Genomic DNA, 72,089 nt, shown 5'->3' with positions numbered 1-72,089 from the left:
GACTCTCAGGAATGGAGATCCTCAGGGGACCCTAATTAATAAGACAGTATTAGAATCCGTACATTCTTCGGGTGTTCTGCTATTTGATGCGTGTAAGGCGATATCAAGTGGTAGAAAGCCGTGGAATGTATGTGGGGATCTTAGATGGGAGAGGACGTATGGGTCTAATGATAAATATATTTGTCCCAGTAGTAAAAATAAATATGTGAGTCCTAGATGCCCAAATAGAGATTATAACTTTTGCCCATATTGGTTTTGTGTGGGGTGGGCAACTTGGGGACAGACAGTAGATAAGGACATGATAGTGACTAAGTTGCCTACCAGCCCATATTGTAAGTCTATGGAATGCAGCCCAGTCCATATACTTATAAATAACCCCGACAAGTTCTTAGACAAATATGGCAATTTATTTGGGTTTCAAATATACGGGACGGGTTTAGATCCTGGGACAGTATTGTTTATAGGGATAGAGACTGATACGGTATCCTCCCAAACTCATACAGTATACCATTCCTTTTATGAAGAGATGAGCATAGATAATAAGATCCCCCATAATGCTAAAAACCTGTTCATTGATTTAGCTGAAAGTATTGCCGGTAGTCTTAATGTTACCAACTGCTATGTGTGTGGAGGTACTAACATGGGAGACCAATGGCCTTGGGAAGCAAAGGAGGTAATGTCCGGTTCTGAGGCAGTTGACCAACTAATATCTACACAAGCCGATTATCATATGAGTGTTAGAGGTAAATCTGAGTGGAGATTAAAGACCTCCATCATAGGTTATGTTTGCATAGCAAGGAAAGGAATAATGTATAATACTTCTGTAGGAGAATTAACTTGTCTAGGGCAAAAAGCTTATGATGATGATACAAAGAATACAACTTGGTGGTCGGCTTCAAATGTCTCAGAACCATCTAACCCGTTTGCTAGATACGCCAATTTAAAGGATGTGTGGTTTGATTTATCCATCACATCTACCTGGAGAGCCCCAGCAAATTTGTACTGGATCTGTGGTAAGAAAGCCTATTCGGAGTTGCCACAGGACTGGGAAGGGGCATGTGTGTTGGGTATGCTCAAACCATCCTTCTTCTTGTTACCGATTGAAACAGGTGAGACTTTAGGTGTTAAAGTGTATGATGTGAATCATAGGAAGAAAAGGGGACCCATAGAGATAGGTGCCTGGGAAGATAATGAATGGCCTCCCCAGCGTATCATAGATTATTATGGGCCAGCCACGTGGGCAGAAGAGGGTACCTTTGGTTATAGAACCCCTATTTATATGCTCAACCGTATTATAAGATTACAGGCGGTGGTTGAGATTATTACTAACGAGACATCACAAGCGCTCAATCTTCTAGCGAAGCATAATACCAGGATGAGGACAGCAGTCTACCAAAATAGATTAGCCTTGGATTACCTTTTGGCAGTAGAGGGAGGGGGTCACCTCTGACCTGACCCTGGCCCCATCCAGGGCCGCCTCCGTCTGTGTCCCGCCGACCTGGACCCCCCTGCCTGCCCATTGGCAAGGGGGACCGCTTTTACACTGCTGGCCCCTTGCATCATTCCCCCTGTCCCTCAGGTATGCCACCAGGGGCAGACTCACCAGGACGCCTCTTGCCGCTCTCCCTGCCCGGCAGCCATCATGTCATGCTGGATTCCGCTGTTCTTTGTGCTTTCCCGCCGTCCTTTGTGCTTGTGCCCTTCCTTCACCTCTGACCTGACCCTGGCCCCATCCAGGGCCGCCTCCGTCTGTGTCCCGCCGACCTGGACCCCCCTGCCTGCCCATTGGCAAGGGGGACCGCTTTTACACTGCTGGCCCCTTGCATCATTCCCCCTGTCCCTCAGGTATGCCACCAGGGGCAGACTCACCAGGACGCCTCTTGCCGCTCTCCCTGCCCGGCAGCCATCATGTCATGCTGGATTCCGCTGTCCTTTGTGCTTTCCCGCTGTCCTTTGTGCTTTGTGAAAGCAGCAGGCGGAGTCTTCACAGGCGGAGCAGAGCAGCTATGGAGGAGAAGGCCAGCAACCAGGATTAATTAATGGGGCCACAAGTGGATGAGGCGGCCGGGGAGAGGCCAGGTACTGCAAGCAGAGGGCAGAAGAGAGGACAAGGATGGGTGGAAATGGATGCAAGGGACAGAGGCAAGCGGGAGCCCCCTGGGGGGCGTTCTCAGGAGCAGGAACACAGGAGGAGTGTCAGCAGGTGTGGGTACGGGAGAGAGCAGCGCAGGGACAATGACAGGCACAGCATTTTTAAAAGGGGAAGATAGGAAGGAGGCCGTAAAATAAAAGGAAAAGAAGAGGAGGGGAAAGGCGGAAGTATCGCAAGATACTAAAGACTTTGGGAATTGGCTTAGGGCTTTTGTATCCTAGTAGGCGTAATCGGGGTAAGGTCCCCGTTTCCTAATGATGGTGCAGGAAATTCGCTCTTTCTGGGGGCTGCCGGCACGCCCCCAGGAGGTGCGGTGCTGGCCGGACAGAAGAAAGGTCAATGCAACTGGGGACCATCGTGTAGGCTTGGATACGGGTGTTCTGGAGGCGGTGGGAGTCACGGTGTAGACTGACGTGTCAAGAAAGGAAAACCAAAGGCAGGAGGGGTACTCGCCGGGCCTACAGCTCGGAGCGGCACCGGTGTCTATCAGTGCGTTGCTGCCGTGGCTAAGGCAGTAAGCCTCCCAAGAAGGCGCTAGTTTTATGGCTGGGATTGTTGTTGTTTTTTTCGCTATTCCATTCAAAGTCGAGTGGTCACGCGAGGAAGCCCAATTGGGGAGATGGCGGGTCCGTTACATCCCGCCATTAGCGGGTGTCTCCATGGGGGGTGGTCCCCTAGAAAGGGGCAGGCAAATTCCGTCTGATACAAAACTTATCACACCCGAAAGGGGCATCGGTAAATGAGGACATCGACGCGGACCTGTTCTGTATCTTTGGCATCATTCGGCCTTGCCGTCGAGTTGGTTCGGGGGAGCGGGACGCGTTCGATTATTGACGACCCTTCCATCTTTTGGGTTGCATGTTTGCAGGTGCCTATTGGTAACCTCTGCTTGCCAAGGGGCAGTTCCATTTCATGTTCCTACTTCGTGAAGTTGGTTCCGTCTGGGAGTGGGTGGTGAAAGAGGAATCAGGAAGGGGTTCCTTAGTACATTATCTGTAAGATAGCTTGCTGTGTGGGCTCGGCTGGGCCGTGCCGTTGTGGACATACCTTACGGTCGCGGGAATCCTACCACGCGTCTTAACTTAGGCTGGAAATTATTTCGGTGGTAGGAGATTGTCAATTGCCTGGGGATCAGTTGACTGCACTTCGGGAGTTCAGGGTGAAGATTCACAGGTCCAAGAAGGTCATGCTGAGAAATCACAGTTGTTCATAAGGCAGTTTCAAGTTCGCATGCCAGGTTAGTCGCGAGGAATGGGTCTGTAGCCGTTTCATGGCGAAGGCTACTTGTGGAGCCATTGCGGGTGGTATCGAGTTGTTCACGGATGCCTCTGGGAACATAGATTCCGGGGCATACCTGGAAGGCAGGTGGTGCGCGGAGCGGTGGCAGGAGGCATGAAAGGTAAGTCCTCTAATTCGAAGTTGGCATCTTTTGAATTATTTCCATCGGGAGTGGCCGTGGCTCTAAAAGGTGAAGGATTAAGGGACGAAAAGTCGTAATTCACGGACAATACGACGGGGTTCATGCGGTTTACCATCCAGCCGGGTCCTCGGTTCAGGAGGTACGCCAATGGCGGCGATTCGTATTATTGTGCAGGTCGTTTAATATCGGGTGCAGGCACGTCACGTGCCTGGTTGGCGGAAGGTAGGGGCTGGTTACTTGGCTTGCGCACAAGGGGACAAGCTGCGAATGGCGGCCCCAGGGGGCGCGGGAGGAGGGACAGGCCAGTCTGGAGGAAATGTGGCAGCTCAAGACGCCATGCTTGGAGGATTGATATGGAATCCTATGGCACCGTGCACGGGGACTGCCTATGTGAAGGTTTGGGATATGTGGGACGAGGCGGTTGGTTTCACTGGGGGGTCCCAGTCAAAGGAGGGGTGAAGGGAAACCTTGCTGTGGTTCCTAAGCAGGCCCGGACTGGCCATCGGGCACACCGGGCAAATGCCCGGTGGGCCGCGGTGGCAGTGGGCCGAGGCCGGCAGGGGAAGTCCCAGGATCTCCCCTGCCGGTCTATGCAGGGCCGGCACTACCCGAGCGCCGGCCCCGCTGTATTCCATGGAGGGCCGGTGGGGAGATCAAAGATCTCCCTCACTGGCCCACTTGAAGAGACATGCGGCTGGGGAGGGAGAGGCCACTTAAATGGGAGTGAGGAGCGGTGCTGGCCGGACAGAAGAAAGGTCAATGCAACTGGGGACCATCGTGTAGGCTTGGATACGGGTGTTCTGGAGGCGGTGGGAGTCACGGTGTAGACTGACGTGTCAAGAAAGGAAAACCAAAGGCAGGAGGGGTACTCGCCGGGGCTACAGCTCGGAGCGGCACCGGTGACTATCAGTGCGTTGCTGCCGTGGCTAAGGCAGTAAGCCTCCCATGAAGGCGCTAGTTTTATGGCTGGGATTGTTGTTTTTTTTTTCGCTATTCCATTCAAAGTCGAGTGGTCACGCGAGGAAGCCCAATTGGGCTACCCGAGCGCCGGCCCCGCTGTATTCCATGGAGGGCCGGTGGGGAGATCAAAGATCTCCCTCACTGGCCCACTTGAAGAGACATGCGGCTGGGGAGGGAGAGGAGCCGGCGGAGCTCTATCTTGCAGCTCCGCCGGATTCCTCTTGCGAGATCCGGCGCGTTGCCATGGCAACGACCGGATCTCGCGAGAGTGAACTCTAGCCCGCAGGCTAGAGTTCACTCACCCACTGGACCGCCAGGGATGGATGGCAGAGTGCCGGTCCCCCCCTCCCATTCACCAGTGTGCCGGTCCCCCCCTTCCAGGTTCAAGGTAAGAAGGGAGGGGGGGAGATTTAATGCCTGCTTAGTTTTTTTAATTTGTTTATTTATACCCCCTCAACACACAAACATTCATCCACAGCACCCTCATACCCATCACACACAGCACCCTCACACCCATCACAAACAGCACCCTCACACCCATCACACACAGCACCCTCACACCCATCACACAAAGGACTCTCACACACAGCATTCTCACACCCATCACACACAGCACCCATCACACACAGCACCCTCACACACAGCACCCTCACACCCATCACACACACAGCACCCATCACACACACAGCACCCATCACACACACAGCACCCATCACACACAGCACCCATCACACACAGCACCCATCACACACAGCACCCATCACACACATCACACACAGCACCCATCACACACAGCACTCTCACACACATCACACACAGCACCCTCACACTCAGCACCCATCACACACAGCACCCATCACACACATCACCCTTCACACACAGCACCCATCACACCCAGCACCCATCACACCCAGCACCCATCACACCCAGCACCCTCACACCCATCACACACAGCACCCTCACACACAGCACCCTCACACACAGCACCCTCACACACAGCACCCTCACACACACAGCACCCTCACACACAGCACCCTCACACACACAGCACCCCCACACACATCACACACACAGCACCCTCACACACATCACACACACAGCACCCTCACGCACACATCACACACACAGCACCCTCACACACATCACACACACAGCACCCTCACACACATCACACACAGCACCCTCACACACATCACACACACAGCACCCTCACACCCATCACACACAGCACCCATCACACACATCACACAGCACTCTCACATCCTTAACACTTAGCACCCATCACACACAGCACCCATCACACACAATCCACAATTATATCCACAATTGGACTACAGTGTACACTTTTTATGGTCCCCAGATCAAGTTATCATAGCTACCTCTGAGCCCACTTTTGCTGTATATATTGTACATATTCAATAGCCCTTTCCTATTGCACAGATTTTGAGCATTCCCTTTCATATAATTTCTGTCAGTGAATGAGCAATTGTTTACCCAGGTTTCCCTAGAAGAAGCCACGGTTGATTTGGATAGGTTAGCCCCTATTATTATTTTTTCACAGTCTAAATGCCCACAGCGTTTGACTTAGGCACCTATCCATTTGTAGCTTTAGTTCATCTACTAACAATTGCTAGATGTCAATTGCTAGAAGTTTTTAGGATCGGAATTCTAATAAAAGTAAATTTTTAATCACACTAAAGAATTGTAAATTATAACACAGATCCCATAGGGACCTTTTCCGTGACCCCTGGCAGTTGTTCTTTCCCTCCAGGGATCATTCGCTCTATAGTTTATCACACATTTATGAGGGTTACCCCCTTTTGTGTTCCCTACACACACCCACTGGTTCCCTTAGAGGCACCAGTATACTCTTCACTTTGAGAGGGGGCGTGTTTATCATTAATGATGACAAAACACACCCTCTCTGCCCTGCCCCCTTCTTAGTGGGCCACTGTAATAAAAAAATGCCCGGGCCGAATTTTTTTCCCAGTCCGGCCCTGTTCCTAAGCCACTTGTTCTTTCAGCGTTAGCTCCATCGGCAATGGACAGGAGCATGGCGGCATTGGCGTTAGGGTTCAAACTGACCGATTGGGAGGAAGTGACGGAATGTTGTCACGTCCGTCAGGCATCGCGGGTCTTACGGAGAGGTATGAAATATGTCGGTGCCGGGCGGCTGGTTTCCTTGGGTAACGCAACGCCTGGTGGTGTGTTACTCTACTTTTGCAGTGAGTTTGTTGCGGTGGCTTTCTCGGGGGCTTGGAGCAATTCGGATTGGGGAGCTGATGAGTGCCTTTAAGGCGGGTGTTGGGGGGTTCTACACTTGGTTGTCGAACCTCAGTCGGTTAACGTAATGATTCGGTAGGGTTGTACAAGAACGGATGTGTCTGGTAAAGGAGGTTTGGTAAAGCTATATTCCTTGCCGGGGTCAGGGGTACGCCCGGCGTCAAGCACATCATGTTACTTGGAGCTTCGCCCGAACATCCCGGGTGGCATACTGGTAAAAGGGGACGGATCGGCGCTGTCACGATTCAATTCCCGCAGGGGTTTGTTCGGAGGGGTTTGACAATGTTGGGGCCCATGCTTCCCGGATAATGGCGGCGACAGAGGCGTCCCGCCTGGTTTTAAGTGAGGACCTGGGGAAACGTTTAGGCAGGTGGGAGTAAGTACGGTTTAAGTCCTGTTTACGGCCGGTCTATTTGGTTTAATGGCTATGAACGTATGGGTTTGTGTTTGGGGCTATGCCTTGTCGCTAATTACTTTCGTTTCAGGTTTGGTAACATGGTTGGTGGGCCACTCTTACATCTAAGGGGCGCAGAAGGGAGCCGCGGTTCGGGTCAAGCGCAACTGGGCTTTCCTTTGGAATTGGTGGAGCTGGAGTGGCAAGTCAATAGTGGAGAAAATTTTCCGGAAGGTAACAAGGGGTACTGTCCAGGACATTCTGGTAATCCGCAAGGGCAGGAAGGATATCAGCATGGTCCCGGAAAAGGAATTGAACAGATGGAGGCAGAGGGAGGTGGACTGGCTATGGGAGCTGGCCACAGGTGTGGTGGTGGTGCGGTCCGAGATGGTTCCTCGGTTACATTGGAGACATACTAGGTACCTGGTCTCGGTGGCGAGGACGAATTAATAAAAAATTGATGGCGGTATTTATCAGATGTGGGGGCGGTGTAACAGTGAGACACAACGAACTGGGAGGCAAGCTCCCTGGGTACTCCAGGGGGGATGGGGTACGTTTTCGGATGTAAGGTGTGATCTGTTTAAATTGGGCCTTCAGGAAGGCATTCAACAGGCCTTATTCCGGTGTGGTGGGGGTCGCTCAGGAGCTTTAGGTGTCCAGTCCTGAGCTGTGGCAGGGAATGGCCTGGTTAAATCGGAGGGTAGATGGAGGAGAAAGTGGGCATCCTGAGGTTTAGTGTGGATTGGGCAGTGTTGCACGTGGTTGGTAGGTTCGAGCCCATCGGTGGCTCCGAATCTGGGGGTGTGGTGGTGTCTTGGTACACCCTACACTGGAACTGGTGGGTAGTGGTGTCTTGGTACACCCCTACAATGGATATGGTGGGTAGTGGTGTCTTGGTACACCCCTACAATCGATATGGTGGGTAGCGGTGTCTCGGTACACCCCTACAATTTAACCTGGTGGAAATGTGGTCATATTGGGTGGCCAGTTTCGTATTAACATGTTATTTAGATTGTTATCTATTGTTATTATTGTGGGGTCATTGCTAGGGGTATGTTATGTATATGGGGGGATGTTAACTTTGATAAAATTTGTTGGCAATGACCCCATAATTTAATAAAGCTGTGGACTATTATTTCCAACAGTATAACCTGTGTCTGTGTTTTAATGGGGGTTTGGGTAAGGTTAGCGCATATGCCGGCAAATCCGACTGTGCGCCTGTCAAGTAGTTATGGCGCCAGTAGTGCCAGGATCCCATCCCAGAGTAATTGTCAAACCGTTTAAGAACAGTTTGAAAACGTACCTGGGGTCTGCTGGGATATAGGACATAGGAGCAGTGGTATGTGTTAGGGATGAAGTGTGTGTGAAAGGTGCAGTGTGTGTGTGTGAGCGGTGAAGTGTGTGTGCGAGTGCGTGAGGGCGGCAGTGTATGTCAGGGTTGCAGTGTATGTGTGGGGCAGTGTGTGTGAGAGAGCTGCAGTGTGTGTGAGCGGTGCAGTGTGTATGGGCAGTGTGTGTATGGGAGGCAGTGTTTGTGGGGCAGTGTGTGTATGGATGTGCAGTGTGTGTATGGGGCAGTGTGTGTATGGGTGTGGGGTGTGTGTATGGGGGCAGTGTGTGTATGGGGGGCAATGTTTGTATGGGGGCAGTGTTTGTGGGGCAGTGTGTGTAGTGTGTGTGTGGGGACAGTGTTTGTGGGACAGTGTGTGTATGGGTGTGCAGTGTGTATGGGGGGCAGTGTGTGTATGGGGGCAGTGTGTGTAGTGTGTGTATGGGGGCAGTGTTTGTGGGGCAGTGTGTGTAGTGTGTGTATGGGGGGCAGTGTGTGTATGGAGGGCAGTGTTTGTGGAGCAGTGTGTGTAGTGTGTGTATGGGGGGCAGTGTTTGTGGGGCATTGTGTGTAGTTTGTGTATGGGGGGCAGTGTGTGTAGTGTGTGTATGGGGGCAGTGTTTGTGGGGCAGTGTGTGTAGGGCAATGTGTGTAGTGTGTATGGGGGGCAGTTTTTGTGGGACAGTGTGTGTTGTGTGTGTATGGGGGCAGTGTTTGTGGGGCAGTGTTTGTAGTGTGTGTATGGGGGCAGTGTTTGTAGGGCAGTGTATGTAGTGTTTGTGGGGCAGTGTGTGTATGGGGACAGTGTTTGTGGGGCAGTGTGTGTATGGGGAGCAGTGTTTGTGGGTCAGTGTGTGTAGTGTGTATATGGGGGCAGTGTTTGTGGGGCAGTGTGTGTATGGGGGGCAGTGTTTGTGGGGCAGTGTGTGTAGTGTGTGTATGGGGGGGCATTTTTTGTATGGGGGAAGGAGGGTAGTGAGGCTTTTTAATTTTTTTAAATTTTATAAAATTAATATATTTATGTCCCCCTCCCTTCTTACCTTTACTGGGAGGAGGGGGGGGGGCATTTCTGGATCCCTGGTGGTCCTGTGGGGAATCCCTGGTGGTCCCAGTGGGGAGAGTGAACTCTAGCCCGTAGCTCCAGGGCTAGACTTCACTCTTGCGAGATTTGGAGCGTTGCCGTGGTAACCGCGGCAACGCTCCGTGCTCGCGAGAGGAGGACCTGGAGGAGCTGCAGGTAAGAGCTCCCGGGTCCTCTCTCCTCCCTCTCCCTCCCCTGCCGGCTGTCAGCACAGTGCCTGCGGACTGGGGAGGGAGATCTCTGATCTCCCTCCCCGGTCCACAGGCACATTGCAGGGCTGGCACTTGGACAATGCCAGCCCTGCATTAGCCGGCAGGGGAGAATCTCGGGGGGGCGAATCTCCAGGGGACCCCCCCATGGATCAACCACTGGTCAAATGCTTTTTCTCACCAGGTCATTTTTTAATATAAAGGAAGTGTGATCATTCTTTCTCTTCCTTCCTTCTGTACTATTATTTACTTTGCAAAATCATATTTTTCCATTACGTTTTGAACTGAATTGTGTATTTCTAATGCATGGCAAGGATCAGGGCCGTCTTTAATATTGACCGGTCCCTGGGCAAAGCACACCTCTAGTCAAGGCGCTGCATTTCCCCATAGAATTATGATATACAAAGAAAAATAAAAATAAAAATCATCAAGGAAAAAAGATGAGTAAAAATACCTTTCCCATGCGACCGGAGGGGGGCCAGCCGCTTAAATAGTTAGCTTAACACTATAGTGTCAGGAATACATGATTGTATTCCTGACAATATAGTGTTTATTTAAATTAACACATAAAAAAAGACAGACACACACTCATTGACAGACAGATACACAGTCACAGACAGACAGACACACAGTCACTGAATTGACACACACATACTCACTGACAGACAAGCAGTCTGAGTGATTCTTTAAAATGATGTATATACACTTATGATATCATGGTCCTCTGTAACCAATCACAACCCAGCATAGGGTATATATACTTTCTGGTTGTCCCTATTTTCTTGACCTGTCGTGGTACCTGTTTCCTGAGATGGTGTTTATGCTGTGTATTGGATTTACTGTTTCCTGACCTCGGCTTGTTTGACCATTCTTGCTCTCTGTTATCCTGACCCTTGGCCTGACTATCGATTCTGTTTATCTCTGTTATCCTAGACCTGTCTTGCAGACATATCATCTATCTGTTTTAGGCACTAGCCCGGCCACTCTAAGGACCGCTATGTGTTCCTTTAGGTTTGCGTGTTAGGGTATCTCCAATCCTGACAATGTACCCTCTTCAAGTTATATCTCTTTAGCTTTCTTCTTATTATAGACAAGATTGCCTATCAGCGATTTATATTATATTTCTATAGAAATGTCATTCCACAACAGAGTCTAAGTCTGTTCAACATATTGTTCCTTATATATTATACATATTGACAAATGTTGTATGATTATGTTGCTTTATGTGCTACTGTGATGTGACCAATAAAAAGAGAATTCAAATTAAAACATAAAAACCATAAAAAGGGTCATAAGGAAAGGAAAACTAAAAGAGCAAATAAAAGTGAGATGGCCACTTAAAATAGAACAAGTATCAGCACTGGGTTTGTTCTCTCTAACTTCATATATGTGGGTGTCTGTAGTATGGAAGAGAGGTAGGTAGATGTGAGAAATCATAACATATATTGAGTAAATATAATGTTTGTAGCTCCCTCCCTCACTCTGTACATGAGGACAGAGGATCACTTGTAACCCTGGTTCAGTGGTCCTGGGGACTGCAGCTTAATTGTCATGTTTCCCTTTAAAAACCTGAATACTGGAGGATTTCAGGGATACATTACAATGAGTTGTGCATCTTATAAAACATGACTGTAATCTGTTATAGTTGTATTATTGTTAATACATATACAGTAAACCTGTAGACATTGGCAACCACTGGATACATGTACAAAATAAATCGCTGCCTGTCAATAAATAGAGAATTAAAATGTATTAAAAAAAAAACCTTCATATGAAAAAATCAAGCTAAAAATGTCACCATTTGATCAAAATTATAATGATACTACCTTAATTGTTTTTATTTTTATTTTTTGTAAATATATTTTTATTTGTTCAGCATAGATTCATATATCATGGAAAAAGGGTGAGACTCGCAGGTCTCGCACGTATCCAATGTGATAAATAACTTAACTTTAAGTTCTAAGGATGCAGATGCGTAGGTCTGGAAACATATTGGAAAAAGAGGGACACGCAGGTCCCGTAACCTACAACTTGTAACCACATCGACAGATATTATATGATACTGCATTCATATTAACTCGACACCCTTAATCTAACAGAAAAAAAAGATACTGTTGAAAAGGATTTATGGGGCACCTATGGCTTATGGTTTAACATGAAGAATGTTTTGGTTTAGGCAGTTTCCCTGTTTGTGGGGGTCTCTTATAACCCACTGAAAAATATTTGATGCTAGCAAAGGAAACTTTTCATAAAGCCATAGCACAACAGCAAAGAAAAACAAACATTGACAAATTCAGAGTTCCAATAGAAAATTTGAGACACCACCCTTGAATGGAAGGGAGACACCACCCTCTGAAGCATGATGACAAAGGAATGTGCAGTGACCATTGTCCTCCAATCTCTATCACTTCCTCTGCTGACAAAATGGAATGTAGCTATAAAGAGAGGTGGATGTGCTCAGTGATGCTGCATATTGCAAAATGACAGTATTGCCAACTTTTGTTTGGGCCTTGGATTAATATTTGGATAATCTTTTCAAATAATTTAATATTTTTGGATAAACTTTTTACACTTTTTCCCCCCAAAAAATATTAAAAGATCAAAAAATAAATTATATATAAAAAATACATCAAATATATCATATATAAAATATATATATCAATATTTTATAAAAATCAAAATGTAAAAATATCAAAAATATATTATACGCAAAGAAAATCTATAAATAAATGTAATAATTCTTAATAGTTAGATATTTTTTCATAATATTAAATCATCTTAAAAGTTTTTTGTTTTTTGTCAATCTTTTTTTTTTATTGAGGCATTGGTAGATATGGTACAGAAAAAAAGAAATGGAGTTTGATGATCAGATAGCAACAATACAAAAAAATGGATATTGATATAAACTCCAGATTGACAGCCTCTTTTTTGTTTTTTGTTAATATTTTTCGAGTAAACAGGCATAACAAGGAAAAAGACTAATTATATGTATGTCTGAACTAACAGGCTATAACATTTAAGGTCACTATACATTGTTATAAAGAATAGTCATCAGGAATCAGGCTAGGATATGTTTGTCTAGCTAGCAAATTTAATGCAACTAGGCTGACTAGATTGGGGAAGCTAATCATGAGACAAAACTTGTGTGTGGGTTGAGTGATCTGCTAGCCCTGTGCAGCTCCATTTAGTGACACATGCTTTAGCCTTTAAACAGTATGAATTACTGTCAGCTTTGGATGCTAGGTAAGAGATTTAGCTTTACAACCTGATAGTCAAGCAATGCTCTGGCTATGGTGGATGATTACAAGACGAGTGATCTGTCTGCTTAATGGCAGTATTACTTTGTCAGAGGACTACCACTGACAGCTAGTGCAGGGTTGCATTGACATGAGAAGCGGGTTGAAAGCTAGAGAAATCAGGCTGTGTAAAATGTAATGATGACAAGCACTATTGCTGATAAGCCAAAGCATTCCAGCAGGCATCTTTCTACTTATAACTACAATCATTTGTAATATGTTTGGAGTATCAGGCTTGCTTCCTGGCATCTCACAAGAACCAAAACAGGATGTCACAAAGAGAGGGTGTGACACTTCTTACAATGTCTTGTAAGTAATCAGTTTTATTGTGCAAGAAATCCACCCTATTTCTAAGATATTTTTTCCACTCTATAATAAAACAAATGATGGAACTTAACTTTTCTCCCAGAGATATCTGTAGTTCCCTGCGCTCAAAATGTGTATTTTATCCACATAGTCATGGAAAAGATAAATTATGATAGGGATAAGGCTAATCGTATGGTATTTACTAAGCTGAATGTCACAAGCACTCTGTCATCATGTAATCTAGACTTAGATCTAGTTGATAGACAATAACTTATTGTCCAGAGGATGGATGCACTTCAAGTGCCTTACAGGTAGAATGGGAGTTAGAGAGGTCATTGTGGGTCTATTGAATCCAGACTGCACTTGGAAAGGAGCAAGATTTTGCCATCCCCGAGTGGGATGTCCATGGTGTGGGTATGGGTTTAGGGGGCATGGCAGCCATTTTTCCTTGAACACAGGCAGACTAACGTCTTTGGGCCAGCTCCTCTCAGAGTCAAACCTTTCCCTGTGTGTTATACATGTGCATACATAAATTACTACATAATTTCTACAATTTGGCATATGAAATGATGACCGTGTCTAGTTAAATTATGGGGGCAAAGATACACCTGTCGTAGTTAGAATGTAACACTACTGTTGGGGTTTGTAGAATGCCAGCACTGCAAGCTACACACTCAGCAGAAGTATTTAACTGAAAAGCAACTTTTTTCTACATAGTGTGTGTATATATATATATATATATATATATGTATATAATTACAGCAGTGTTCATGCTTTTGATGTTTAGCCAGATAGTCAGCAACCACCCTTGGTGCAAAAGGAAAGGGAGTGTGCATGCAGTGGTTAAAGTTACAGTGGTTATAGTTTAGGAGAGAGCAAGAGACAGTTATGTGAGGTAGAGGTTACTCTGGGAGGCCATAAGCTTCCCTAAAGAGATGGGTTTTAAGGCACTTCTTAAATGATTGAAGACTAGGGGAGAGTTTGATTGGGGTAGGCAGGTTATTCCATAGGAAGGGAGCCGCCCGCGAGAAGTCCTGCAAGCGTGCGTTGGCCGTACGGGTGCGAGCAGCGGACAGGAGAAGGTTACGGGCAGAGTGGAGAGACCGAGAAGGGGCATACCTATGGATCTGCAAAGAGAATTACGAGGGGCTAGAATTGTTCAGTGCTTTATAGGTGTGGGCTAGCACTTTAAATTGACTCCTATAGGATACAGGAAGCCAATGTAAGGACTGACAGAGGGGTGAGATGTGAGAGGACCGACTAGAGAGGAAAATCAGTCTGGCGGCAGCATTCATTACAGACTGTAGCGGTGCAATAAGGCTTTTGGGAAGACCAATTAGGAGAGGGCTACAATAATCTATGTGGAAATTACTAGAGCATAGGCAAGCTCCTTGGTAGCATCTTGCATAAGAAAGAGGCGGATGCAGGATATGTTTTTAAGATGGAATCTACGGGATTTGGCAACATACTGGATGTGAGGCTCAAAGGTGAGGCCAGAATCAATGAATGACAAGACAGCACGCTTGCAAGGATGGACTTATGTGGATACCACTAAAATGATCTGTTTACAGATATATTGACAGCTCTATATAACACACATAAAAGCAACTCGTACACTCAAATTATGAACACACAAATAGTAAAATGGAACTTTCCAAACTGAATCACTCACATTCTATTGAGCATTTATAAGTTTGCTCTAAACTGTAAGAAATCATCTTTACATGCATACTCATTGACCAGAACAATAATACCACTACAAGGTTTACCTACCACTCCTCCTTATTGTCTTCAAAAGAACTGCAGGATGTCAACAGGGTTATTCACTAAAGTCCGACCCGAACGGGATAAAACCTTCTAGTGCATACTGGGCCAATTGGACTGCAAAATCCAATCATTGTTCACACTCATTTTTTTTTTTTTTTCAATTTGACAATTTTTATTGCTTTTGTATTAAGACATGTGTAAACTTGGGGTGCAGAAAGGAAAAAAAGGGGGAAGGGGAAAGTAAAAGCAAAACATTTCATGTTATACAGTTAATTGATTGTCTGACATGCATGTACCTCGCCACTCGGTGCCTGCTCGCCAGGGGACATTATAAAGAGGGGTGGGATTGGTGCATGTATTTTACTCTGCAACACTGGGGTTACCATTGTGTCTCAATCTCATTTATTAGTTTCTGTATTTTTCAGGCAAAGTTCTGAATTAGGTCTAGATTTCACATTGAACATTGCAGGACATCTGAAATCTGGACTCGAATGCTTTAAATCTGGGCCAGGATTTTACCAAAAAAATCTAAACTATTTGCAAATATTTAATAACACATGGCTCTTTTGGTGTCTTTATTGGGACTGAAGAAGATTTACAAGAAAGAAGAATAATGATTTAACGGTCCCCCTCACTATTATTAGGGTGAGATGGGGTAGACAGGGTTAAGTGGCTACGGGCTTGGGAATGCCTAGCCACCTGGGGGATGGGTGGTCAATACTACAAATTAAAGAAGTGAACAATGGCATGTTCACTCCCCCTTGTACAATTATTTAGAACCACCACCCAAAAATAGTCTTCCTCGGTTATATTTTACATCACTATTGGCTGCTCTCTTTTATAATGCTCTCAGGTAAGTAGTCCCTGGTTTACAATGTTTGATTTGTACCCATAACAAAATAATTAGAGAGAGCAGAAACTGTCTCTAAATATATGGATGCAGAGACCCTGGTGGTTACGCCTTACTGGAAAAATATCCAGTACTAAGCAGAAAAATGTCCAGCTGTAAAAAAAAATTGTGCTTACTGTTTGATTTGCACCCATGTCACAATGTATGTTTTGAAACATGTAGTGATGTTGCCTTATCTACAATGTCCTTCACAACGGCCTTCTCATAAAGAGACCGTTAAACTCAAAACTTTGATCCATTAGATGTAATGCTGGTGAGTTTGGATGTAAACAGTTTTTCCAATGTTATTCTAAACACGGAGGTCGTCCATGAGTCCAGTTCATTATTCTCATAAATCGCATCCACAATTTAATTTATTGATATTTAGATTTTTGTTCTGACCTCTTCTTATACATTTTTAAATACTAGCATGTTTCCTCTGTTAATATATGTGATTAGCAGCTGAAAGGTATTTTATTGGGATTATAATAGTTTTTCCTACTTCTTGCAACAATCATGTTACTATACCCAACACATAACGCTTAGAGTCAGGCTACCAACCTGGAAAGAAGATATATAAATAAGATCTATTAGCGGTCTTTAGGGTGGCCAGGAATTAACACAGTACCGATAAAGAGAAGAAGCTTCAGTGAGCTGGTGAAAATAGAGAATGAGTCGGGTCGAAAATTCCAAAAGGGCCACAAAAGTAGAATACAAGTCAAGGCCAAGGGTTACAGAGTGTGAGAGTCAAAAACAAGCCATGGCATTATCAAAGTAACCAAATAACTCTAGAATTGGTCTCTTGAGCAGTGAATACCAGGCTGTGGGACTGAGGTTGAGTGGTTTTAAGTAGGCAGAAGTGAAGCCTACAGCTTGGCATCAACTCTGCAATGCCTACATTCTTGTGCATATTGTCGTCTGGCAGATACTGAAGTACTCATATCTTTGTTATGGTACAAACCCCTGGTATTATAATAGGATGTCTATAGACTGTAGCCCATGGATCAGCGCAGCTAAGAGGAATAGGCCTTGACAGAGCCAGGAGGTAGGCATAGCAACCACAGGACGTTAATGTCACTTAGCATGCTGGGTGGGCGGAGCCATAAGGGGTGTATTTATACCGGCTATTTTATGAAGTGGCCATTGTAAAATAAATTAAGCTTACCTGTCAGTTGTGCAGGTTGGTGAATTTCTGTGTTTTCTTGCAGGTGGCGCCAGCTGAAGTGATCCAGGCAGGCTGGTGAGTTTTGGGAAGGAGCAGAGGACGGCATGGATGCAGAATCAGTTGGGGGTTCGAGCACGTCTGCTCCCCCTACCCCCCACTCCCCCAGCGGTGATAGAGTGCAGGTGAGAAGGAGGGGGCGACCGCCCCAACATATCAGCCCGGGAACGGCGGGAAAGTGGCGAGCAAGTCTGTCGTCTCGTGGCAGGCGAATGACTGCCCAGGCAGGCGGACGGGCTTTGGAGGTGGGAGCGCGGCCGGCGCCGTTCGGGGGCGCGGAGGCCCAACACAAAGAATGTGCCCGCCACATGGCCGCGGGCGGCAAGGCACAGAGAGCGGCTGCGTGCGGCTTGGCAGGACAGCGGCCGGGCAGGAAGGCGGAGCAGCAGCTGACCTGGCGTCCCGGTGGCGTCAGCTGCAGTGATCCAGGCAGGCTGGTGAGCTTTGGGAAGGAGCAGAGGACGGCATGGATGCAGAATCAGTTGTGGGTTCGAGCACGTCTGCTCCCCCCACCCCCCACTCCCCCAGTGGTGATAGAGTGCAGGTGGATAAGGAGGGCGCGACCGTCCCACCGTATCAGCCCGGGAACGGCAACGGCGGGAAAGTGGCGAGCAAGTCTGTTGTCTCGCGGCAGAGGAATGACGGCCCAGGCAGACGGACGGGCCTTGGAGGTGGGAGCGCGGCCGGCGCCAGTCGGGCGCAGAGGCCCAGCACAAAGAATGCGCCCGCCACATGGCCGCGGGCGGGAAGGCGCAGAGAGCGGCTGTGTGCGGTTTGGCAGGACGGCGGCCGGACAGGAAGGTGGAGCAGCAGCTGACCTGGTGTCCCGGTGAGTCCGCCACTGGTGGCGGTACTGAGGGGCAGGGGGGTGGAATACCGGGAAGCTGCTCGGGCAAGCGACCCCCTCCAATGGCAGGGGGGGTTCCGGACGGCAGGATGAGGAGCGGTCTGCCCCTGGAGGGGAATAGGCCCAGAGCAGAGGCATGGAGAGGACGGATGGCGCTGCAGGTGCAGGGTTTTTCCAGGCCTAGCAGAAAGGTGGGGGAAGTGATCCAAACCCCCCAGGGAGGGATGGAGTGTCTCAGGGGAAGTCTAGGCAGATAGTATGAGGATGAGGACAACGGGCAGGGAGCAGCTACCAAGGACCATGGAGGGAGAGCAGGGCATGGAGACAAAGGAGAGCGGGAGCCCCCTGGGGGGTGCTTCCAGGGTCTGCAGGTTTGGAGCAATGTCAGGTGTCAGGAAGAGAGGATTGAGCAGTGCAGTGAAAGCGACAGGTGCAGCATCCAAGGAAGTCTGTGGTGGGCTGGAGAAGCAGAGAGGAGCCGACATAGGAGCGCTGAGGAGATGAAGGGCGGGTAAGGCACCAAGTGACTACACAGGTTATCTTCTCCCGGCAGGTCACAAAGTGTTTCAGCTGCAGCCGCGAGGCGGGGCCAGGCAGACTGGAGTGGTGTCGACGGGAGTCTCCGGAGACTTACAAGGCGGACGGAAAAACAGCACTCCATGGCCTTCTGAGGCTGGGGGACCCGGCGGTGAGTCATGAATTGCATCACACACTGGGGATTCACCGGGTTGTCTAACATCAATTTTAAAGCCATGGCAGGAGAAGGGGTTTCATCACAGCGGTTCCGAAGGGTATTGTTCCCATCTGGTGGAAGGGAGATAGATAACGGGTCAGAGGGGGCGACAACACGCAGGGAAGGGGTGGTGAACCGGAGGAAGTAACACCAGTAACGGAGACGGCGGATGGGTCAAGGGGCAGTCACTAGTGGGCGGCGAGTTTAATGATGTGGCGCGGCAAAACGTGTGCGTGTCCTGCGCGGGGCCTTTGGGGGGTTTCACTTGAAGATAGGGGTAAGATATATTTGGAATGGTGCCCGATTCCTAAGGAAGTGAAGAGTGTTCCGGATATGGGAGAGTCAGGGTGTCATTGGGAGCGTCAAGAAAAGAACACCTAAGGCATGTAGAGTACTCTCTGGGGCTTCAGCCTCGCGTTTGCGGATCAGAGCAACGCCGGTGACTATCAGGACGTTGATGCTGCTGGCTACGGCAATACGCCCATTAGATAGGCACTAATTTGATGGATGGGTTTGTTGGGGGCGGGCATATTCTGTTGCTACACATCTTATCGCACCCGAAAGGGGCATGGGGAAAGCAGGCATGGACGCAGAGCGGTTCTGTACCTCAAGCATCATTCGGCCTTACTGTCGAGTTGGTTCGGAGGAGCGGGACGCGTTTTGGTATTGGCGACCCTTCCATCTTTTGGGTTGCATATGTACAGGTGCCTATTGGTGAACTCTACTTGCCAAGGGGAGGTTCCATGTCAGGTTCCTAGGTTGGAAGTGGTTTCTGTTGGACATGGGGGGGGGGTAAAAGAGGATTCCGGAGAGGGTTCATTAGTACAGTGTCCGGGAGCTGGCTTGCTGTGGGGCCCGGCTAGGCCGGGCCATGGTGGACTTACATTACGGTCACGGGAATCCTACTGCACATCCTTGCGCGGTGAGTAACTGTTTTGGTGGTAAGGGAGTGTTGATTGCCTAAGGGCGGTTGGAGGCGCTACGAGAGGCAAGGCGAAGGTTCACAGGTTCCAGGAGGTCACGCTGAGGAATTGTGGAGGCGCATAAGGCAGGCTCAAATCCACATGTGGGTTAGTCACGGGGGTGGGTTTTTTCGCCGTCGCAAGGGGACGGCCACTTGTGGAGCCTTTACGGGAGGCATTGAGTTGGTCACGGTTATCACTGGGGAACATGGGTTCTGGGGCATACCTGGACGATAGATGGTGCGAGGTGTGGTAGCGGGATGCAGGGAAGGTAAGTCATACCATTTGAAGCTGGCAATTTATGAGCTATTGAGGAAAGTGTGAAGGGTGGAAAGTCGTACTGCACAGACAATACGGGAGGTCATGCGGTGAACCATCGAGCCGAGTCCTTGGGTCTGGAGGTACGACGATTGCGGCACTTTATATCACTGTGCAGGTCGTTTTGCTATCGGTTGCGGGCACACCACGTTGCCTGGTTGGCGGAAGGTAGGGGCTGACTCCTGGGTTTGTGTACAAGTGAATAGCTGCGAACGGGGGCGTGGGAGGAAGGGCAGGCCGGTTGGGAGGCAATGTGGCAGCTTGGGAAGCCAGGCTCAGAGGGTCGGTACTGTATCCTATGGCACCGGGTACAGGGATTGCCTTGGGAAGGCTTGGTCTATGAGACGTGGTGGTTGGTTGTCACTGGTGGGTCCCAGTCAAAGGTGGGGAGAAGGGTTACCTTGCGGTGGTTCCAGGGCCGCTGGTACATTCAACGTTAGCCACGTCGGCAACGGACAGGAACAAGGCAGTTTGGCGTCAAGGTTTGAACGGAACGATTAGGAAGTAGTGTGGGACAGTTGTCACGTACGTCAGGGATAGTTGGGCATGTGAAGGGTTGTGCATGGGTCGTGCCGGGAGACTGGTTTCCGTGGGAACATAATGCTGGGTGAGCATGCGGAAGATAGTGTGTTTGTCTACTTTCGAGTTGAAGTTTGTTTTGGGGGCCTTCTCCTGGGCTTGGGGCAATTTGGGTCAGGGAGCTGGTGTGGGCCCTTTGGGTTGGTGTCGGTTAAGGTATGGATTCGGTGGGTTGTACAGGAACGGATGTACTGGCAAAGGATGTTTGGGGCAGCTATGTTCTTTGCCGGGGCACGGGTATGCCGGTATTCGTAAAAAATGATGGCGGTATTTATTGGAAGTGGGGGGCGGTGTAACGGGGAGACACATCGGATGGGGAAGCAAGCTCCCTGGGTACTCCAAGGTGGATGGGGTACGTTCCGGTTGTAAGGGGCGATCTGTTTAGAGTGGGCCTTTCGGAAGGCATTCAACAGGCCTTCTTCTGGTGGTGGGGGTCGCTCAGGAGCTTAAGGTGTCAAGTCCTGAGCTGTGGCGGGGAATGGGCATCCTGTGGTTTTAGTGTGGATTGGACAGTGTTGCACGTGGTTGGTAGGTTCGAGCTCGTCGGTGGCTCCGAACCTGGGGGTGTGGTGGTGTCTTGGTACACCCCTACAATGGATATGGTGGGTAGCGGTGTCTTGGTACACCCCTACAATTGATATGGTGGGTAGTGGTGTCTTGGTACACCCCTACAAGTGATATGGTGGGTAGCGGTGTCTTGGTACACCCCTACAATCTATATGTTGGGTAGCGGTGTCTCGGTACACCCCTACAATTTAACCGGGTGGAAACGTGGCCATATTGGGCGGCCAGTTTCTGTAGTAACATGTTATTTGGATTGTTATCTATTGTTATTATTGGGGGGTCATTGCCAGGGGAATGTTATGTACATGGGGGATGTTAACTTTAATAAGGTGTGTTGGCAATGACCCCATTTGTTATTCCTTAATTATTTTATTTATAATTTAATAAAGCTGTGGACTAATACTTCCAACAATATAACCTGTGTCCGTGTCTTTATGGGGGTTGGGTAAGGTGAGCGCAAATGCCGGGAAATCCGACTGTGCGCCTGTCAAGTGGATGGCATCAGAAATATCAACAACTCTCGATGCACCTGGACACAGATTGGATTCAGGTAACATAACAATCAAGAAACAGAATGCTTTGCAAAATATCAGAGGTCAATTGGTAGCCAACATGTTAAAATTGTCATTCCTGTGCTGGGAGACAGGGGATTCCACTCTCCCCTCCTCCCACACCAGCTGAAATAGAGAAATATTTTGGGAACAATTTTACATGGGAAGCTGCAGGGAGAGAGACAGCTGCACTGCTTCCAGTACGTGGACATTCTGGTCTGAGATGGATCTAATTCCCAACTCCCTCATCAAGATCTTTTTGATGGCTGGCGGTAAAGTGGCTGCTGATATGTGGTTTTAGAAACTAACACTCGATTATATTATTGGAACAGTAGCTAACGCACAGAAGCTTCATTGTTTTTTAAGGGCAAAACAACATTATTTCTCTATCATATGTAAATTGTCTAGGAGGCGTCTAATACGGAAAAATGAAAAGGAAAAGGATTTTTGTTAATAAAACTAATGTTTTGACACTATTGTGCTATATTCACCAGATTTCAACTGAATAATGTAACCAATGCAACTAATAAACTTTTTAAATTATCATTAAAGAGTTACTCCATGCACCATGACCACCTCAGTGATTTGAAGTGGTCATGGTGCCTGGAGTTTATATGTACAGTGTTTTGCTATGAAACGCTGCAAATACCGAGTTTAGCCCCCTTGGCTGCCAGAGGTGTAACTACATCTCCAGCAGCATCATTGGAGTGTCATCAGTCAGCCTAGAACTAGCGTTACAGAAGCTCTGCAGAAGCCGGATGGTGTAAACCCTGCTTCAGGGGCCTCTAAGCACCCAGCAGTGCAAAGTAAGAGGACAAACTGATATAAAAAATTTTCCTCTTTATTGAGGAACAATTCCAGGGTACTCTTACCATCATAGCCACTACAACAGACTGTAGTATGATTGTTAGAGTAACCCTTTAAATGTAGGGTGCATTTAAATCGAAGACAGATATTTTTGGATATCAGTGGGTATGTCCATTTCAACTCTGTAAAGTAACATATATTAAAGGGGCAGGTTAAGCAGCATAAGGCACCATAACAACTTAACCCAATTGAAGTTGTTATGGTGTTAGGAGGCGCACTTCTTGACCGGTATTACCCCAAAGTTGCCTCCAGCTCCGATCTCAACTCTTCCGCAGGCGAGGGGAATTTCAGTTTCGGAAGCGCGGAGTGCCGCCAGGTAGGGGCACCACTAATTAGCTGAGAGAGGTTAACTCCTAATTCACAAAACTTGCTTGGAAAGAAACTTACCTTGGTAAGAAACTAACCAGGGGGCCTCCTGGCACCATAATAACTTAATTTAGATTAAGTTGTTTTGGTGCCTGGAGTGCTCCTTTAACATGTTAAAATGTTCGATTATTAGAAGCTATTTGTTATTATAGTTTCCATTTAAGCCTATCCTAAATAATTATATTTATTGAACTAGTTCTCACATGTCATCTAAACATCTGCAGGGCTGCTCTGAAAACACCACAATGCAGTGTGACACGAACCACATCCTTTTACAGTGTATTCAAATGGTTACTCACCGGGATTTTATGATAGTGTCCTTCTGAGTTATGGAGCACGGTATGAGCCTGGCCATTTGATGACTCAGAGTTTATTTTATTTAACTGGAATGAAAAACTTACATTTTAAGCCCGGAATACAGAGGTCGGTAAAACTATGATGATTAATCGCAAGACATTGAAGAATAGAGGTATTGAAAAAGATGAGAGAAAAGAGCACAAATTCTATTGTATGAATACTCACACAAAAAGTAGCAGTAGTGACATAGTGGAGCAGGCTAGATTCATGATATCAGGGGAGTAGAAAGAATAATAACATAGGATTGGATTTATAAGAACACAAAAACATCAAAGCAGAAAAAAAATGAATTTGGTATAACTTCCCCAATTATGGAAATGTAATATCACTCTAGTGAATTCACAATTTATTTATTTTCTTTAAAGGATTTTTATGGCCATATGTAGCAATATTCTTACTTTAAATACATTCTTCCTAAAAGTTAGCAGTGAATGATGATGTCATGTGGATTTGGGGGTTAATTAAAGCAGGGAGCACATGTCTTATTTCATGTAAGCCCTGACACGGTTTGTTTGATGATGTGCTCTGACCGAAGCGTTTCAATCCAGGAGGATAATTTAATCATACATCCAGCTTTCAGTCAAAACGCTTTGTTTTATGTCACCTTTATACAGGCTTTCCAGATCTGATTTTTTTTTTTTTTTAAATTGACATATCTGGGAACTCCTAAAAATTAGCTCATTGATTCTGTTGTAATATGTTTCCTTTTTGCTGTTTGTTGCTATATCAACTGATAAAGTCAGACAGAAGTTACTGCTGATAGGGATCTATGCAGTGGGTTTTTATAAGATGTGTCTAGTCACCCGCTGGTTGATAGATCTACAGAAAGGTTAGATTGCAGCTTTAGCAAGGCCTTGCTGAGGTCTGCTGTTGAGGAAATGGCTGCATTAATCATTGTGTCTGCAGGCGACAATTAGTCTCTCTGTGCTAATGCTTTTTTTTTGTGTGCTTAACTCTGCAGTCATTCTGCCATTGTTCTGCTGTACGTTCCTAATTTGGAGAAAGTTTGATAATGGCTGTTTGTCTCCTTGTTTCTTGGTACTGTTGTGGCCAAGTTCCAAAATATTTAGCCGGGATCGTGACTTATTGTGCTTTGTGTCGTTGTACTGGTGATGTTATATTTCTGCTGACGAAATTCAGTTAAAAAATTCAGAACATATTGAGTCATTCTTCATGTACTGAGTATGCCCTGTTTCTATATTAATAAGAATGCCTGCAGTAATTCTGGGTAAAGTCTGGAACACAATACCTGTCTGTCTGTACAGACTACCCAGTAACCTACTTGTGATATGTAGGTAATGCACAGCAGTAATTTGTATAAAACAAAGATAAAACACCCCAGCTGTAGTATGTTGCTGAGTGTAACTGCCACACGCATAATTGTGAACATTTAAAACAACTAAACTTGCTTATATCAAATCGAGATGTACTATTCACTTATCTCGTCTAGTTATTATTATTATTATTGACATATAGCACCACTTATTCCGCATCACTTTACAATATTATGAAAAGGGGAATAGAATAAATGAGACAATTACAAAATGTTACAGGAACAATAGCTTGATGGGGACCCTGCTCAAACAAGCTTACAGTTTAGAGGAGGTGGGGTATAAAAACACAATAGGAAGGGTGGAGGGGGGGGGGGGGGGAGGGGGGTAGCATCCAAATGGCAAGGTGGGAAAATAGCAGAACTGGAAGGTGAAAATGGAGTGTGGCCCTTTTAGAGAGTGCAATAGAAGTTACTCTGAAAGGCCATAGGCTTTTCTGAAGAGATGGGTTTTGTGGGACTTCTTAAATGATTAAAGACTAGGAGAGAGTCTGACTAGGGGAGACTAGTGGAGAGTCACCTATTATGTTTTACCTACTGCTCTTTACTTCCTCCCAACCCCCTTCCCCCTCAGAAATGAAGTCAATTGAACAACATTCTCATATACAGCTTCACTTATATATAACATATCAAATCGGCCAAAATATCTGCACCAATCTACCTTCAATCCAAGGAACTGCACTTATTGCTACTTGACATACTCGAAAAACAGAGAAATGTCAATAGAGAGAGCGAGAGAGAGACAGTTATAGATAATCATTTCATCCTCCTTGTTTGTCATCTTCCCCCAAAGGCTCTTCTTATCTTAAGCCCTTTGCCCTTATCACATACCCCCATAGAGCCAGTAACATACCCTCCAGCCATTCTCCTTTGAAAATCAGTGGTGGTTTCAGTGTGCAATGCTACCAAACAAAGTGACGTTTTCTTGCATCAAAATGACCAAATGGACTGACTCTCCTCCCCATTAAATAAATATACTACGGATCACAGTGGAAAAAGCATTCAAAAACTACAGTGTGCTTATTACCTTGCTGAGTCCAACTGCAGCTGGTCTACACTTCTCAGTGCAGCCGAACTGCTTAAAAATATATTGGTATGTGCATGTCACAAACAAGCAAAGTTTGCTATTGTAGCTCTACTGGTTATTGTAAACCTTTCAATGCTACAGTAGAGAGTGATAAGGTGTAGGTAAAGCATGCTGTAGTGGTTATGGTGCCGTTAGTGTCTTGAGGACCCCTCTCGTGCAAGTAGTCAAACAGTTTTAGAAAGGGTTGGCTTCTTACCCAGCATCGACCGGGAGCCGCTCCTTGCTTCTCCGAATGGAAGGGGAGAGGCAGGGAGCAACGTTCAGCAGTCAATCCATTCTAAAATGCTTTGGCTACTAACATTAGGTACTTTTGGCACCATATCCAGCCCAGCGCACTGCAGTGGTTATGGTGCTTTGATTGTTCCATTAACCGCGGCAGCACTGAAATGTCTAATTTTCATTTACTGTGAAATAGAGGGCAACATCTTCTGTAGTCATTACATTAGCATTCTGCCATAGATGGTGGCAGTGGTGCTGATGTCTAATGATGAAGACAGAGATATCCTGGTAGTGGCCTGCATGCAGAGTGTGTCCTGATATATTTTCTGGCCTTACATGAGAATACTCTGCTCTTTCCCTCCATGCCGTGTAGCTGTGGGTCCTACAAGCGTCATTTACTCAGGTGCAAAAGAAAAAAAGGAAGTGGTCATCAGCTTATAGCTTCATAATAGTAAAATGTGTCAGGCTTAAAGGACCACTATAGGCACCCAGACCACTTCAGCTTAATGAAGTGGTCTGGGTGCCTGGTCCAGCTAGGATTAACCCTTTTTTCTATAAACATAGCAGTTTCAGAGAATGTTTATAAATGGGTTAATCCAGCCTCTAGTGGCTGTCTCATTGACAGCCGCTAGAGGGCTTCCGCGCTTCTCACTGTGAAAATCACAGTGATAAGACGCCAGCGTCCATAGGAAAGCATTAATAATGCTTTCCTATGGACTGGCTGAATGAGCGCGGTTCTTCCCGGGCATGCGCATTCAGCCGAAGAGGAGGAGAGGAGGTGGAGAGGAGGCGGAGAGGAGGAGGAGAGCTCCCCGCCTGGCGCTGGAGAAAGAGGTAAGTTTAACCCCTTCCTCTCCATCCAGCCCAGCGGGAGGGGGACCCTGAGGGAGGGGGCACCCTCAGGACACTATAGTGCCAGGAAAACGAGTATGTTTTCCTGGCACTATAGTGGTCCTTTAATATTTGACATATTTCATTAATTAATAATCTGTTTTGATGTTATGTGGTTTACTGATGTGGATTTAAAAACTCTCTCATATAAAACGTGCTTAATACATGTATTAACCAATTATATCCATTATCATCAACAGTGCTGTCCTCAATTAATGCATGTAAATTTTAACAATTCCTCAACTTGGTTCGCCCAGTCTGGACCAAACATTTCATGATGGAGTACCTGGTGTACTTTAAATCTCTTTGCACCAGAATTTAGTAAGCCTTGCTAGTGATATATAGCTAATTGTGATTAAGTAGGAAATTTAAAATGAAACCTGGGAATTTGTATTGGCATGTCATGGCTACTTTCATTCACCAACCCCTTGTTTTCTTAATGAAGAGTGTGGATGAATGGATGACAAGATGTACTCCAGGTTAATTATACACAAAGTAAGTCTTCAAAGCAGAGCTTCCAGTTCAGCAATCATCAACTAAACGCTCATTCAAAACACGGACTTGATTGTACACAGTTGCATTCCATGTTCAAGCATCCCTACTAGGCTACCTAATGAGCGTCACACACTAATGGAACACAATAGGGACAATAGAGGTATTTATAATACTCAACAATCAACCTAATCGGTACTCTACGGAATATTACCCAAGATGAAAGCAGTATAGAGTAATAATGTGTCATGTTAAACTCTAATAGAGATGTTACCTTTATAGGTTAAAACTGAAATTTGGCAAATACAGTACTATAAAAATATACATTTCTTAATAAAGGTGTGAAGGTAAATTACATTATATACAAACTACACAAAAAGGGTCACAGTACTCTCATTATTCATACAGTTTGAAATCATTTAAAGGGAACCTTTGGGTACCATAGCAACATAATTGGTGACATCTTACCTTTAGGATTTAAACCGTTAGCAGATGGTTTGACCCTGAAGTGTTAAATCCAGCGTTGCCCCTCCTCTTCTGCTTTTATTCTTTTTCTTTTTTTTTAATCCTGAAGCCTCGGACAGGGGCACCACTGATTGGCTGAAAGCGACAGCTGGTGCTGATAAAAAATAAATAAATATATTTTTCTCTATCTGTTTTGTGAATGGGTTGCTACTGATTGGCTTAGAGTATCAGCTGTCCAATGGCTCCTGGTTCAAGCCTTGGTGAAAAGTGGAAGGAGAGGAGTAAAGCTAATTGTAGTTGAATACAACACTTTGGAGTTAAACAATTAAAGGTAAGCCGTTGCCTGGAACCTCCTGGCACCATAACATCTTTATTCTGATTAAGTTGTTATGATGCCTGAGTGTTCCCTTTTAAGGCTTCTTAAAAATCCCTTTTTGGTCATACCATATAACTATATAACTCTTCCCGAGGAGGAAATACCGATGTGCAGGTGGTGAGGTGCACCAGGGCGCGCACGCTTTGGGGCCCCCATCAAGTGGCCCATGCACTTAGGGCTGCTAGCAGAGGCATAACTAGAAACCACGGGTCCCCGGTGCGAAAATTGCCCTGGGCTCCCCCATACATCTACCTCCTACACCACACGTCCCCGCCCCTCCCCCCCACATGCAGACAAACAGATACACATGCAGGCACATACACACAGACACACACATACACACAGGGACACAGACATACATACAGACACATGTAGAGACACACACACATACACTCATATACACACACTCAGCCATATACACATGTACACTCAGAGACACTTACAGACACACACACTCACAGACACACACACATACACTTACAGACAAATTCACTTACAGACACACACACTCAGACACACACACTCACAGACACACATACATTTACAGACACACATACACTCAGACACACACATTCACAGACACACATACACATTCAGACACACACATACATTTTCAGACACATACACATTCAGACACACACATACACTTAGACACATACACATTCAGAAACACACACATTCAGACACACACACATACAAAGTATTAATATTAAATGTCCACCCAGCCTCCCTACCTGGAGAGCTGGTGTTGATCTGTCCCTGAGGTCCAGTGGACCTTCAGTGCGGCGGACGGCAGAGTTCCTGTCAGATGCAGCGAGTGAGCTGTGTTCTTTCTGCTCTGCTACCTCACGGGCTGTTTACTGATGCCGAGAGCCAGAATATGACATCAGTGAGGGACCCCTGCGACCGTGGTAGGTATGCCACTGGCTGCCAGATGGGTATCTCGGAACAGGGGCAGTGGCACCCATGCCCCTGTAGTTTTGGCAGGTAGGGAGGAGAGGTTGGAGTGAGCCACTGGAGACCCTTATACTAACTCCCAATAGCCTCAGCCAGCATCACCAGGATCCAATGCAAGCCACCCACCTGGACACAAAAGGTATGTTAACAGGATTGTGGCGGCAAATATAAAAAATATAACATGTATGTGTGTATGTATGGCAGATTGCGTGTGTGCATATGTCAAGGTATATGTAACTGTGTCAGCGTGTATCTCTGTGTCAAACTGTATGCATGTGTCAGTGTGTATGTGTGTGCATTTGGGTGTCGGGGTGTGCATTTGTATGTGTGTATATGTCAGTATGTGTATCTGTCAGTGCGTGTCTATGTGTGTGTATATGTGTGTATGTGTCAGTGTGTATATGCATTTGTGTGTATGTGTCAGTGTGTATATGAATTTGTGTGTATGTGTCAGTGTGTTGATATGTGTGTATCTGTGTATGTATATCTGTGTAAGTAACTATGTATATGGCAGCGTATGTGTGTATGTGCATACATACAAGTAATCAAATACCAACATAACATGCAAATGCACTTGTGCATTCTAGCCCAAATATTAGATACCAACACACCCCTGCTTTTCAAACTCCAAAATTATATACAAATACACCCCTTCACTCAAACACCAATACTACACACAGCAGTGCATCCACATTTAAAAGCCAACACTACATACAAACACACCCATGCATTCAAACGCAAACACTACACACAAGTACACCACTCCATTCTATACACACATACACCCCTACATGCACACATATACTCTATAGAACAGTGTTTCCCAACCCAGTCCTCAAGGCACACCTACCAGTCCAGGATTTAAGGATTACCCAGTTTTGTCTAAGGTGTTTTTAGAAAAAAAAGAAAAAACACCTTAGACAAAACTGGGTAATCCTTAAATCCTGGACTGGTAGGTGTGCCTTGAGGACTGGGTTGGGAAACACTGCTATAGAAAACATGCTTGAATTCAAATGCACAAACACTGCTCACAAATACAATCCTGCAAGTATGGGAAAATGGTAGATCCCCAGCTGGCAAATCATCATTGGAATTGTACAACAGATGGAGATCTACCTTTTGGCTACTCTTGAACTAGAGGAGGGACAACAAAACTTTCTCGTACCTGGGCCCTCTCTGCAATAGTTCTGCCACTGGTTAAGCCCACAAGTATATATAAATAGTCCAAATTTGGTGGCACCTAACCTAATCTTGACATGAAATACAAGCAGACAAGTTCTGCTACTTACTGCTAAATCCAGTTTGCTCATTATTGAAAGTAAATATAAAACAGAGACATAGAGTAGCAATGTGTTTGCCATGGTAAAGTTTAATAAACATTATAAGCTAAATAAATGTAATAAGTGCAAAAGCTCTCAAGATGTTTAAAGGGACACTATAGTCACCAGAACAACTACCGCTTAATGTAATTGTCCTGGTCAGTATAGTCCATTACTGCAAGCATTTTAATGTAAACACTTCCTTTTCAGAGAAATGGCAGTGTTTACATTACAGTCTATGGATACCTCCCCTGGCCACTCCTCAGATGACTGCTAGAAGTGCTTCCTGGGACAGTGCGTTCAGTGTCTCCACCCTCTGCATGGAAATGCTGAACTTTCCCCATAGAGATGGACTGATTCAATGGAACTCTATGAGGAGATGCTGAATATCCAAGGCAGTTTGTCCTACATTCTTTTTAATCCATGTGTCTTGTAACTAAAAAATATAAAGTGATAATGAAGTTCCAATGGAGCTACTGAACATTGAGACAAACCATAATTGTGGTGTCAATTGCCCAGTGTGCATGCCCCATTTCACTTACTAAAAATAAACAAAAGAACACTATTTCCAAAATATCAGCTAGAAAATCACAAGTACATCTATGAACTCAAAATGGAGAAATAAAGTAAACAGAGTGCAGGTCAGGAGCCTGGATACAAGTCGAGGGCTTGTGAGCTGCACCACTGTAACTACCTAATAGGGAGCTCCAATAAGGGGGTAACCCTCCAAAATATACAGGAAATAGGAGAAAGTGATGTATAGAATCCGCAAGGGGAAACTAACATCAGGAGAGCTCCACTGGTATAAGAAATGAGGAAGGGGAACTCTACCTTTAATCAATCTAAGGATAAAAAGGATATGCAAACAAAAAGTATAACTTGAAAAAACAGAGATCTACTAACTGGTGCCAGGGGATCCATTATCTGGAGTACTAAATTGCATCTAAGTTCCAGTTCCCCTAGTGTTCGACTGACGGTAACCCGTGGCAACGCTCTGGCGGCCGCAGGGCACAGGAAAGTTAGACAAAGAGCAGCTGGAAAGGAGGACATAGTGTGCTGCTGGGCCCCTTCTCTTCAATGTACAGGTAGCAGGGGGCCCTCAGTGCACATATATATAGCGGAAATCGCTATATATATGCGCACATAAGGAATATGGGGCTCGGACTGCCAGAGTAGTCCGGGCCCCCCAGGACTGCCGGACCCATGACAACCGTTATGGTTGTCATGCCCTGATGGCGGCCCTGGGGTCCACAGAGAACAAGGGACCAGATAATCTGGTCTAAATGCAGATGAAAAGCCTCAAAGAAAAAAAAAAATCTCTCAATTCACCCTAAGAGTTAACTCGACCTGACCACTGTCTACCTGAACCAACTCTCCCTTCTAAAGTTATAAATAAATAAACAGGAAAGGCCCCCTTCCTCATTTCTTATACCAGTGGAGCTCTCCTGATGTTAGTTTCCCCTTGTGGGATTCTATACATCACTTTCTCCAATTTTCTACATCTATTAGATCATTTACAGAGTTGTGCCAACTGTGATATCATACAATAACTTTAGCATCTTGGCATATGTTTAGCACTGTAGTCCTCCTGTATGTGCAATTATATGGGTAACCTTGTTTTCCAAGAATGCTAAGGGACAGAAACATCAAAGTTTGGTCACACAGCAGTGAAACGTTTTAACCACATATTGCTTGACATCTGCTGAGCATAAACAAAGGATTGAGCAATAATCTCACACATGTGCATTGCCACAACAAAGGGGCTGCTCTGATGTCAGTAGCGTGTGTATCTCAACCAGGGCCGCCATCAGGGGGTGACAACCGTGACAGTTGTCACGGGCCCGGCGGCCCTGGGGGGCCCGGACTGCTCTGGCAGTCCTGGGCCCCACTTTCCTTCCCTGCACACATAGATAGCGAATATCGCTATCTATGTGTGCAGCCGCGGGCCCCCCAGCTCCCTGTTACCGCAGAGGGGGCCCAGGCAGCACACAGCTTCTTCTCTCTTGTAATAACTCTCGCGAGACCCGGTTGCCATGGCAACGCTCCGCGGGTCTCGCGAGAGTTATTGGAACAGAGGAGAGAAGAGAAGCTGTGTGCTGCCTGGGCCCCCTCTGCGGTAAAGGGGAGCCGGGGGCCCACCCACCGGACCACCAGGGATCATGGAATCTCCCCCCTCCCTGGACAAGGTAAGCAGGGAGGGGGCAGAAACCATTTAATTAAATTAAAAAATTATGTAAAAAATTTCCCCCCGTCTTCTGAGTCCCACCGGGTGGTCCATGCACTTAGGGCCACCCGGAGGGCTTGTATCAGCAGGGGCCCGGTCGGGCGCTCTTTCCCCCCACGACCGGGCCCCTTGCTTTCCGGCAGCCGGCTGGGAGGGAGTGAGGATGGGGGATCCTCACTCCCATCATCCTCAGGCACCACACTGGACCCCATAGAATCCACCCTCCAGCAAAAGGTAGGAAACTGGAGGGTGGGTTTAAAAATGTACATTTTACATGTGTGTCAGTATGTCTGTGTGTCAGTATGTCTGTTTGTCTGTGTGTCAATATATCTGTCTGTGTGTCTGTATATGTCTGTTTGTCTGTGTGTCAGTATGTCTGTTTGTCTGTGTGTCAGTATGTCTGTTTGTCTGTGTGTCAGTATGTCTGTTTGTCTGTGTGTCTGTGTGTCAGTATGTCTGTTTGTCTGTGTGTCAATATATCTGTGTGTGTCAGTAGGTCTGTCTGTGTGTCAAAATATTTGTGTGTGTGTCAGTATGTCTATGTGTGTGTGTCAGTATGTCTGTCAGTGCATGTGCATGCATGTGTCAGTCTCTGTATGTGTCTGTGTGTGTCAGTATATGTGCCTGGATGTGTGTCAGTATTTCTCAGTGTATATGGGTGTCAGTGTGTCTGTCAGTGTGTGTGTGTGTGTGTGTGTGTGTGTGTCAGTATCTCGGTCAGTGTATGTGCCTGTGTGTGGGTGTCAGTATTTCTGTCAGTGTATGTGTGTCAGTATGTTGATCAGTGTGTGTGTCAGTATGTCTGTATATAAGCCTGTGTGTCTGTCAGTACGTCTACCAGTGTATGTGTCTGTGTGTGTCAATATATGTACCTGTGTGTCAGTATGTCTGTCAGTGTATGTGCCTGCTTATCTGTATGTAGTCAGTGTATGTATCTGTGTATCTGCTTGTGTGTCAGACTATGTACCTGTGCATCTGAGCCGCAGCTTTATATACAAATACACCCCTCCATTCAAACTTCAACACTGCATACAAGCACACTCCTACATTCAAAAACAAACACTACACATAAATGCACACTTTCATTCAAACTCCAGTACCACATACAAACACATTAACACAAACATACTTCATACAAACACATGCTTACATTCAAACACACAAAACAGTGCTAAATACAACCCTGCAAGCATGGGAAATTGGTAGAGCCCCACCTGTCAAAGCATTGTTAGAGTTGCACGACAGATGGGGTTCTACCTTTAGTCCAATCTTGCAATTGGGTGTCCCAATAAAATTCATTCTATTTAATGCCGCCACTGTATTGGGATGGATGCCGTGATTGCATACCAGGGAGTGAGGGGCGACGGCGGCAGGGCCCAGGGGGCCCAAGCAAGCGGGTCCAGTCGTTATTAAAGACGGCCCTGCACACACACACTGCATACACTAACACAACACACACTGCATACACTAATACAACACACTCTGCATACACTGACACAACACACTCTGCATACACTGACACAACACACTCTGCATACACTGACACAACACACTCTGCATACACTGACACAACACACTCTGCATACACTGACACAAGACACACTCTGCAAACACTGACACAACACACACTCTGCAAACACTGACACAACACACACTGCATACACGAATACAACACACACACACTGCATACACTAACACACACTGCATACACTAACACACACACACTGCATACACTAACACACACACACTGCATACACTAATACAATACACACACTGCATTCACTAATACAACATGCACTCTGCATACACTACACACTAACACACTCACTGCATCCACTATACTGACACACACTCTGCATTCACTACACTAACACACACTCTGCATCCGCTACACACTAACACACTCTCTGCATTCACTACACATTAACACTCTGCATTCACTACACTAACACACACTCTGCATCCGCTACACATTAACACACACTCTGCATCCGCTACACATTAACACACACTATGCATTCACTACAAATTTACACACACTACATTCATTACACTGACACACTCTGCATTCACTACACCCTAACACACACTCTGCATTTATTACACCCTAACACACACTCTGCATTTATTACACCCTAACACACACTCTGCATTTATTACACCCTAACACACACTCTGCATTTATTACACACTAACACACACTCTGTACACACACTACATCCACCATAAATTTAAACACTCTGCATTCACTATACACAGACACTGCGTCTAATACACACACTACATCCACTACAGACACTGCATCCACTAAACACATTTCATATAGTACATACAAACACTACATCCACTACACAAACACACACTACATCCACTACTCAAACACACTCTATGTTCACTATACACACTGCATCCGCTACACAAACACACACTCTGCATTCACTGCACAAACAGTATCTAATACACACAAACACTACATCCATTACACACATTCTAATTTACTTCCACCATACACACCACATTCAGTCCTGCATCATTGTCAGCGAACTAGGTAGGGCGTGGGCGGGCCCGGGAGGGGGGGGGGGGGGGGCCCAGACCTTGTGCTTTGTCAGGGGCCCCAAAATTTCTGATGGCAGCCCTGATCTCAACATCACTAATGAACTTTCATGTTGGTCCAATGAGCTGCACCTTAACTTGAAAGGCACTTAGTTTCCCCAGCACTAACACTGACTGGATGGTGTGTATACAGATTCACGAGAAGAATGAAGCATTATGAATTGGGACATGTTTTAATTAAAATGACCTCCTGCTAATAATCCACAGAAATGAATTCAAATGATTTTGTAGAATGAAGTAGAATTAAGGATGGCGGCTTTCATTTCTAAGCGTTATTCAGAAATGTATTGCAAAATAATAAATAGTATACCATTTAAGGAAATGTAGATTTTTATTGGGTTTGGATTGTCCCTTTGAGCACGTTTTAATAGGTGTAACATGTTATTTAGAACAAGCAATGTTTCATATAAATGTATATAATCTAAAAATCCTCTAAAATTGCAATATTCTTTGTTTGGGTACTCTTTCCCTAAATTGAAATGTGAGCATTCACATTAGTGTGACATTCAGGAAAAGTCACTCACATAAACATATTTACAAATTAATTTTGGGTTTTCTGCTATACGAAGATGCTAGAATACATTCACTAATAATGTTAAACATGACACATGTATTATTATTATTATCGCCATTTATATAGCGCCAGCAGATTCCATAGCGCTTTCCAATATTATTAGAGGGGGGATTTAACTATAAATAGGACAATTACAAGAAACCTACAGGAACGATAGGTTGAAGAGGGCCCTGCTCAAACGCGCTTACAGTCTATATTTATATTGCCACTGTGATAAAGCAGGGCTGTAATGACATAACAAAGAAACTATTTTGAATCAGTGAAAAGGGAGTCTTGGTAAGCATAAGTTTTTGGAAATAATCAATCTTCCCAGGAAGAAACCTCACAGGGGAAATTGGATAATGTGGTGCCCTTCCCAACTAAATGCATAAAACAATATTGTATTTGCAATGATTTATATGGAGTAACCCGTTGGACAAAGGACGGGTTGGAATGAAAACTTCATTATTGTAACATGAATAAATACTAGAATCAGTGGACATGCCTGCTAATATATAATTGTGGAAGAAAACAAAACCATATTGTATGGGCACATGCACATTAAGAGGATGCACCCACAATGCATCTCACAGAGAAGCACTGAAACCTGCTTTCTGTTTATACGAACGCCACGTTGTTTGGTACATTGGGGAGCACTAGGGGCATCCATCAACGGAAGGTACCCAGTCGGGGTGCCAGGCGTCCTGTTACAGACACTATAGTCACCAAAACAACTTTAGCTTAATGACGATGTTTTGGTGTATAGATGATGCCCCTGCAGTCTCCCTGCTCAATTCACTGCCATTTAGGAATTTAATCACATTGTTTATGCAACCCTAGTCATGCCCCCATGCATGTGACTTACAGAATATGACCTCGGAATGGGTTAAAACTTCCCTTATTTTCAGCTCTCCACGGGTCCGCCGGTGCTGGCACACCTCCTTGGTGACATCATCAAAACTGCCGATTTTTGGCCAATCCAATACTTTCCCCTGGGGAAAGCATTGGATTGGCTAAAATCGCAAGTGGGCAGGGCCAAAAACAGTTCTGGCCAATCAGCACCTCCTCATAGAGATGCATTGAATCAATGCATCTCGATAAAGAAAATTCAGCGTCCCCATGCAGAGCGTGGGGACGCTGAATGGCAGGGCTGCCTACTGTGCAGCCCTGAGCTAGGAAGCCCCTCCAGTGGCCCTTTGAGGAGTGGCCACTTGGACGTGTCCCTAGGGGCAATGTAAACACTGCCTTTTCTATGAAAAGGCAGTGTTTACATGAAAATGCCTGAAGGGAGCAATTATACTCACCAGAACAACTACATTAAGCTGTAGTTGTTCTGGTGACTATAGTGTCCCTTTAAGCTAAAGTTGTTTTGATGAATATCCCTTTAGGTCAGGCTCAATCTACAAATAGTTCTTTGCAGTGTATTCTTGTTCTCAGAGCCCTCTATGCAGCTTTTGACCTCTTTGGCTGATAGAATACAATCATGATATGTACCTTACTAAATTAGCAATTTAGTGTAGGGAGTGGTAAGGCAGCCACCAGTTGCAGAATTTATCCCTTGCAGAGAAGCTTGTTCTTGAACAGGGTGTACAAACAGAGAAGGAACAAAAGGAAAGGTAAGTGGGACTTTATCTACGTTTCTGCCTACAAGAGAACCGTACTGTAAGTAACTGTAATTTAATAAGTGTATCAGACTTCACACCACTTTCATTCAATCATTATATGGGTACTCCAAGCGCCAGATCCACTATAGCTCATTGTATTAGTTATGGGTAATGAAAGGCTGTCCACCAATATAAAGCGATTTTGGGCTGCAGCTTCAAAGCACCTTATATTCTGTTAATTAAAGCATCAGGAGGAACACCTTGGTTAGTTCTGTAAGAATAACGTTGGAGCGAGTGGTAGCGAGAAGGAATCAGGCAGGTAATAATAGTAATAATAATAGACAATATATATACATATAATAGAGAATTATAACATCTTGTGATACATTTTATTAACAGATTCGGAATGACAAACTGTCTTTTCATAGATAAATAAATAAAAAAAACAACAACAAAAAAAACTTGACAATTACCAGAGTATGTTCATATATTGCTGACACAAAATACATGCAATTTATTTGCGGTAGTTTAATCCAATAATAATAACAAAATGAAAACAGTGGAGTCGGTACGGGGCTAGAGAAAAGATAAGCTTTGAGATATTTCCAAATTTTAAGAAAGGCATCTTTCTCTAGAAATTAATTTCTTGTCATAACCATAAAGAAAGAAGGGGAGGGGGTGACAGGCTAATCAGCGCATTTGGACCTTAAACTAGTCATGGTTTCTATACGTGGACACATTTTTCCAGGGCGGCTAGCTTCTAGCAACCTATGAGTCACCAGATCTTGGCCTCTAGTTGAAGAAGTGATATGGTTCCTAATTTCCAGCTACTAACAAAGCAGTGTTTTGTTTTACACAATTTTAACTTGGCAAATATATAAAGTGTTGCAATGTCTCCATAGCATTCCATAACAGACAGGCATACAGTCACAGAGTTTTACTGTTGAATCGTCTTAATGTTTAAGTTTGGATATTATTGTCCTTTGTGCTTGTTTAGCTGTAACTTCTCTGCTTCTCTTTTTTAATGATAAATAGGTATTTTTATTTCACTAGACATGTGCAATTCGTTTCGGTCCGAATATGAATTCGCACGAATTTCGGACAATTCGGACATTCGGGCACTTCCGAATGTCCGAATTGCTGAAGTGCCGAATTGCAGAGGTCCCGAAGTTCCGAAATTACAGAATTTCAGAAGTGTCGAAGTGCCGAAGTTCTGAAGTGCCGAAGTTCTGAAGTGTCAAAGTGCTAAAATGCCAAAGTTCCGAAGCACAGTATTGCCTAAGTACTAATATACTTACCCAGTGAACGAAAAAGAATGTTACATTGTATACAATTTTAAATAAAAAGTATACAAACATAGCCAGGATTCAGCTGTAAGCATTTGCAACACTTACAACAATCAAGTAACATACATTCATATAAAATGTAAGTTACTTAGCCAGTCAATGTAATGACAGGAATGAATAAGCAGATAACTCCCTAATTCCCACGATATTAGGGAGCTATCTACTAAAAGGCTGAAAGACCTAAATTGGTCTTTCAGACAAATTTACTAATACTAAGTAAAGATTACTTAGTATTAGTAAATTATGCCCCCACTCACTATACCGCGAGTAGGGGCATGTCTATTAAACACTGTTAAAAAAAAGGTCCCCCCTCCCAAGCCCCCAGCGTTTTTAACCCCTTAAGGACACATGACATGTGTGACATGTCATGATTCCCTTTTATTCCAGAAGTTTGGTCCTTAAGGTGTTAAACTAAAGGGTATTGCCCCCCCCCGGCCCCACCCCTGAGTGGCGGGTGGGGGCCATAATGTAAAATAATGGGGGGGGGGGCTATTGTCCTCCCCCGGGCCCCCACCCCTGAGCAGCGGGTGGGAGCCCTAAATCAGAATAGGGGGAGACCTAATGTCCTCCCCTCTGGCCTCCACCCCTGATTGCTGGGTGGGGGCAGAGCCGGATTAACATAGGGGCTGATGGAGCTGCAGCCCCAGGCCCAGGCCCATGGAATAGGCCCATTTAAAAAAAAATATATCTATATTTTTTTTTTACACACTACTCTTGCCACCTGACTGGTATTTTAAGGCACAGCTAATATTTGAGGCTGCCTGGCCATGTCAGTATTGCAGTAATACCAGCAATACAAATGCAAATATTTTTCTCAGTATAAACAGAGATTACTCTGCAATACCAGCACTGGCCAGTAGGGGTCATGTGTATGGAGAGAGGCAGGGATAGGAAGTTACAGCATATCCCTCCCTGCCTCTCTCTAATCACTGACCGCAGTGGAGCAGCTACACAGCACAGAGAGTCCAGACAGCAGCTCCCAGCCTGCAGCTACTACAGCTCAGGTATGTGAAGGAGGGGGGAAAGGCAGCAGGGAGACATAGGGACATTGAGACACTTGGGGACACTGAGACACTAGGAGACATGGGGACACTGGGAAACATGGGGACACTAGGGGACACTGTGAGACATGGGGACAATGAGACACAGGGGGATGCTGTGAGACATAGGTAGACACATTGGGACATGGAGACACTAGGGACACAGCGTCTCTATGTCTCCCAGTGTCCCTAGTCTCCCAGTGTCCCATAGTCTCCCAGTGTCTGTGTCCCCATGTCTCCCAGTGTCCCCAAATTGATGTGTCCCCATGTATCCCAGTGTCCGCATGTCTATGTCCACAAGTGCTCCCATGTCTCCCAGTGTTCCCAAGTGTATGTGTCCCCATGCCTCACAGACAGTGTCCATAGTGTCTCAGTGGCCCCATGTCTCCCAGTGTCCCCTAGTCTCCCAGTGTCTGTGTTCCCATATCTCTGTGTCCCTAGTGTCTGTGACCCCATTTCTCCCATTGACCCCAAATGTCTGTGTCACCATGTCTCCCAGTGTCTCCATTTCTGTATCCACAAGTGCCCCCATGTCTCCCAGTATCCCCGAGTGTTTTTTTTTTACTTAGTATTAGTAAATTTGGCTGAAAGACCAATTTAGGTATTTCAGCCTTTTGGTAGATAACTCCCTAATACCGTGGGCATTAGGGGGTTATCTACTAAGCGGCTGCAAGAGAAGTTCCGAAATGCCGAAGTTCCGAAGTGCCAAAGTTGCTGAATTTCCGAAGTGCCAAAGTTGCTGAATTTCCGAAGTGCCAAAGTTGCCGAAGTTCCGAAGTGTTGAAGTGCCGAAGTCCCGAATTGCGAAAGTCCAGAATTTCGGAATGCCGAACCTAACCGAAAATTTTCCCCATGCACATGCCTATATTTCACTGTTTGTCTATTATAGCTAATAGATAAAAACGAGCATAACGTATAAAAGTACCTGTGACCACTAACCTAATTTTGTCAGCTTCAGGTTTTATATTGCAATGAGTGTGTCACTAAGTGCGCTATTCACAAAAGTGAGAATAAAAAGTGAAAGTGAATGTCAAATTTAAGGTCAAAATATCTAAACTAGAACAAATTATCAGCTGTGCTTCCAGTTAGGCTGCTTTGGCTTAATATTTGAAATTCAATTTTAATTCTCACTTTAGTGAGTAACCCTGTAAGAGTTTTGAATATTTGCTGTCTTGGGACTGTAAGACCAACGGTGGCCATGGAACCTAAAATAGTCATTTAAAAAAATTATATATTTTTAAAATGTAGATAGATACCTCAGGTTACTTTTTCACATTTTGAAGTTATATTTTCTATTTTCTTGTTTTTGTATACTTTTACACATATACATATTCTGCACACACACCATTGTACCAGGGTGAAAATCTGTGTTGACATCCCCTTTGGAGTGGAGTGTTTTTGGTTCTCTCCAAACCCACCTACATGTATGTGACTTCTGTTACCCCTTGTGTGTCTTTAAACCCCTTTACTCCCTTGTGGTCTCCTAACCCCCCCGCTTACCTATTTAGTGTCTCTTAACTTCTCTTAAGTCTTGGGTTTCTCTTAACCCCCGTAGCCGCCTTATGTGTCTCTTATCCTCCCTTAACCTTTGAGCATCTCTTAAAACAGCCCATACCCCCATGTTTGTCTCATAAACCCCCTCACCCCCTTGAGTACATTGCAACCACCCTCACCTTACCCAATGCTTTTGAATTACCCCAAATCCATTCTTCGTTACCATCTATGGTAAAATTTGCTGGTAGGCTTATCTTCTTTACCAACCTCTTCTCACACACTTCACCCTTTTCCAATCACTACTTAATTGCATAATAAAAATAATAATTATTATAACAATGGTAATATCTCATTTGAGGAAGTTTAGCAGCATATACATTGATATGACCACAGAAAAATATATATTTCTATAAAGGAGTAAATGCACAGGTACTTTTAGGATGCTAGAACCTTTAAGAAATTAGAAGTAATTCAATGCCCTATTTGTTAACACTAGGATAAAGAGTGCAGTCTTTCATAAGTGAGTAATTCAAACAGCCATAAAAACCTAAGTGCACAGTGCATTGGCCTACATTTTAAAGTCAAGCCTTACGAGAAAAGGCTACCATAAAAGAATGGGTCCAATAACTGGGGGGGGGGGGGGGGGGGAGGGGGAAGGGGTAGAGGGGGGGTTGGAAGGGGGGAGAAGAAAACATAACAACTGCAAGGTAAATTAAAATAAAATTGGAATCTCAAATAATATGAATTCCATAGTGATAAAGTAAAAATAACTGGTTAACCTTTACAGAAAGGCAGTCCAACAGAAGGATTGGGAGATACATTTGGCATACAATGTTTGTTTCTTGGAGTGCTCCCAGCTTTCCGGAAATATTCAGAACTTCTAGAAGTGTCGGTCACACCTTGCAAATCATCCCGTTAAAATGTTGGATTGTCCTACTGCAAAGAGTGTACATAACCCAATCTGCAAAATAAAACAAATAAAAACAATAATGTAGTTTAAAAATCAAATACTTTTACTTAATGCTTGTGTTGCTTTGCTATGTAAAAGCGGTAACCTGGACACAGATTAGTCAATAGAGTTCTGGATTTCTCTCCAGGGAAGTCATGTTCTGTTTTAAAGCCTCATATTTAGCAATAGTTTCCAGACACAGTCATAGGGTGGGGAATTATTTAAAAGCCCTTATACACCCCTTTCCTCAACACTCAAATGTTCCCTATTTGACCTCTTATACACATCCCAGTAGTCACAAACATTAACCATATCTGTAACGGAATATATAATAGCCAGCTTGGCACATGATGCATATCTAGGGTGCTTTAAATGAAATACATTCCTTAAATGTTGGCATTATTGTATATTGCATTCTGGATACTGCCAAATTTCACAACACCCAGTATAATTTGGAATATTCTCATGCAGGATAGTCATGCCACAGCTCATGTTTCTATGTGTACAAGTTCATTTTCCACATCCTAATTAAATGTGTCTTGGTTGGGGCAGTAAAGTAATGTTTCAGAAGTGGTTTGGGTAGGGTGTATGAACTTCCGTCACTCAGGAAATTTTAATGTAAGAAAGAATTACAAGGAAATGCAATAAAGTCAGTGATGGATATATCTGTAATGGGGGTATATTTTGCAAAGGTTCTCCTGTTGATGTAGTACGTCTTACGGAAAAGGTATACATGACAGAAAGGTAATGAAGGAGAGGTCGATTGATTATGAACTACCGTACCTTGATAAGATATTAAGGACAGTTGTACTAAAACTGACATATATATAAACTAGTTCCCCTAAAACAATTCACATCCAGAATTAGTGGACACATGAGTTTTCCAGAAAGGACCACACATCATAACAGGCACCGAGTCATAATAACAGCATTAGACTAATAATAATTAATGTCCTCTGAAACATATTCAGTTTTATTCACTAAAGTGAGAATTATTGGGAATTTAAAGTGAATTCAAGTAAATTTCAAATGTGAGGCCAAAATAGCAAAATTGGAAGCATGACCGACCTGGAGAATTTTTCCCACTTGGCTATTTAACCCCTTAAGACCGCAGCCAAATGTACAAGTTGTGATCCAAAAAAAACGTAAACAAAACCTGGCATTTGCGCTACATGTCTGTCCAACCGTAATTCACCTCTTTCATATTAAATGCACCCACACTTATTATATATCATTTTATTCAGGGGAAACAGGGCTTTCATTTAACATCAAATATTTAGGTATGGAACATAATTTAATATGAAAAAAATATTACAAAAATGAGAGAAAATAAGATTTTTTTTAAATTTTTTTAGTTCTACGTGACATTCTAACTGTGAATGTCATAATACTGTTTGCTTTTACTGCAATAAAATACACATATTTGTATTCAGCGATGTCTCACGTGTAAAACAGTACCCCCTATGTACAGGTTTTATGGTGTTTTGGGAAGTTACAGGGTCAAATATAGCATGTTACATATTTCAGTTTTTTCACATTGAAATTCGCCAGATTGGTTACGTTGCCTTTGAGACCATATGGTAGCCCAGAAATAAGAATTACCCCCATGATGGCATACCATTTGCAAAAGTAGACAACCCAAGGTATTGCAAATGGAGTATGTCCAGTCTTTTTTAGTAGCCACTTGGTCACAAACACTGGCCAAAGTTAGTGTTAATATTTGAAAATGCAAAAAACTAATTTGAACGCAAATTTTGGCCAGTGTTTGTGACTAAGTGGCTACTAAAAAAAAAAAAACATACCCTATTTGCAATACCCTGGGTTGTCTACTATTGCAAATGGTATGCCATCATGGAGATAATTTTCATTCCTGGGCTACCATACGGTCTCAAAGGCAACCTGGCGAATTTTAATGTGAAAAAACTGAAACGCAAACGTTATATTTGACTCTGTAACTTTTGAAAACACCATAAAACCTGTACATGAGGGGTACTGTTATACTCAGGAGACTTTGCTGAACACAAATATTAGTGTTTCAAAACAGTAAAACGTATCACAACAATTATATCGTCAGTGTAAGTGCCATTTGTGTGTGAAAAATGCAAAAAATGTCACTGTCACTGACGATATCGTCGTTGTAATATATTTTACTGTTTTGAAACACTAATATTTGTGTTCAGCGAAGTCTTCCGAGTAAAACAGTACCCCCCATGTACAGGTTTTATGGTGTCTTGGAAAGTTATAGGGGTAAATATAGTGCTAGCAAATTAAATTCCCTATAGTTTCAGCATGGGTTGTCAGGCAGGTCCCGCTAATTGTAATTAATAAAATGACCTAATTATGTAAAATTATTACATAAATATATGCGTAGAATTATTATATATATAGGTGTGTATATATATATGTGTGCATATATATGTATATAATTTTTTTTATTATTTTTATTTATATATAGGTATATATTTAGTGATATATACGTATATACTTATGTATATAGATATATATATTATTTCGTTCTACATGTATTTTGATATCAATATATATATATTAATTTTAAAATACAGTTAGAACGAAATTTCGCATGTTTATATATTTTTTATCTATTTATTTTGTATTATTTTTGTAATTTTTTAACTTATTTATATATTTATTTATTTTTTATTATATATAAATATATATATAATAAAAATTATATATATATTTAATCAATATCATTGTACGTGTATTTTGATATTAATATATATATATATAATTATGTATATATTAATATTAAAATACATGTAGACAGTGTATGTATATTTATGTGTATATGTGTATATATATACTTAGATCATATATATAATAAATATATATATGATCTAAGTATATATAATCTTATTTTTACACTGTTTTAACGGATTTTATTTGAATTTCAGACAGCAGGGGGAGTACCTGTCATTACAGGCACTCCCCCTGCTGGCATTGACATGGACGGCTATGCCGTCCATGTGATCGCGGGGTCCTCGCAAGGACCTCGCGATCACATGGCCCTGGGGGGCCGAAGAGGATGGAGGGGGACTCCCTGGGCTCCCAGGTAAGTCCCCCATACCGCGATCGCCGGCGTGGGATCGCCGGCGACCGGGTAAGTACATAAGACCGCAGGACGTTCTATGCCGCCCTGCGGATTTTAGAGCCATCTAAATAAGGACGGCATAGTACGTCCTGCGGTCTTAAGGGGTTAAACAGGACATTTTAAATATTAGTTGGTTAGAGGTATTTGATCCCCTGCTGATTTTGAATGTTCGTCCACTGACAAAGAAATGATCAGTCTATAATTTTAATGGTAGGTGTGTTTTAACAGTGAGAGACAGAATAACAAAAAGAAAATCCAGAAAAACGCATGTCAAAAAAGTTTTTTCCCTCACTGTATAGTCCACAACATCTGGAGAGCCAAAAGTTGTCTACCTCTGTCCTAGGCCATGGATTGAAATATCCAGGTTTCCTATACATAATCATATTCAATACTTCTTTCAGAAGAATGGTTACTCCGACAAGCCTTCCGTAATCATTTAGTCAATTCTTAGTCATGCATGAAACTCTACAAGGCATACAAATGGCTGTAAATTAAAATTAAAATTGATCCTACAAAGTTTTTACATATATATATTTTTAAATAAAACAGATTTACCAAATAATATTCACAAATATGAGCACGTTGCAGATTAAATAGTTTACAAAGGAAGTGTTTTCCGTAAACACAGAAGCACTAGAAAAAGAGGAAACTAAGTTGAAGTTCAAAAGGAATAACATAAATCTGAGAGTCATTGAAAGGCAGTTTGAAAAACGAATACCAAACAACCATGGAAATAACTGTAATGCTTTGTTATAGGTTCTTGTTTGCCCTGCAATTTGTCTATCACCTAACACATAATGGAAATCTTATGGAAATGAAGTCATTGTTTCATCATCCTTCGTGATGGACATTAAATGGAAATGAGTAATTTCTTCTTTTGTGATTTAATTAAATAAATAAATAGCCCCATTCCTGTCTAGAAGGCCTTTTAGGGTACTGACGGATATTTCTGAATAGTTTCCTTGCTACTGTGTTGCTCTGTGGAAAGTCCATACACGTTTCCCCCATACATCCTGACAGTGGTTGCACCTTTTCACTCGAATAATTCAAATACCTACAGCTGTGAAGCGCAAAACATACAAATCTATCAGTTCTGCAGAAAACAGGAAGTGCCTCCTACTTTATAATGTGATGAGTTGTGTTATAATGGTATAACATAGGTTATTAAAGAAAGCACCTAACACATACCTGTAGCCTTTACAGCAAATTAGGAGTATTGTATGTAAGGTCATTATATATAAAGTGACATATTTTCTATATTTCGAAAAGATTCACTGATGCCTTAATATCAACTTGGAAATGAGGCTCAGTAGACCAACAATGGAGTTTTACCCATGTGTTGCTTGAAATTTACATCTCCCCGTGGAAAACACTTTCCTGTTGCTTTTTATGATTTACATGCAGTAATGAAATGCATATTAAAAGGATAAACTCATATATCACTCAATCCTTTCGTAACTGTAGGTGCATTTATAAAATATTCCAAAGGGAGTAAAATAATGAGTAATGCAAATGATTGCTCTTACATCACTTGCATGCAGATGTTCACTGGTCATTGTGGATGGGAATATGATCATTACAAAGTTGCACGTATATAGAGACAATGCTTCATGATCTCAACCACTAATTGTGCAATGTGATAATGATTACCAGTCCCATTCCTTTAAAGCCTCTTTAAAAACCTTCATGGGAAATTCTAGACTTCTTATATACTACTAATTTAAATTAGATTGAAATCTGTGTTTTTAGCAACCAATCATTTGTATATGTTTTAACAACAAGTTGTTTGGAAAATAGCTGAGCTTAAAGGGAAACTGTCACTTCCCAGGAATTGTAATATTCTGCTTACTTATGACTTATATTTAGAAAATTATTTCTGTGAGGTGTGAAACAAAAGATTAAATATAGAAACCCATACATCTTTCCTGGAACAGGATGTCTCCATCTTGGCTCCCTGTCAATCATCGTTACAAATGTTGCCCTTTGCTGTCATTGAGCAGTGGAATCCTGGCTGTGCATGGACTGAACTGGATTGTGATGTCACTTGCTAAATCATTAATATATATTTTAGATGAAAGCTAATCACGACAAACAAGGTTAACACAAGCAGTCCTGGTCTCGGGAAAAACTGACAAATGTCTGCTGGGTAGTGATGGCTATGGACCAAGGCTGTCAAGGGAGATCAGAGAACCTCCCCTGCCGGCCCACGCAGAGCAGGAAATATCCAAGCATTGGCCCTGCTATGTGCCATGTGGGCCAGTGGGGAGATCAAAGATCTTCCTCACCGGCCCACAGGCACTTCAATCTGGAGAGAATAGGGGAGAGGACCCAGCAGCTCTATCCTATACAATGGCAACTAGCCAATCTCATGAGAGTGAAATCTAGCCCTAGGAGCTGCAGACTAGAGTTCTTTCACTACCAGACCACCAGGGCTTCACCATCGGACCAAGGTCTTGTAAGCAATGCCCCCTCTCCATGAGCAAAGAAAAGAAGGGAGGGGGCATATCAAGTATATTTTTTTTCATCAAAAAAAATAAATAAAAAAAATAATATATTTATATATATATATATATATATAATACAAAATCCAGCGCACTCGCTTATTCACTAAACAATGATTTCAAATCTTAGCAATTGTAATAGTTTTATTTAAAAACACCTCACCTAGGCAAAAAATAATGGGGGTTTAGTTACATAATATGATAATACATTGCATAAGCCTGCCACAACGTCAATGTACCCCATTCCTGGCAGGTCCTACTCTAGCAGCCTAATGCTTGCTCTTATGAGATTAATCCACTTACTTGGGAAATATTTCCTTACTGGGGCTCACTGCAAGTCAAGGCTAAATAGAGAGGGAGGGGTGCAAAATCTAGGTGAGGTGTTTTTAAATAAAACTATTAGTTTAGTGAATAAGCGAGTGTGCTGGATTTTGTATTTGTATGTTTTGGCCCCAGCAGCACCCTATAATGTATGCATGTTCAGGTGAGTGCAACCCTCTTAGTTTTATATATATATATATGTGGGACACACAACCAAACCACTAAAAACGAGGATAGGAGAGCACATAAATAATATAAAAAGAAGTTATGCTTAAAGGGACTCTATAGTCACCATATAAAAGCAAGAAAGACAGGTCCCCCAGCCTTCCTTCTTGCTTTTATATGAACTTTCATTGATTAAAAAAAAAAAATTCGGTGTTTTTATATTAAAAACTTACCTCCGTTCCAGCGCCGAGCTCCCCGCTAGGCCGCGCCCCCTTTTTCGTCAAAATGACGAAATCGCGGGGCCCAATGGGACGGCTTCGCGCTGGACCAATCGCGTTCTTCATAGAGCGGCATTGAATGCCGCCCTATGAAGAACCTGAGCGCTTTACCGCGCATGTGCGCGGAATGCGCGTTCGCAAGCTGAGCTGTCTGACTGACAGCTCAGCTCGCTTTCTAAAATTATCAATAAGGGGGGACACCTACTGTCCCCCCCCGGCCCCCACCCCTGTGCGGCGGGTGGGGGCCCTAAAATTATCAATGAGGGGGGGGACCTACTGCCCCCCCGGCCCCCACCCCTGAGCGGCGGGTGGGGGCCCTAAAATTATCAATAAGGGGGGGGACCTACTGTCCCCCCCCCCGGCCCCCACCCCTGTGCGGCGGGTGGGGGCCCTAAAATTATCGATAAGGGGGGGGCCTACTGTCCCCCCCACGGCCCCCACCCCTGAGCGGCGGGTGGGGGCCCTACAATTATCAATAAGGGGGGGACCTACTGTCCCCCCCCCCGGCCCCCACCCCTGAGCGGCGGGTGGGGGCCCTACAATTATCAATAAGGGGGGGACCTACTGTCCCCCCTCCCGGCCCCAACCCCTGTGCGGCGGGTGGGGGCCCTAAAATTATCAATGAGGGGGGGACCTACTGTCCCCCCCCGGCCCCCACCCCTGAGCGGTGGGTGGGGGCCCTAAAATTATCGATAAGGGGGGGACCTACTGCCCCCCCCGGCCCCCACCCCTGAGCGGCGAGTGGGGGCCCTGAAATTATCAATGAGGGGGGGACCTACTGTCCCCCCCCGGCCCCCACCCCTGAGCGGTGGGTGGGGGCCCTAAAATTATCGATAAGGGGGGGACCTACTGTCCCCCCCGGCCCCCACCCCTGTGCGGCGGGTGGGGGCCCTAAAATGATCAATAAGGGGGGGACCTACTGTCCCCCCCCGGCCCCCACCCCTGTGCGGCGGGTGGGGGCCCTAAAATGATCAATAAGGGGGGGACCTATTGTCCCCCCCCCCGGCCCCCACCCCTGAGCGGTGGGTGGGGGCCCTAAAATTATCAATAAGGGGGGACCTACTGTCCCCCCCGGCCCCCACCCCTGAGCGGTGGGTGGGGGCCCTAAATACAAAGGGGGGGGGACCCTAGTTAACCCTCCCCCCCCCCCAAAAAAAAATATCTCCCTACCTACCCCCCTCACCCTAAAAATAATGAGGGGGGACCATTAACTAAAAACCTGTAAAAAAGAAAAAATGAGATAAAATCAACTTACCATTCGATGTTTTCTTTCTTCTAAAATCTTCTTTCTTCAGCCCCAAAAAAGGCCAAATAAAAATCCATAATAACCAACGCAATTAAAAAATAAAAAAATAAAATACCGAGCGCAAAAAAAAATAATCCATCTTCACCCATGGAGGGCTCCGCGCAGACTGAGCTCCGCAGGGCGGGGGAAGGCTTATAAAGCCTTGCCCCGCCCTGCAATTAGGCTAAGAACCCTCTGATTGGTGGGTTTGAGCCAATCAGAGTGCTCTTTGTCATTTTACAAGCGTGGGAAAGTTCTTTGGAATTTTCCCACGCTTGTAAAATGACACAGAGCACTGTGATTGGATGGGTTTCAAGCCATCCAATCACAGTGCTCTGTGTCATTTTACAAGCGTGGGAAAGTTCTTTGGAATTTTCCCACGCTTGTAAAATGACACAGAGCACTGTGATTGGATGGGTTTCAAGCCATCCAATCACAGTGCTCTGTGTCATTTTACAAGCGTGGGAAAGTTCTTTGGAATTTTCCCACGCTTGTAAAATGACACAGAGCACTGTGATTGGATGGGTTGGTATTGGATGGGCCGGGGGGGGACAATAGGTCCCCCCCTTATAGATAATTTTAGGGCCCCCACCCACCGCTCAGGGGTGGGGGCCGGGGGGGGGACAATAGGTCCCCCCCTTATTGATAATTTTAGGGCCCCCACCCGCCGCACAGCGGTGGGGGCCAGGAAAGGAGAGTAGGTCCCTGTGGGTTCGGGCTTCAGCTGTCAGCTGAAGCTGAAGCTGTCAGCTGAAGCCACGCCCACAGCAGTGCTGACAGGCTATCAGCACACAAAGCGCGTTCACAGTGCTTTGTGTGCTGATAGCCCGTCTGATGCATTCACCCAGAATGCATCGGACGAGAGGCCTTTTTAGGGCCTCTGAACTCGGAAGTCCCTCTGGTGGCCGTCTGATTGACTGCAACAAGAGGTGTTCCAAGCTTCCAATGTAAACACTGCATTTTCTCAGAAAATACAGTGCTTACAAGAAAAAGGCTCCGGGTAGCTGTAGCACTCTCCTGAACAACCTCATTAAGCTGAAGTTGTTCAGGTGACTATAGTGTCCCTTTAACATCAAGTATCTGTACATTATAGGGATAAACTTAATGCAGACCCTTCCAGCTTAAAATGTAAAGGCATTCAAAATGTGAAAAAGAATTGGAGAGGGAAAGATTTTGTCAAAAGAATGGGACAAGTAGAGATGAGATGGATATTTGAACTCAACACATTAATACCTTATAGATTGAATAATGACTTTGCCTTTATTAAGCTTGATAAAGACCCTGAGTTTGGGTCCAAACGTTGTTGGTTCCACGCAGGTGGAATATATCTCTTTGTTATTTATATTTATTTTGGTGTTGTGGCTCCATATTGTTTTTATAGGGGACTATTGTGTGGGTAGGGGATCTAGTGTGTGTGGAACCAGAGTGTGCATGGAGGATCTAGTGTGTGTGTGTGTGTGTGTAGAGGATCCAAAATGTGTATAGGGAACCTAGTGTGTGTATGTGTGTGTATAAGATTCAGAGTTGTGTAGGGGATATAGTGTGTGTGTGTGTATAAGGGATTTAATGTGTGTATCTAGAATGTAATGTGTGTAGGTGTACAGTGTCTGCGGGTGGTGCAATGCATGTGTGAGGGGTTACAATATGTGTGTGAAGGGTGCAATGTGTGTTAGGGGTGAAGTACGTGTAAAGGATGCAGTGTGTGTGTGATGTGTGTACTGTGTGTGTGTGAGGGGTGCAGTGTGTGTGTGTGTGAGGGATGCAGTATGTTTGTGTGAGGGATGCAGTGTGTGTCTGTATGTGTATGTGAGGGACACAGTGTCTGCGTAAGGGGTGCAGGGTGCTTGTGTATGTGTGTGTTTGTATGTGAGAGGTGCAGTGTGTATGAGGTGTGCAGTGTGTTTGTGTTGGGAGGTAGTGTGTGTTCATGGGAGGCAGATTAAAGCAAATATATATATATATATATATATATATATATATATACAGCTGCAAGAAAAAGTATGTGAACCATTTGGAATGATATGGATTTCTGCACAAATTGGTCATAAAATGTGATCTGATCATCATCTAAGTCACAACAATAGACAATCACAATGAAATGGTGCCATGTTTTTATTGAACACACCATGTAAACATTCACAGTGCAGGTGGAAAAAGTATGTGAACCCCTAGACTAATGACATCTCCAAGAGCTAATTGGAGTGAGATGTCAGCCAACTGGAGTCCAATCAATGAGATGAGATTGGAGGTGTTGGTTACAGCTGCCCTGCCCTATAAAAAACACACACCAGTTCTGGGTTTGCTTTTCACAAGAAGCATTGCCTGATGTGAATGATGCCTCGCACAAAAGAGCTCTCAGAAGACCTACGATTAAGAATTGTTGACTTGCATAAAGCTGGAAAGGGTTATAAAAGTATCTCCAAAAGCCTTGCTGTTCATCAGTCCACGGTAAGACAAATTGTCTATAAATGGAGAAAGTTCAGCACTGCTGCTACTTTCCTGTAAAGATGACTGCAAGAGCACAGCGCAGACTGCTCAATGAGGTGAAGAAGAATCCTAGCGTGTCAGCTAAAGACTTACAAAAGTCACTGGCAAATGCTAACATCCCTGTTAGCGAATCTACAATACGTAAAACACTAAACAAGAATGGATCTCATGGGAGGATACCACAGAGGAAGCTACTGCTGTCCAAACAAAACATTGCTGCATGTTTACATATTGCTGCATGTCCACATATTCTGTGGACAGATGAAACCAAAGTTGAGTTGTTTGGAAAAAACACACAACACTATGTGTGGCGAAAAAGAGGCACAGCACACCAACATCAAAACCTCATCCCAACTGTGAAGTATGGTGGTGGGGGCATCATGGTTTGGGGCTGCTTTGCTGCCTGGCCGGATTGCTATCATCAAAGGAAAAATGAATTCCCAAGTTTATCAAGACATTTTGCAGGAGAACTTAAGGCCATCTGTCTACCAGCTGAAGCTCAACAGAAGATGGGTGTTGCAACAGGACAATGACCCAAAGCATAGAAGTAAATCAACAACAGAATGGCTTAAACAGAAGAAAATATGCCTTCTGAAGTGGCCCAGTCAGAGTCCTGACCTCAGCCCAATTGAGATGCTGTGGCATGACCTCAAGAAAGCTATTCACACCAGACATCCCAAGAATATTGCTGAACTGAAACAGTTCTGTAAAGAGGAATGGTCAAGAATTACTCCTGACCGTTGTGCACGTCTGATCTGCAACTACAGGAAACGTTTGGTTGAAGTTATTGCTGCCAAAGGAGGTTCAACCAGTTAAATTAAATCCAAGGGTTCACATACTTTTTCCACCTGCACTGTGAATGTTTACATGGTGTGTTCAATAAAAACATGGCAACATTTCATTCTTTGTGTGTTATTTGTTTAAGCAGACTGTGATTGTCTATTGTTGTGACTTAGATGATGATCAGATCACATTTTATGACCAATTTGTGCAGAAATCCATATCATTCCAAAGGGTTCACATACTTTTTCTTGCAGCTGTATATATATATATATATATATATATATATATATATATTTGCTTTAATCTGCCTCCCATGAACACACAATACATCCCAACACAAACACACTGCACACCTCATACACACTGCACCTCTCACATACAAACACACACATACACAAGCACCCTGCACCCCTTACGCAGACACTGTGTCCCTCACATACACATACAGACACATACTGCATCCTTCACACACACACACACTGCACCCCTCACACACACACAGTACACACATCACACACACACTGCATCCTTTACACGTACTTCACCCCTAACACACATTGCACCCTTCACACACATATTGTAACCCCTCACACATGTATTGCACCACCCGCAGACACTGTACACCTACACACATCTGATACACACATTAAATCCCTTATACACACACACACACACTATATCCCCTACACAACTCTGAATCTTATACACACACATACACACACTAGGTTCCCTATACACATTTTGGATCCTCTACACACACACACACACACACACACACACTAGATCCTCCATGCACACTCTGGTTCCACACACACTAGATCCCCTATCCACACAATAGTCCCCTATAAAAACAATATGGAGCCACAACACCAAAATAAATATAAATAACAAAGAGATATATTCCACCTGCGTGGAACCAACAACGTTTGGACCCAAACTCAGGGTCTTTATCAAGCTTAATAAAGGCAAAGTCATTATTCAACCTATAAGGTATTAATGTGTTGAGTTCAAATATCCATCTCATCTCTACTTGTCCCATTCTTTTGACAAAATCTTTCCCTCTCCAATTCTTTTTCACCTTTTGAATGCCTTTACATTTTAAGCTGGAAGGGTCTGCATTAAGTTTATCCCTATAATGTACAGATACTTGATGTTAAGCATAACTTCTTTTTATATTATTTATGTGCTCTCCTATCCTCGTTTTTAGTGGTTTGGTTGTGCGTCCCACATAATTAAGACCACACGGACACATGAGCACATAGATAACGTCATTTGTGTTACAAGTTTTGCAATCTTTTATAGTGTATTTTTTATTTTTGTCAGTAAATTCTTTTATATAGTGTAGATGTGTATTTGTCACCTGACACACCCTACATTTCCCACAACAAAAAAACCTTCATATTGCTTTAAGAAATTTATTTCTTGGGGGCGTGGCCGGACCGTTGATGAGCCTAGTCGTGTCTCGGTAGAGCTCTGCTATAATCGCGCCTATTGCTGACAAAAGCGACCTAAGTTGCCTTGAAATACCCCCAGCAGGGTTCCCCAATATGGAGAAGAGGTTACCTAAAAAGCAGGGGAAAAAAGTCGTGGACTCGGGGGGCTCCGTCCTAGACCACTTCGCCACGCAGAGGCATGGTCGGACGGGAAGCCAAGATGGCGACGGGGGATCTCCGCGCACACCGCCTCGAGCCGATAAGGAGGTCCCATCCACGGACCAAGACACAGTGCTGGCCAAGCTGGCTGAAGTCAGGGCTTTTCTAGCGGGTGAGATAGCTAAATCAACTGCTGTCCATCAAGCGGATATAGGGGCCCTGGGTGAGCGCACTGCAATTCTTGAGGAGCGTATGGAGATCACCACATGAGCCCATAATGCTGTGATCGAGCGGGTGAATCGGGTGACAACCCATATGGTGGAAACTGACCTGGCGCTAGAAGACATGGCAAACAGGTCACGGAGGAATAACCTCCGCCTTCGGGGCCTCCCCGAGGAGAAAGAGGAAAACTTGCGGGAGATCCTGCTTTCCGTCCTCCAGCCTGATATCTCAGAAGAGCAGTGGCACATGGAGAGGGTGCATGGGGCCCTGAGAACCCAGAAGGCAGACGTAAATACCCCGCGAGACGTGATCGCTCGATTCCTTTATTTTGGCACCAAGGAAGCCTTAATGAAAAAAAGGCGCGATGGGCCGATACGTCACGAAGGAGCCGTGATTTCCCTGTATCACGATCTGGCACCATCCACGCTTCAACGTCGGAGGGAGTGTCGGCCGATAACGGAGGCCCTAAGAGGAGCTGGCCTGAAATATGCCTGGGGTTTTCCATTCAAATTAATGGTGTTCCGAGGAGACCGGGCGCATATATTGACACTGGGAGGCGACCCCCAACGTTTCTTCAGGAACCTTGGGGTACAACCACCCCCCTGGCTTCCGGATATCTCACTGTACCCAGATGATCTTCCGCAGTTGCAGACCGAGTGGCTTGAATCAGGGGTGAGGGGCCATCGCTGATGCGCAGAGGGTATCGTACTATTCTTTCACTATACACGACCGTTTACAGCCTTCTGCGACAGTCTACAGGGGGGTGTCTATATTGCGTCCCCTTTGGGTGGGGGCTGAGGGCAGGGGATCTCTGTGGGACATGGCGATGTCCACCTCATGTTTTTCATGTGGTTGGGGAGCGGGGGTAGAGTCCCGATCTGGGTCTGAAGCCATTTAGTTATAGTTATATTTTTCTTTTTAGATTTTATCCCTAAGTTTTTCTTATGTGGCTATTCATAGAGGAAGCGGTATCTTCCGTGGGGTAGGAGAGATAACTTAAATTCCTGTGCGTCTCTGTCGACTGGATTGGGAGGGGTCAGGGATGCGGGTTTACCAGGGCCTGGGACTTTTGCTCCACTACAGCACGCCGGGAGGTAGAGGCTTGGAAGAATCTGCTCCCTATGTCGGCTGTCATTGTCTTACTTTAACGTATATTTTTGAAGCAACACGCCAGCTACGACCCAGCTCCGCCTGTCTTAGATGCCCCAATATTGAGAGACTCATGGGACGAAAGTATTCTTTTGATCGGGGAACCGACAGTGTTTCTGGGGTGGGATTGGCCCTGCTGGTGACTCAATGGTATTGACCCTTTGCGCCGCCCCCTTCTCCTTCCTCTCCCCCCTTCTTCTCCTTCCTCTCCCTACCCCCCACCCCCCCATGACCCACCCCCTCCCAGAACTCATAAGTTGATACCCAAGAAGAGAAAAAAAAAAGAAAAAAAAAAAGAAAGAGAAAAGAATTATTACATATGTAAATTATATATTTGTGCCACATGAGGGACCCTTCACCCCTTCTCCCCCACCCCACATCTCTCTAGCCTCCTAGCAGGATGGTGCACGTAGTGATACTTGCCAGCCCGGAGTATCTACTTTCTCTACGTTGCACTGCAGTTACATATTCTTTAAAAGGAAAGTGTTTTTTCCCCCAAAAACGAAAAAGAGAAAAAAAAAAAGAATTATTACATATGTAAACTAGAAAAGCTACAATTTCTGGGGAAATTGTGTGAAGTGTTCTTGCCTCCACCAGTAGTCTACAACTGGAGTGGGCGGAGTAACTGTTATTATTTATTTATATAGCACATTTAATTGCAATGTTGTTGCCCAAAGTGCTTCACAGTTACATTAAAACATACATTTATAAAAACATTAGCAGGCCCTGTCTATGACATCACTTGCTGCTGCAGCCTGGCACAGGTCAGAGTATTTTTGCGGTTGCCATCTTCAAACGGTCGTATTTTAAAAACTATCAATCCTACAGCAAAGAGCTTTATATTGTGAGAATCACAAGACCCAGATCTACATTTTGATGTATAGTATGTCTCTGAGATATTAACAATGAAGGCACAGTCACAGTTTAGAAATTGCCCTTCAAATGTGAGCTTTGCAGAGTGGAGTTTCAATGAATGTCAATGGACGGCGTGAGTTGCAAACAAATGGTCATATTGTGAAAACTATAGGGAGTATGGCTTAGCCGTGGACATTTTTAGTGGCAGCAGGGATAGCTGAACGTTTTGATATAAGATTTGTGTAGGTGGGCCTGAAAATGAGGGAGTGGTGGCAGTTTAGAAAGCATGTCCTGATTTTTTAGCTTTTGCCAGCTCCCACTCTAGCTTTGGCATTCATTCCTATGGGACAAATTTCGCCACAAGAACGACGATATTCCGAGAACCATTCGGCGAAACGTTCCACAAAGTAATAGCAATCCGATCGGGAACAATCTGCACGTTTTGGTAAATTTTTGTCTATGTAGTGTAAAAACTGTGGGAGGAGTTAGGGTGGCAAATTTGGCTATAATAATATATATGTGAGATAACATTAAGTGGTCTTGCTATGCAAGAACACTTATTTATATATTTGTGCCATATGAGGGACCCTTCGCTCCTTCTCCCCCACCCCGCACCTCTCTAGCCTCCTAGCAGGATAGTGCGCGTAGTGATACTTGCCAGCCCGGAGTATCTACTTTCTCTACGTTGCACTGCAGTTACATATTCTTTAAAAGGAAAGTGTTTTTTCCCCCCAAGAAAACGAAAAAGAGGGAAAAAAAAGAAAATAGGGAAAAAAATAAATAAATAAATAAATAAATAACAGGAAAACACACAGAATAAGGCGTTGCATACAGTCTTAGGGGCTAGGTATAAAAGCTTCTGGTTGGAGGTTGGGAGGTACCGTAGAATTTCCTCGAGTTCCTTATGTTTTTTTGGGGGGGAATGCTGGGATAATGCTTAACAGTTTTACATTGCTTCGCCCTGTACTACCATGTCAAATATGTTGTGAGTTGGTGGACTGGATGTGCGGGGGGAAGGGAGTGGGATCTTAGGACAACTACATGTCATCAGGGGGGACAATTTGTTGAGTAATATAACTGCCTCTGGGTCGCCCGCAGAGGGGCGGGCCCTTCCAGTTTTCCGACCCCCCCTCCCCTCTCTGCCCTCACATGGGTCATGTCTTTCCCTCCCCTCCCCCGGACTCCCCCCGGAGCCCTTTTGGGGGTGGGCCCCACTTGACACGTACGAACATGGTGCCGCACTCTGTATATAACAACCATACTGTCTTTTCTAAATGGGTTTGATCTTTCATCTGAAAGTTACTTAAGAACAAAAAAAAAACACAGAGGGATGGGATACCTATATGCATTATGACTATGATGTATACCTTGATGCCACTGATTCCCTGGACGGGTATCTATGACTGTAATTGCTGTAGCTATGTACTTACTTGACAACTCTGTGCTATTGTATGCGATCCTTTCAATGGCTCTTCCTATATAATCCTCGCTGACAATGTCAGGTGACGGTTCAATGATGATATAGATAGGGGTGGGTGAGTACTGTGCCCACTGATGGTAATTTTTACTCCCCTCCCGACACGACACGGATTATGGGCGAATGTGGACGGGTAGGCCGGCCGATTCGAGTGGAGACGGGCCCAATAGCGGGAGGTGGGAACCCGGACGGGTTTCAGCCCTGTGATTCCCCCGCCATTCCATGACTTATAAAACAGGGAGCTGGGTGCGGGTCTGAGGGAGTGTGATCGGGAGGGTTGGGGGGGTGTTGGTTGGATGGTCTGGATCTACGAGTAGCGGACATACTGAGTACGGAACTCCCAGACACTCACGACCTTATGGTGTACCTAGACAGGGTAGGGGGACCTAATGGGGGATTTACACATTTACCTACATCTAACCAGGCAAGGTAATTTAGAGGTCAATTGAAACCTTAAGGATCCTTGTTTCGTTCTTATGTTGATTGTGGTGGGAGATGAGGGAACATGCTACCCACAAGACTCTGGCTACTGGTGAGTCCAGTGTTTCCTTGCATCTGAATGGATTTGGGTGCCGTGGTTCTTTTCTTTCATCTTTCTTTCTCTCTTTTCCCTTTCTTCGTGGTGCGGATCTGGGGGGTGGTGGGGGTAGGGGGGACGGGGGGAACCCCGAGGGGTCACCGGAGATAGAGGCGGGCAGGGCGTTAAACAATAGAGGAAACCAGGTACCATATAGCGGGGATGACCACGACACACAATGACACTTAAAATCACTACATTAAACATAAAGGGCCTTAATGCCCCTAGGAAGCATCGTCTTTTGTTCAAAGAACTAAAGAGGCTACACACAGATATAGCATATATTCAGGAAACCCACTTTCCTAAACAGGCTAAGTTCGGTCTGAAGGACCATGTCTTCAAGGGATCATGTGAGGCCAGATCGCTAATGGCTATGCCGTAAACGCAACGGCATAGCCATTCTTATAGAAACATAGAAACATAGAATGTGACGGCAGATAAGAACCATTCGGCCCATCTAGTCTGCCCAGTTTTCTAAATACTTTCATTAGTCCCTGGCCTTATCTTATAGTTAGGATAGCCTTATGCCTATCCCACGCATGCTTAAACTCCTTTACTGTGTTAACCTCTACCACTTCAGCTGGAAGGCTATTCCATGCATCCACTACCCTCTCAGTAAAGTAATACTTCCTGATATTATTTTTAAACCTTTGTCCTTCTAATTTTAGACTATGTCCTCTGGTTGTGGTAGTTTTTCTTCTTTTAAATATAGTCTCCTCTTTTACTGTGTTGATTCCCTTTATGTATTTAAATGTTTCTATCATATCCCCCCTGTCTCGTCTTTCCACCAAGCTATACATGTTAAGATCCTTTAACCTTTCCTGGTAAGTTTTATCCTGCAATCCATGAACCAGTTTAGTAGCCCTTCTTTGAACTCTCTCTAAGGTATCAATATCCTTCTGAAGATATGGTCTCCAGTACTGTGTACAGTACTCCAAGTGAGGTCTCACCAGTGTTCTGTACAATGGCATGAGCACTTCCCTCTTTCTACTGCTAATACCTCTCCCTATACAACCAAGCATTCTGAGAAACAGTTGCCCTTATTAGAAACAGTTGCCCTTTTCGGAAGACAGCCCAAGATGCGGACCCAGAGGGTCGATACCTTATAGTCTCGGGCATCCTGCACTCACATACTGTCCATCTGATTAATATATATGCACCGAATCAGCCGGATCCCGCGTTTTGGAAGGCACTCCGGGAGAAAATTGCAGCACTACCACACGGTATGATTTTTGTGGGAGGGGACTTCCATGCCCGGCTGTTGATAGGAGCACACGGGACGGAACACCAAGGTCCCAGGGGCGAGGGGGTCAGGATCGATTATTTAAAGTGTTTCTAGCAGACACAGGTTTAGTGGATGTGTGGCGAGCACACCACCCGGGAGACAAGGACTATTCATACTATTCGGCACCGCATGGTACGTATTTCAGGATCGACCTCTTCTTGGCCAACGCGTCAGGCATGCCCAGGATATTAGGGTTGATGATTGGAAATATCTCATGGTCAGACCACGCTGACGTGTCCATTACATTGGGTAATCTGTGCGTGGCCTCTCCATGGACTTGGAGATTAAACACATCTCTATTGCAAGACCCTGTACTGAGAGAACAGATCCGGTCGGAAATACTGGAATATTTTGCCACAAATAACACCCCGGACGTCAACGCGAGCACGATATGGGCGGCTCACAAAGCAGTGATAAGGGGGTCCCTTATCAAGCTGGCTACCAGACGGAAGAAACTGAAACATTCTCAATTGGAAGCTCTCTTGGGACAGCTGAGGACCCTTGAACTGAAACACCAAACGGCCCCTGATAATGAGACCTATGGGAGATTGGAAACAGTGGGGAGGAATATTCGGACTTTGCTACTAGACGATGCAGCTAGGTCCATGGTTTGGTCAAAACGGACTTTCTACGAAAGGTCCAATAAAATTGACTCACTCTTCGCCAGGACATTGCGACCTAGACAGGAACGATCTCATATAACAGCCATCAGACACCCAGACGGCACGACGAAATCGAGGCCTGCCGAGATCGTAAGGGTATTTGAGGAATTCTACAAACAATTGTACAATCCTACTCCGGATAAGCACGCTTCTGATGAAGATGAAGAGGAACATATACTCGAATATCTCAGTAGACTCGGGATGACTAAACTCAGGAGAGAGGCGGTGAGTACCCTAGCGGCAGATATTTCCGAAGATGAAGTATATAGAGCCATATCAAGCTTGAAAGGCAACAAAGCACCAGGACCTGATGGATTTGATGGCACGTACTATAAGATTTTCAAGGAGGTACTCGTGCCTCAATTAATCTGACTTTTCGGCAACCTAAGACAGGGAGGACGGTTGGACCCGGATATGGCCCTAGCTACTAATCTGTGTGAAACACCTGGGTTTCCCGGACGAATTTATAACAACTATGAAAGCGATGTATCATGAAGTGCGGGCACAGGTGCAGATTACAGGAGCCCCATTGACACCATTTAGGCTATTTAACGAAACCAGACAGGGGTGCCCACTCTCTCCCCTCCTATTTGTGCTGGCATTGGAAGCCTTCATGCAAGCTATAAGACAACATCCTGGGATTAGGGGAGTGCGAGTGGGGGGTAGCGAATTCACCGTTTCGGCATACGCCGATGATGTCCTCCTCACCATCACGAACCCCTTGGACTCTATGGCGGCACTGCAGGACGTAATAAAGGAGTATGGAGCAGCATCTGGATATAAAGCTAACATGCAAAAGTCCAGTGCATTGCCGATTTATATGCGAGAGGCCGACATAAGTCGCGTACGAGAGACCTTCCGACTTAGGGTAGAAAGAGACACCTTGAAGTACTTGGGTATCCATCTCACTGCTGATCCTCTATGCCTGTACTCCACTAACCCGTCAAGATTAAAATCTTGACGGGTGATTTAGAAAAGTGGATGGATAAACCCATCTCTTGGATAGGACGGATTCACTCTGTCAAAATGAATATCCTCCCACGTATCCTGTTCTCATTCCAAGCCTTGCCTATACGCGTTACTAGAAATCAACTGTCACCGTTACAAAGATCAATCGGTGACTTCATTTGGCAGAACAAGAGGCACCGAATATCTAGACAGGTTCTCTACAGACGAAAAGATAGAGGGGGATTGGGCCTGCCAAACTTATACTTCTACTACCTCGCGGCCCAACTGACGCAGGTGGCGATGTGGCACTCCCCACCGGAAGAGAGAAGATAGCTTGAAATAGAATCTATGATGGTGGGATGGGACGTCCCCCAGTTCACTATGTGGGTCCCGAGGGAACATAGGCCTACGATACGAGTGACTTGCCCGTCCATACTCAACTCACTTCACATATGGGATGAGAACAAACTTAAATATGGATTAGCAGCATCCCCCTCCCCCCTGACCCCGATACTTCGAAACAGTGAATTTCAACCTGGCATGCCCCTAGAGATTTTAGGAACTTGGAAAGACTAGGACCGCAACAGATCCACCAACTGTACCATAATGGGCACCTCGTCCAATTTGACGAACTCCAACAAGATTCCCACTTAACCCCGACGGATTTCTTTAGATATCTTCAGATCCGGGATTTCGACGGGAAACCACACATAAAGGTAGCTGCTCAGGAAAGGCTGACTTTTTATGAGAATATATGCCTGGCCGGAGTGGTCCCCAGGGGCATGATAACACTCATGTATGCCCACCTTAGCACGGAGAACAAAGAATGGGGGAGGTTGACTTATACCGACCAGTGGGAGACGGATCTCGGGGAAGTTTTAGAAGGGGTGGAATGACAAGAAATCTGGGAAGCGAATAAGAATTCCTCTATCTGTGTCACACTCCAGGAACAGACGTGGAAAACCATGTTCTGGTGGTATACCACTCCCATAAAACTGTATAAGATGCACAAGCTGGATACAGATGACTGTTGGAGGGGCTGTGGAGCCCGGGGAACGTACGTCCACATGTGGTGGGAATGCCCGAAAATACGTGGATTTTGGAAGGCAGTTGAGGGTTTATTGAAACAGACATTTAATAAGCCCCTACCGCTAGATCCATGGGTCTACTTATTAAATAGGACTCTAGATGGTTGGACCAAAAGAGAACAGAAACTGGTCCATAAAATAACTCTCGGTGCGAGACTTACGATAGCCACAGCGTGGCTTTCGCCTGAAGGTCCGGAGTTTACAGGAGCGATATCCAGGATCCGAGAATGTAGGATAATGGATGACCTAACAGCACGGGTGAGGGGGACGACTGCGACGTTCCTGAAACTCTGGGAGCCATTGGATAGTAGCGTAGTGGGATCCGCCGAAGACAGGTAAAATAGAATACGAATAATACAGGGGCTTTAACAGTTTGGTGCAGGGGGTCTCTGAATGGCCTCCGATGAAGTAAGTCTCCCCCCATCCCCCGGCATTTGCTCGTCGTGTCCCGGTATCTGCGTACCGCCTTTTTCTCTTCTCTTTCACTACCTTTCCTGCTTTTTCCTGCTCTCATCCCCATCTTTTGTTTCTTACTTCCCGATTCCCTAGGGAAGGTTACTTCTCTTACTTCTTTTAATTTTTATTTTTTTCTAACTTTTCACTTAAATCTCCTCAGGCATGGTCAAAATAATAAGGGAACGAGGAGAGCTAGAGCTATCCGGTTAGTTACAAGCTTAGGACTCCTTAGAGACGCTCACATTGCCTGATATATGTAAAACCCTCGATGGGAGACAAACATTTCAGATGTATTAAAAAGGTATCATAGGGGTATTTTGTAACGTATTCTGCATTTTATTGTAATACCAATGTTGGCTTCTGCGTAAGCAAAATGTTTCTGTGCACTTGTTACTCCTGTCGAGTTGAAAAATAAAGAATAAAAAAAAAAAAAAATGTATTTCTTCTATATCCTTTTGCTTCTTCTTGTTATTTGTTAGAGTTCTTTTTACGTTGGGTAACCCTCTCTGAATGATCTTTGGATGAATTGATAAAATTATTTAAAATAGGGTCTTTAAGTAAGGTGCCAGTTGTTAGTGATTGCTTTTCTGACTTTAGAATTGTGTCTCCCGGAGTATTGGCAAATAAAATGGACTAATTTGTTTTTTATAATTTAAAAGAGTTGATCTGTCCATATTAAAAACTTGTTCCACAGCCTTCTCTAATGAAGCGTCATATCCTCTATATTTAAAATCCTGTGTTAATCTTTTACTTTGGTTAATGAAAGTGCTGGTATCAGTGCAGTTTCGGTTTTTTTCTAATTAGTTGACTCTTGGGAATATTCTCCAGCCAGGGACTGAAGTTACAGCCTGTTTTATCAATATAGCTGGAGACATCAACTAATTTGAAGAAAAGTTCAGTTTTAATTTGATTATTTTCTATATAAATAGTAAGGTCAAGAAAATTAACTTTCAATTCTCTATAGTTAAAAATTAGCGATCATTAGAATTGACATCCTGCATAAAATTAGTAAGGGAATTACAGTCCTCTCTCCAGATAAAAAGTAAATCATCTATTTACCTCTTATATAGCACCAGGTTTGACCCCCATTTACTGTCTGGGTTAATATATTGTGATATATACAACCTAGACATTTGTTTTGACTTGGGACACCTTGGAAAAATATTGAAATAAGGTGCCTTAAAGTATCACTATAGGGTCAGGAACACAAACATGTATTCCTGACCCTATAGTGCTAAACCCACCATTTAGGTGGCTTGCCCCCCTTAGCCCCCTCAGAATGGGTTAAAACCGTATTCTAAGTTCTCCATGGGTCTGCCGGCGCTGGCCCAGCCCCCGCCCCCGCCCCCTTGGTGACATCATAAAAATTGCTGATTGTTTGCCAATCCAATGCCTTCCCATGGGGAAAGCCTTGGATTGGCTAAGAATGGCAAGGGGGCAGGGCCAAACACTGTTTTGGCCAATCAGCACCTCCTCATAGAGATGCATTGAATCAATGCATCTCTATGAGGAAAATTCAGCATCCCCACTGAACGGCAGGGCTGCCTACTGTGCAGTGGCCATCTAAGGAGTGGGCACTTGGAGGTGTCCCTATGGGCAATGTAAACACTGCCTTTTTCTGAAAAGGCAGTGTTTGCATAAAGATGATTGAAGGGAGCTATTATACCCACCAGAACAACTACATTAAGCTGTAGTTGTTCTGATGACCATTGTGTCCCTTTAAACCTAAAATGTATGGGAACCACTGGTCTAGACACAGGTCTCTCATGTCACATAGGTCAGAAGGTAGAGTGCTATAAGGACACAATGTAATACATTTTGTTCATCTCAAAATTATTACATTAATAGATTTATAACTAGAAACTAAGAACAAAATAAATACATCTGTGGGTGTTATTTCATTAACCGTCCTGACAATTAGCCACAGCAGCATTTACCATATAAACACACAACATGAACAGGTTGGGCAGTAGACATGTGCAATTCATTTTGGTCTGAATGTGAATTCAGCTGAATTTCGGGCAATTCGGACATTCGGATGCTTCCGAATGCCCAAATTGCCAAACTGTCAAAGTGCTTCAAATTTCTGAAAAGAGGCAAAACAAGAGAGGTAAAGAAAATTATGTGAATAATGACAGGCGTAGGTTTAGGGGTATTGTTAGGGTTAGGGGTAGGGTTAGGGTAGGGTTGGGTTAGGTTAGTGTAGGGGTATGGGTAGAGTTAGGGGTATGATTAGGTTTAGGGATAGGGATAGGATTAGGTTTAGGGGTAGCGTTAGGGTAGGGTTAGGGTAGGGGTAGGGTTAGGGAGTCCTACAGATGTTCAGAATTCCAAAGTCCCAAATTGCTGAAGCCCTGAACCGAAGTGCCGAAGTCCCAAATTGCCAAAGTACCAAAATCCTGAATTTCTGAAGTGCTGAACCGAAGTGCCGAAGTCTCGAATTGTCGAAGTCCCAAACCGAAGTGCCGAAATTTTTTTCTTACCTGAATTTCCAAAACGAACTGAATTTTTCATTTTTTGAATTTTTTTAATGCACATCCCTATTAGACAGATCTTGGACAGGAAAGGAGGAAGTCAATTTATCGATCTACCTATCTATCTCTAGCACAAGCATGGCCAAAAGGCAGATGCCCATCTCTTGTGCAACTCCCACAATGCTCTGCCAGCAGGGAATCTACCATGTACCCATCCTTGCAGAGCTGTATTTATGAGCAGTGTTTGTGTTTGAATGTAAGAATATTTTGTGTGTTTGAATATATGATATATTTGTGTGTAGTTTTGGCATTTGAATGCAGTTGTATATACTATGGTTTTTTGAAGGCTGTGGTGTACTTGTGTATAGTGTTTGTCTTTGAATGTGTTTGTATGTAGAGTTGGTGTTTGATTGTACATATGCATATACATTACCCCGCACACACAAACTGAAACACACAGATACACATACACATCCACACACATACTGAAACACACATACACACAGGTGCACACATTTACACGTACAGATAACACAAACACATTTATACACACACAGATACAGACACTTATAGACACACAGATTCACACATATACACATACAAATACATGCATATACACAAAATGACAGATACACACACAAATCACAATTTTCATATTTCTAGCCACCCCCCCTGCTTTCAGAGCTTTTTGGTGCAGGAGGGTGGCTTCCCTAAAGTCAATCGGCACCTGGTTGATGGGAATCTGATACAGGCTCTCCCTTCTCTATTATCCTGGCTCTCCCTTCTCTCTGTTGTCTTCCCCTTTCGCTCTCTACCGTGTGGCACATTGGTAAAGTGGGGGGAAGTGAGTTGTACTAATTTCCTTCAAGCTCCATGGCTTCACATAGAGCAGGGTGCCTGGTTGCACTGTTAAAGGCCAGCCACGGCGCCTGACTGGGCCCCTGACCAAAGTTGACCATCGGGTGGCCCTAAGTGAAGCTGTATCCATGTATGTATGTATGTATCTATCTGTATGCATGCATGTATGTATGTTTGTCTCTGAATGTCTGTATATATGTCTATGTATGCATGTGTGTAACTGTGTGCCTTTATGTCTCTGTATGTACGGATGTATGTATGTGTCTGTGTGTTTCTGTATGTCTTTGTATGCATGTTTCTGTATGTATGTATGTGTCTGTATGACGGTTTGCCTCTGTATGTATGTTTGTATGGGTCTGTATGCCTGTATGTCTTGTATGTATGTTTCTGTATGCCTGTATGTACGTATGTATGTTTCTATATGCCTGTATGTACATATGTATGTGTCTGTATGGCGGTATGTCTTTGTATGCATGCATGTCTTTGTATGTCTCTGTATGTATGTATGTATGTATGTGCCTGTATGTCTTTGTATGTATGTTTCTGTATGTCTTTGTATGTATGTTTCTGTATGCCTGTATGCCTCTGTATGTATGCATGTCTTTATATGCCTTCATGTCTCTGTGTCTGTATGTCTCTGTATGATTATTTCTGTGTTTGTATGACAGTGTACCTGTATGACTTTGACTGTGTGACTGAAAAATGATGGCTGTGGCTTGGGAGGAAATACACACAGGCGAAGATGCATTTTTTTTATTTTTATTTTTTAAAGCAGGGTAAGGGCGCCAAAATGCATCTTCGCCTGTGTAACTAAAAATCCTAGCACCGGTCCTGGTAGGAACCGGGGGGGATGCCTCCCCCCCAGCAAATCATGCGGGGGGGGGACAGGTTATGGGGAAATACCCCCAGCTCTGCCGGCCCCCCTCATGCTGCAGCCGCCCGAGCGCTCTGCAGAGAGCCTCAGGCGGCTGCAGCTTTGCCCGGGCTGGTGCGTCCATGAGGGCGCACAGCCCGGGCGCAGCATGCGGAGAGGGGCTGACAGGAGGGAAGCGCTCAGCGCTCCCTCCTGTCACTCCCTCACTGTAGCGTGGCCGAGCCCTGTATAGTCCGCGGGTACAGGGAGCATCTGCCTCCTGTACCCGGCCGGACTAACAGGAAGTGCACACTGAGTGTGCACTTCCTGTTAGTCCGGTCGGGTACAGGAAACAAAAGCTCCCTGTAACCGCGAACCATACAAAGCTCGGCCACGCTACAACATATGTAGGGGAGGGGGGAGGAAGAAAATGACAAGGGAGGGAGTAGGGAGGAAGAGAATGACAAGGGAGGGAGGGGGAGAAAAAAGAGAGTGACAAGGGAGGGAGGGGGAGAAAAAAGAGAGTGACGAGGGAAGGGGAGAAACAAGAGTGGGGAGGGAGGGGGAGGGAGGGGGAGAAAAAAGAGAGTGGCAAGGGAGGGAGGGGGAGAAAAAAGAGAGTGGCAAGGGAGGGAGGGGGAGAAAGAGTGACAAGGGAGGGAGGGAGGGAGGGGAGAAAGAGTGACAAGGGAGGGAGGGGAGAAAGAGTGACAAGGGAGGGATGGAGGGAGGGAGGGGGAGAAAGAGTGACAAGGGAGGGAGGGGGAGAAAGAGTGACAAGGGAGGGAGGGGGAGAAAGAGTGACAAGGGAGGAAGGGAGGGGGAGAAAGAGTGACAAGGGAGGGAGGGGGAGAAAGAGTTACAAGGGAGGGAGGGGGAGAAAGAGTGACAAGGGAGGGAGGGAGGGAGGGGGAGAAAGAGTGACAAGGGAGGGAGGGAGGGGGAGAAAGAGTGACAAGGGAGGGAGGGAGGGGGAGAAAGAGTGACAAGGGAGGGAGGGAGAGAAAGAGTGACAAGGGAGGGAGGGGGAGAAAGAGTGACAAGGGAGAGAGGGGGAGAAAGAGTGACAAGGGAGGGAGGGGGAGAAAGAGTGACAAGGGAGGGAGAGAGGGGGAGAAAGAGAGTGACAAGGGGGGCGGAGGGGGAGAAAGAGAGTGACAAGGGAGGGGGAGTAAGAAAGTGACAAGGGAGGGAGGGAGGGGGAGAAAGAGTGACAAGGGAGGGGGAGAAAGAGAAAGAGTGACAAGGGAGGGGGATTAAGAGAAAGAGTGACAAGGGAGGGAGGGGGAGAAAGAAAGTGACAAGGGAGGGAGAGAGATTGACATCCATCACACACACACACAATCATGCAACCCTTACACATACAGAAACACACAATGCATTCCTTACACACACTCAATGCACCCCGTGCACACACACACACACACACACACAATCACACAATCATGCAACCCTTACACACACAGAAACACACAATGCATTCCTTACACACACTCAATGCACCCCGTACACACACTCAATGCACCCCTTACAGACGCACACACTGCATCCCGTACATACACAGAAACACACCTTGCAGCCCTTACACATACAAACACAGATTCACACAATGCATTCCTTACACACATATCAGGACATCCCCTAAACACTCCACCCCTGTGAACAAACTCATTGGTGCAACATGAAGGTGGACCCTGGGACCCAGACCTTGAGCTGTGTAAAGGGCCCCCAAAAAATGGAGCTGCTTCCCGTTCTCCCAGAACATTGATTTTTGTGACCACAGTTACAAACAGCCTCCAGAGAGCCTGTTCTACACCAGACCAGTGGAGCCAGACTGCAGCTAGAGCCCATCATCATCCTCATCTGGTTGTAAGTAGGCAATCTAGCATATTATTTGTGGCACTAATCTCTAATTTACCTCACATTAAAGAAACACTATAGTCCCCAGAACCACTGCAGCTTAATGTAGTGGTTCTGGTGTCCATAGCCTGTCCCTGCAGGCCTTTTAATGTAAACACGGCGGCACTCCAGCACTGGCGTTCGTTAACATGGCAGAAAAATAATTGGAAAGGGTTAGGGGGGCTACTAATAAGGATAGGGGGAGAGGGGTAGGTAGAAAAATAATTGGAAGGGTTTAGGGGGGCTACTAATATGGATGGGAGGAGGGGGAGGTAGAAAAATTATTGGAAGGGGTTAGGTGAGTACTAATATGAATGGAAGAGGTAGGGTGGGTTCTAATATGCATGGAAAGGGTTAGGGGGTACTAATATGCATGGAAGGGGTTAGAGGGGTACTAATATGCATGGAAGGGGTAGGGGGTTAACATGCGTGGAAGGGGTAGGTGGGGTTCTTTTGTGCATGGAAGGGGTAGGGGTGGTTCTAATATTCATGGGAAGGGTAGGGGTGGTTCTAATCAGGAGGATCCCGGTGCTGTATCCGGGTAAGTAAAACCCCTTCCCTGTAGTGACCCTTTAATGTTATTATTTAATCATTTATATAGCGACTGCAAATTCCATAGGGCTGTACAATGGGATAAACAACTCCTAGTTTACGGAATAAGAATATACCCGGCGAGTAAAAATGCTATCCCCCCCAGATTTTTGGGGGTTCCTACGCCCATGACTGGAATAAAGGTGAATTTTATACTTATTTAAGGGGAGCAAGGGGGAGCAACTGGCCACCTAAACGGTGTTTTTTAACACTATAGGGTCAGGAATACATATTTGTATTCCTGACCCTACAGTGTTCCTTTAAACTATTAAATTATTTGAACAATGTTATTATTACAGAAAATCCAAAAATTAGTAAGTACATTTTGTATTGTCTTTATAACATTTTTAGTTAAACTCAAAACAATATTCAGACTAACTGAAAAGATCATATTGCGTGCCAAGATATGCTAATATCCACATTTGGAGCCACGCGATACAAGTCATTGGCTGTCACAATTAGATTGTGCTTACACCACGAATCTGCCAGCAGGAACTCAGCAAGAGATCCATACAAATTATTCCTACATGTAATTTGCTGGCTTGCCGGGTACCTAATCTATCAGTAGTAATGTCTCACTCACACTGAAAAGCTGCGATCAGTTTTGGAAATGCATAGAAGTGACTGTGGATAGACATGTGAACTTTGGAGCTAAAAGACATCAGTTATGCCAGAACACAGCAGCTTAAAATACCACAGTGAGGGGTTGATTCCATTCCAGTCAAAAAATGTCTTTACAAGCTACTTTGTATATTAAAGACTTTTCATACCGTATATACTCAAGTATAAGTTGACCCGAATATAAGTCGAGGCCCCTAATTTTACCCCCCAAAACTGGGAAAACCTATTGACTCGAGTATAAGACTAGGGTGGGAAATGCAGCAGCTACTGGTACATTTCTAAATCAAATTAAAAACCAAAAAAATTATATTAATTGACTATTTATTTACAGTGTGTGTATATAATGCAGTGTATGTGTGTATGAATGCAGTGTGTGTATGTAATGCAGTGTGTGTGTATGAATGCAGTGTGTGTGTGTATGAATGCAGTGTGTGTATATGATGCAGAGTGTGTGTATGAATGCAGTGTGTGTGTGTATGAATGCAGTGTGTGTATATGATGCAGAGTGTGTTTGTGTATGTGATGCAGAGTGTGTAACCTTGGTGGGGGGTGGGCATTTTTTATTTTTTTATTATTATTATTTTAATATTATTTTTTTATTATAATTTTTTAAATATTATTAAATTTGTATTTTATTATAATATTATTACAAATTTTATTTCATTTTTTTTGTCCCCCCTCCCTGCTTGATACATGGCCAGGGAGGGGGGCTATATTATTCCCTGGTGGTCCATTTACCTGTCAGGATGGCTTAAGCCTACCAATCAGAGTGCTCTGAGCCTAATTGCAGGGCGGGGCTCAGGGGTGGGGGCCGAGGGGGAGGACAATAGGTCCCCCCATTGGTATTTAGGGCCCCACCCGCCGCTCAGGGGTGGGGGCCAGGGGGGAGTAATAAGTGGGGCCTAATGTCCTCCCCCCTGTTCCCCACCCCTGAGCAGCGGGTGGGGGCCCTAAATACCAATAGGGGGAACCTATTGTCCTCCCCCTTGGCCCACACCCCTGAGCGGCGGGTGGGGGCCCTAAATACCGATAGGGGGGGTACCTATTGTCCTTCCCCCTGGCCCCCACTCCTGAGCGGTGGGGGCCCTAAATACTAATAAGTGGGGGGACCTAATGTCCTCCCCCCTGACCCCCACCC

Source organism: Pelobates fuscus, chromosome 1, assembly GCF_036172605.1.
Source record: "Pelobates fuscus isolate aPelFus1 chromosome 1, aPelFus1.pri, whole genome shotgun sequence".
Lineage (NCBI taxonomy): Eukaryota > Metazoa > Chordata > Amphibia > Anura > Pelobatidae > Pelobates > Pelobates fuscus.
The sequence above is the reverse complement of the archived record's forward strand: the minus strand, read 5'-3'. Positions refer to the sequence as shown.